General features: G+C 32.8%; 2 protein-coding genes across 2 annotated transcripts; both read left to right on the top strand.

Moving 5' to 3' along the window:
* The first annotated feature begins 9680 nt into the window (after positions 1-9680).
* LOC117326384 (tubulin beta-4B chain-like) lies at positions 9681-12495 on the top strand. Its single transcript, XM_033883129.1, has 4 exons — positions 9681-9785; positions 10666-10774; positions 10998-11353; positions 11551-12495. The coding sequence occupies exons 1-4, from the start codon at positions 9729-9731 to the stop codon at positions 12364-12366; spliced, it is 1338 nt and encodes a 445-aa protein (XP_033739020.1). The 5' UTR covers positions 9681-9728; the 3' UTR covers positions 12367-12495.
* A 14914-nt stretch (positions 12496-27409) lies between these two features.
* LOC117326383 (transcription factor 21-like) lies at positions 27410-51940 on the top strand. Its single transcript, XM_033883128.1, has 2 exons — positions 27410-28044; positions 51640-51940. The coding sequence occupies exons 1-2, from the start codon at positions 27757-27759 to the stop codon at positions 51760-51762; spliced, it is 411 nt and encodes a 136-aa protein (XP_033739019.1). The 5' UTR covers positions 27410-27756; the 3' UTR covers positions 51763-51940.
* The last annotated feature ends 20149 nt before the right edge of the window (positions 51941-72089 follow it).

Genomic DNA, 72089 nt, shown 5'->3' with positions numbered 1-72089 from the left:
AACAGTAAAAAAACTTTAACAGCCAAGGGCAAGGAAAAGCGGGGTGAAGTTTTTAATTTCAATGATAAAGATTGGCTAAATATATATGTACTGCCTTTCCAAAGTACTAAAAATTCGAAACTACAATGGCTTCAATTTAGAATCTCACATCATTTCTTAACCACAAACTCATTTCTTTTTAAAGCCAAGCTAATAGATAGTCCTCTCTGTAATTTGTGCAACTCTGAGAGGGAAACCATTGAACATCTATTTTGGGAATGTGATCAAGTCCAAAATCTTATTCAGAGTCTTGATCTATTGTTGGAAGCCCTATTCATACCTTTTACATCAAATAAACAGACATTGCTTTTTGGTAAGTTCAGTGATAACAATTCTGTACTATACAAAGTTGACAATCAAATAATTTTGCTAATTAAACAATATATCTTCAGAATGAGATGCCTTCACAAGACCCTGACTATTAATGCTGTGATTTACTCTTTATTTGATCATTACAAAGTTCAGAAATATATTTCTTGTAGTAAAGGGGAGAGGGCAAGAGACATGTTTGCAAATGAGTGGAAGAAGTGGGAAAAATTAATGCAAATTTTAGAATGATATAATGTATGTAAAATCAGAGATAATGGATAATCCATTATTTATATGCCCTTGGTAAAAATAAGATTGTTCTTGTTTATCACTGACATTATAATTTTCAGATCACCAGTCCCTGACAAGGTCGTCATGTTCAATTTTTGTCAATTTTTCAAATAAAATAATTTAAAGTACCTGTATCCATCCTATTCTTTTCTTCCTTCTCTGCATTCCTTTCATACTCTTTACCAATCTTGGTTATAATTTAATTTAAACATTGTTTGATGTATTTATTACAACATACTCTCTCTCTCTCTCTCTCTCTCTCTCTCTCTCTCTCTCTCTCTCTCTCTCTCTCTCTCTCTCTCTCTCTCTCTCTCTCTCTCTCTCTCTCTCTCTCTCTCTCTGTGTGAGGGCGAGGGTGTTTGTGTGTGTGGGGTGGGGATATTGTGTCTTTGTGTATGTGAAAGGGTGTGTGGATGTGCAATAGATTGTTGTAAAACAATGATGATGACATATATGAGGATGATGATTTATTTTGATGATATGATTATATTGATGCTATAATAGATGATGTATGAATGTGAGGTGACTGATGATGATACATGTATATGAAGATGAGGAGAATGATGAGGATAATACTGTCACCGAATGTGAATGAGATGAGTCAGTTGGAATGAAAGTGTCTTTTAAGTATAATGTATATTAAATGCCTTCAAAAAAAAAAAAAAAATTATACTACACCGTCTATATATATATCATTATACTTCACTATATATATATATATATACATATATATCATTATACTACACTGTCTATAAATATATATATATCATTATACTACACTGTCTATATATATATCATTATACTACACTGTCTATATATATATATATATCATTATACTACACTGTCTATATATATATATTTATCATTATACTACACTGTCTATATATATATATATATATCATTATACTACACTGTCTATATATATATATATATATATATATCATTATACTACACTGTCTATATATATATCATTATACTACACTGTCTATATATATATATATATCATTATACTACACTGTCTATATATATATACATATCATTATACTACACTGTCTATATATATATATATATATCATTATACTGCACTGTCTATATATATACATATCATTATACTACACTGTCTATATATATATATATACATATCATTATACTACACTGTCTATATACATATATATCATTATACTACACTGTCTATATATATACATATCATTATACTACACTGTCTATATATATATATACATATCATTATACTACACTGTCTATATATATATATCATTATTCTACACTGTCTATATATATAAATATCATTATACTACACTGTCTATATATATATATACATATAATTATACTACACTGTCTATATATATATATATCATTATACTACACTGTCTATATATATATATATCATTATACTACACTGTCTATATATATACATATCATTATACTACACTGTCTATAACATATCATTATACTACACTGTCTATATATGTATATATATCATTATACTACACTGTCTATATATATATATATTATTATACTACACTGTCTATATATATATACTTATCATTATACTACACTGTCTATATATATATATACATATCATTATACTACACTGTCTATATATATATATACATATCATTACACTACACTGTCTATATATATACATATCATTATACTACACTGTCTATATATATATATCATTATACTACACTGTCTATATATATATATATCATTATACTACACTGTCTATTTATATATATCATTATACTACACTGTCTATATATATAAATATATATATATATCATAATATTACACTGTCTATATATATATCATTATACTACACTGTCTATCTATATATATCATTATACTACACTGTCTATTTATATATATCATTATACTACACTGTCTATATATGTATATCATTATACTACACTGTCTATTTATATATATCATTATACTACACTGTCTATATATATATCATTATACTACACTGTCTATTTATATATATCATTATACTACACTGTCTATATATATATATATATCATTATATTACACTGTCTATATATATATATCATTATACTACACTGTCTATATATGTATATATCATTATACTACACTGTCTATATATGTATATATCATTATACTACACTGTCTATATATATATTTATATATCATTATACTACACTGTCTATATATATATACATATCATTATACTACACTGTCTATATATATATATATCATTATACTACACTGTCTATATATATATATATATCATTATACTACACTGTCTATATATATATATATCATTATACTACACTGTCTATATATATATCATTATACTACACTGTCTATATATATATACATATCATTATACTACACTGTCTATATATATATATATCATTATACTGCACTGTCTATATATATACATATCATTATACTACACTGTCTATATATATATATACATATCTTTATACTACACTGTCTATATACATATATATCATTATACTACACTGTCTATATATATACATATCATTATACTACACTGTCTATATATATATATACATATCATTATACTATATACATATCATTATACTACACTGTCTATATATATATATCATTATTCTACACTGTCTATATATATAAATATCATTATACTACACTGTCTATATATATATATACATATAATTATACTACACTGTCTATATATATATATATCATTATACTACACTGTCTATATATATATATAGATCATTATACTACACTGTCTATATATATACATATCATTATACTACACTGTCTATAACATATCATTATACTACACTGTCTATATATATATATATATCATTATACTACACTGTCTATATATATATATATTATTATACTGCACTGTCTATATATATATACTTATCATTATACTACACTGTCTATATATATATATACATATCATTATACTACACTGTCTATATATATATATACATATCATTACACTACACTGTCTATATATATACATATCATTATACTACACTGTCTATATATATATATCATTATACTACACTGTCTATATATATATATATCATTTTACTACACTGTCTATTTATATATATCATTATACTACACTGTCTATTTATATATATATATATATATATCATTATATTACACTGTCTATATATATATCATTATACTACACTGTCTATCTATATATATCATTATACTACACTGTCTATTTATATATATCATTATACTACACTGTCTATATATATATACTTATCATTATACTACACTGTCTATATATATATATACATATCATTATACTACACTGTCTATATATATATATACATATCATTACACTACACTGTCTATATATATACATATCATTATACTACACTGTCTATTTATATATATCATTATACTACACTGTCTATATATATATCATTATACTACACTGTCTATTTATATATATCATTATACTACACTGTCTATATATATATATATATCATTATATTACACTGTCTATATATATATATCATTATACTACACTGTCTATATATGTATATATCATTATACTACACTGTCTATATATATATTTATATATCATTATACTACACTGTCTATATATATATATACATATCATTATACTACACTGTCTATATATATATATCATTATACTACACTGTCTATATATATATATATATCATTATACTACACTGTCTATATATATAAATATCATTATACTACACTGTCTATATATATATACATATCATTATACTACACTGTCTATATATATAGTAATAATAATAAAAAACACAAACCAGAAATTCACACTAGCGCTTTCACATGCTTTGAGAGCAAGTTCTTCAGGTGTGTTATGAAGGATTTATTAGTAACATTGATTTGGAATCACACAGAACTGTATGAATTAAGACTTGGTTTTAATAGATTAATAAACATATTTTCTTTTGATTCTCTTCCAAATCAATGTTACTGTAAAAACAGTTGTTTTCCATTACATAATTTCTAATTGTGTATCTTTTTATTTTGACGTCATTAATTTTGTATTTATGTGTACTTTTGATCATTGTCTTTTATGACGTCATCAATCTATGTTGTTTTGATGTAACCATGACACACAGTGATGACGTCACAAATAAATCCTTTCATAACACACCTGAAGAGCTTGCTCTCAAAGCATGTGAAAGCGCTAGTGTGAATTTCTGGTTTGTGCTTTTTATTATTATTACTAGTCCATCACAAGGACATTACATATTTTTAATTATATATATATATATAAATATATATCATTATACTACACTGTCTATATAGCAGTATTCTTAATCTTATGTCCCTCTTACGACACATTTAATTGGTTCATGATTTGATCCCACTTTAATGTCACCAAGCAATAGCAATATCTAATTTTGACCTGACAAAGAAAACATGTCTGATTTTCAATTATCCTCAATTCACGACTGTGTCGCCAATCTCCATACCTAGACGTAATCATCGCGCAAATTCTTATTCTAGTTTGCGAAATATCATCATATTATAATATTAATTAGAATGCCTCCAGATTTTTTTTATTTCAGCACTGTCCAACTGTTTAATATATAACGACAAGGAACAAATTGGTGAATCTGAAGTACCATAAGTCATATAAACCCAACAACATGTGTCAGAATGATGTTGACTCCAAACAAATCGATACTTATATTGTAGACAGGAAACCAGGTAAGATACGAACTGGTCGAATCGTGTATTACAACTTAACTACATCATTTTAAGCCATATTAAGATACAATTATTCTTTTAGATATGATATAAATATCATCATATTGATCACACAAACTAAATATTACTTGTATGTATGTTTGAAAGTGAACTATTGTTTGAAAACTTGTATGTATATTTGAGAGTGAACTATTGTTTAATAACGTGTATGTATGTTTGAGAGTGAACTATTGTTTGAAAGCTTGTATGTATATTTGAGTGAACTATTGTTTAATATAGTATATGTATGTTTGAGAGTGAACTATTGTTTGAAAACTTGTATGTATATTTGAGAGTGAACTATTGTTTAATAACGTGTATGTATGTTTGAGAGTGAACTATTGTTTAATAACGTGTATGTATGTTTGAGAGTGAACTATTGTTTAATAACTTGTATGTGTGTTTGAGAGTGAACTATTGTTTAATAACGTGTATGTATGTTTGAGAGTGAACTATTGTTTAATAACTTCTATGTATGTTTGAACATGAACTATTGTTCGATTTACCTGTAGAATCTGTTAACCTTTCACATAAAGTGATACATTTACAAAAATGTAGCTTGATATCGGTCAAAAAGAAGTTATTTTATTTTAATCACTTGGGTATAGTTTTATATTTCTGACTTTCATAGTTCAAGCGTTTAAAATTATTCCCTGTAATGACGTAAGGAATAAAGATTGATCCCATAAATGTGTTTTAATGACAGTGTTTCACAATTTCTCTAAAACCTGGGGCAAATTGATAACTAAAAAGACGAGATTTGGTAAAAGGTCATTTGAACACGCGTAATAAATACGTTTTATACACGACTATGACACTCTAACTGCTATAGTGTTTGAAGCGTAGTTTGTTCTTTTGAAGGGCTGAGATCAGACATGTGTGTCCCCAACACCAGGGGAGCGTTATAACACCTACAGTTAGACTAGAAAGATAAAATCATCACTAGCTAAACAGATCATATCGGAGCCAGCGAGCCTTTACACAGCCGTCCGTCCGTCCCCTCACGGACAATGGACGGACATGAAGCGTGGTGTGGGCTAGTCCAAGTGATCGTGTGAGAAGATCGACGGCTGATATATACATTGTGTCCCTCTTTTGTTATCTATTATATCTTTATTTTGCACAATAATTAAAGTCTGAATTGACTCATTAAAGGACTGTTTTGTGTAAGGCTAGTGGCCGAGACCGATAATCCATTATTGTAACAGATACAAGGCCCAACAAGCTGTAGGAAGCCCGGGCTACGGTGCATAAATATATAAACTTAGGAATATATTTTCGAAGTAATATAGACACATACAAATCCAAAAATCTCAATTACAAAGTCATACATTTTGATTCATTGTTTCGATTGATTATAGGGTACACTAGCGGATTCAGTGTATATACCCCGGATACCCCAGATTTTGAGTGTCACTTTACCCCACTGCAACTTGTTAAATGTATTCATTAAAAAATGCGTTAGTCCATCTCAGCCTGTTAAACTATAGAATCAAACAAAGACCCTTTAGTTGAAAATAAATACACTGGAAATAACTGCAGTAATTTATTAAATTGATTTAAAATAAAACCAAATGCAGTTCATCCCTGACTATTTGTACCGTACTGTAGATTGTAAACAATCCTTTAATGTTGGAGGTATAGTCATCCTTCCTTCCAATCTCGGCTCCCTTTAGAATGTTGACGCTCACACTTCAGAAATATGTAGGGAAACCAAATAGAAAACCTTCGGAAAAGTAGAAAAATATAGAGGAAAGAACATTGAGGAGCCTGAAGTTGGTTCTGAGTTCCGAGTTCCGAGTTCCGTTTAAGAAAAACGAATCTACTATAAAGATGATGTTTGGGTTTTGGTCCCAGTTCCGAGCTCCGTTTAAGATAAACGGAACTAGGAACCAGTTCCGAGTTCCGTTTAAGTAAAACAGAACTCGGAACTGGTTCCTAGTTCCGTTTATCTTAAACGTTTATCTTAAACGGAACTCGGAACTGGTTAAACGGAACTCGGAACTGGGCCAAAACCCGTAAAGCTCATACATAGTAATTCTGTTTTTCTTAAACGGAACACGGAACTGTGACAGAAACCCGTAAATCTTCTACATACCTACATCACCTTAAACGGAACTCGGAACTCGGAACCAACTTCAGGCTCCCGAACATTGAAATGTTTCAGCATGACCAGCGTTCATATATGCATGTAACATGATTTAAGATTCTGAAGGTTATGGCTATAAAATAATATAGAGCGTGTCACATGAATATATTTATAACTTTATCGGTTAAACATTTTCCACGGACGGCCTCGGAGAGGAACAGACAACAGTAGTACCCGGAATGAGCAATGCTACGTGCGGCCACAAGTTGTTGTCTTGTCTAGGGTAAGGGCAACAGTCTCACAATTGACTTTCAAAAGCATAACAAGAAAGATCTTTAAAAAGACAAACGGCATAGTTTTAATGCTGGTGACTATAAATCAACGAACTAATGCGTTTCAGCAAGGATAACAATATTAGATCAGTTTGAATCATTTTTGGTGATAAAAAGATGTGTTTGGTTTGGTTTATTTTGTTAAACGTCCTATTAACAGCTAAGGTAAAGGGATAATAAGATGCATTTGAATCAGGAGTATAATTTTATTTATGTGTCATTTGAAAAAATACATCCACTTAGTCAGCTTGCATTCTTAACTTTGTTTCGTTTTTAGCTGCATATCTGCATTTTGCATTTACCGCTACATTGACCAATCACATACTTCATCATGACCAGTAACGCCACCTGTCGCGTCATATCCGGGGCCAAGAGAATATTATACGGCTATGCCGAAAAACCTTAGGGATTTCAGAAAGCTGGTCATCTGCTATTGGGAGGGTCTCGCCTGTCAATACATTGTCTACAAATAATGAGCATTCCCTTTCCTTTTTATTCCTTCCACTTTTTCTACGTCGCTTTCAAGGTCGTTGCAATATTGCTAATTAAAGATATTTGTTTATAGTGCCCACATAGTTTGGTAGGTAGGGATTGCCTTATCACCGGAATGTTCGCTATGTCTTTGTTACATTTTGTTATAATGCTTTGATACACTATATTAGCGTATACTCCTATCTCCCGACTCTCACCACTTTGATACACTATATTAGCGTATACTCCTATCTCCCGACTCTCACCACTTTAATTCTATCATATCATATATTGTACAATAAAATGTATGTAAGTTATTAAAATTTTACCTTAAAACTCATTTTAATCTCAATTGTCTGTCATCCCACCTGTTGTATTTTACCCGGTTACCGCTTCTGTACGAATGTTTGTCCAAACTTGCATGAGCTAAATGTTTCTTCATAATATACATGCGATGTTAAAAAAGTGTTCGTATCTTGTATTGAGATATTAAACACGTTAAGTTGTTAAACGTGTTGAAGTTTTACAACATTTTGATTTTAACATTGAAATGTAGTAATGACTAGTGTTGAAAATCATCGACCTCTCCGAAACCAGAAAAAAACCTATTCTGTACTTGACCTGCCGATACAGTTATATCTGCCAAGTTTTCTGTCAGAAAAGTTATTGCAGTCTTCTTTTAAACAAAACATCTTTTTAAAATCAATCTTGGAACACAATCGTCATTTCATGTTTGTGAGACCGTTCACGAAAAATGAAGAATGTATATTACATGTGAGTGTTTAAATGCCTGGCGTTACGGCGGTATTTATCATTGAGTAGCGGCGCGGATAAAAACACATTCTAGGTAAAATGAGAATTTGACAATTGATCAGGAGCAATAGTTGTAATATACGGTCTTGTTATAAATACTTATATTTTGTTTATTGTTTACAGATACCCAAACCTGGTAGTAAGGGTATGTTAACACTTGTGGCCGATGTTGACACATGTTTGGGTGGGAAAGGCGTGTTGCTAGATGTGTTTATACTGAGATAAATACTAACTTCTGTAGTCATTGTGTTTTAGTCACCGATACTGAGAAATACACTAACGTCTGTAATCATTGTTTTAAAGTCATCGATCTGGGCCCCTTATCGCTACTGCGATCTGTTTCATTGTGTCCGCGTCTTGACGACCAGCGGGTATTGTTTGTCTGTGTACTTATGTATACTTATAACCGAACACATATTTTTTGTGCAAGACAAGACAAAATTAAGATAGCTGTATTGTTGTAGTTTTGGGTAGCCGCGAGTTTTATCGGGGGACCATCGACAACGCTGATTGGTGTCCGGTGGCAGGGGTTATCGAGTAAATCTCCGGGCTATATAAGGACCTGCGAGCTCCCTAGGAGACACACATACACAGTCGTCAGAACACACAGGTCCATAATCATGAGGGAAATCGTACACATCCAGGCAGGCCAGTGCGGCAACCAGATCGGTGCCAAGGTAAGTACAACTGCATACCCCTTCCGAAGGTCGAAACTTCAGAGGCTTGTTTCTTGTTGTTCGTTGCTCAACAGTGGTTATATTTTAATGATTCCATATTAGTTGATATTTCAATATGGCCATAAAACTACCTTTTCAAGTTAAAGTTTCTTTTAAAGTTTTTAAAGTTTCAACATACATCGATTTCAATTCATTTTGTAGTATTTTTTTAAATTTTTTTTTTAGTTTAGTTTTTTTTTTGTCTTTTTTTTCTTTTCTTTTTGTTCAAAAATTTGTTTTCGTCATGAGGCTTGTTTTCACACAATAATAACGGTAAACTAAACAAGCATTTCAAAATAATTGTACATTGCTAAATATGAACACAAATACATTGACATTGCTATAGTTGTATCATACAGAAACATTAATTCTCTGTGTATACTTTAAATATAGTAGTCATTAGGTGTAAATAGTGTCCCCGCGCTGTGACGACGGCACTATGATACACAGTAGTGTCTGTGTAATTTGTATGGGACAATCCATGTGTACACGGTTTAATTAAGTCCTGTGTTATCCTATACCCACTATCAGATCGTCAAGGCTCATTGTCTTGTGGCCTGCCACCAGTGTTTTAGATAGCCGTGTGATAGTTACATATTTGTTACATTTGTGGGTAGATTCCAGAAGGATTGTCTAATAGTGTGGTACAGTATACTTCTATAGCGAGGATATGGCGGGTCGGGTGTTCTATAATCCACAAGAGTAATAATAGTGTATCATTTAGAAATTGTAGAATGAAGCAAAATAGGTATATATAATAGAAATGTCGTATCTTAAATTCAATTCACTGTTTTATCCTTAATTGACCAATGCTTTATGCGATGTTTGTTTTGTATTGTAGTTCTGGGAGGTCATCTCTGACGAACACGGAATTGACCCCACTGGTACCTACCACGGAGACTCCGACCTTCAACTCGAGAGGATCAATGTCTACTACAATGAGGCAACAGGTCAGTTTTACCGGAAATACGTCGTTGTCTTTTACATGTCGCTATGGAAACAAAATACAAACTCTTTACGCTACTTATGAAACATCATATTAAGCATATTCGTTTTGATAACGATTATTTATGTGATTTGTTGAGTTAAATTGCACAATATTGTTAAGATGAACTCCCTTCCGATTTTCTGTCGCAATGTTGACTTAATGTGGCCGTTATTTCTTGATTACAGGAGGTAAATATGTGCCACGTGCCGTCCTTGTGGATTTGGAGCCCGGAACCATGGACTCCGTACGATCTGGGCCATTCGGCCAGATATTCAGACCAGACAACTTTGTGTTCGGACAGAGTGGTGCTGGAAACAACTGGGCTAAGGGACATTACACAGAAGGTGCTGAGCTCGTAGACTCTGTTCTTGATGTTGTACGTAAAGAAGCGGAAAGCTGTGATTGTCTTCAGGGATTCCAACTTACACATTCTCTTGGTGGTGGTACCGGCTCCGGAATGGGAACTCTCCTCATCTCCAAAATCCGCGAAGAATACCCAGACAGGATCATGAACACATTCTCCATTGTGCCATCACCAAAGGTACGGATTTTGATTAAATGTTTTCTGTAGCAATTTCTATAACATTTCTTAAGATAACAAAAATTCCTTCAATATTTTAATAGCAGATAACCATGTAAGATAAATATACACAGACGAATTATATACGTGCTATTGCATTGATACATCTGCTATTTTCAATCAGGTTTTAGTAATTCATATATTGGTCTCTCTTCCAGGTATCTGATACTGTCGTTGAGCCCTACAACGCCACCCTCTCCGTCCACCAGCTTGTTGAGAACACTGACGAGACCTACTGTATCGACAACGAGGCTCTATACGACATCTGCTTCCGTACCCTAAAACTGACCACACCCACATACGGTGACTTGAACCATCTGGTCTCCGCCACCATGTCTGGAGTCACCACCTGTCTCCGATTTCCTGGTCAGTTGAACTCCGACCTCCGTAAATTGGCTGTCAACATGGTGCCCTTCCCCCGTCTCCATTTCTTCATGCCTGGTTTCGCTCCTCTTACATCTCGTGGTAGCCAGCAGTACAGGGCTCTAACCGTCCCAGAGCTGACCCAACAGATGTTCGACGCCAAGAACATGATGGCTGCCTGTGATCCTCGTCACGGACGTTATCTGACCGTCGCCGCCATGTTCCGTGGACGTATGTCCATGAAGGAAGTTGATGAGCAGCTCCTCAACGTTCAGAACAAGAACAGCAGCTACTTCGTTGAATGGATCCCCAACAACGTCAAGACGGCCGTCTGTGATATCCCACCACGTGGTCTGAAGATGTCTGCTACCTTCATCGGTAACAGCACTGCCATCCAGGAGCTCTTCAAGCGTGTCTCTGAACAATTCACCGCTATGTTCCGTCGTAAGGCTTTCTTGCATTGGTACACTGGTGAGGGTATGGACGAGATGGAGTTCACAGAGGCCGAGTCCAACATGAACGATTTGGTGTCCGAGTACCAACAGTACCAGGATGCCACCGCCGAGGAGGAGGGCGAGTTCGAGGAGGAAGAAGGAGAGGAAGGCGCTTAATTACTGAACAAAACAAACTTTAATCTATAAACATCCTGACAGGATACGAGTTGATAGTGTCTGAATTCCATCAAATTGTAAAAACCATTAAATGCATGTGATAGCGTTTAATAAAATCAGATAAGATAACTTGGTGTGTTTGTTTTTATGACCTATGTTAATGTTTACACCCATTCATGACGCAATTTACAAAATGTCGTAAATAAGATCCTGTTTCCGACGCTTGATTTAGCGAGTTAGTACAGTATTACACACAGACATTATACAACAGTAAAAGTGACTGGGTCGTCATTAGTACAGTATTACACACAGACATTATACAACAGTAAAAGTGACTGGGTCGTCATTAGTACAGTATTACACACAGACATTATACAACAGTAAAAGTGACTGGGTCGTCATTAGTACAGTATTACACACAGACATTATACAACAGTAAAAGTGACTGGGTCGTCATATCATTAGTACAGTATTACACACAGACATTATACAACAGTAAAAGTGACTGATTCGTCATATCATTAGTACAGTATTACACACAGACATTATACAACAGTAAAAGTGACTGGGTCGTCATTAGTACAGTATTACACACAGACATTATACAACAGTAAAAGTGACTGGGTCGTCATTGGTACAGTATTACACACAGACATTATACAACAGTAAAAGTGACTGGGTCGTCATTAGTACAGTATTACACACAGACATTATACAACAGTAAAAGTGACTGGGTCGTCATTAGTACAGTATTACACACAGACATTATACAACAGTAAAAGTGACTGGGTCGTCATTAGTACAGTATTACACACAGACATTATACAACAGTAAAAGTGACCGGGTCGTCATTAGAACAGTATTACACAGAGACATTATACAACAGTAAAAGTGACTGGGTCGTCATTAGTACAGTATTACACACAGACATTATACAACAGTAAAAGTGACTGGGTCGTCATTAGTACAGTATTACACACAGACATTATACAACAGTAAAAGTGACTGGGTCGTCATTAGTACAGTATTACACACAGACATTATACAACAGTAAAAGTGACTGGGTCGTCATTAGTACAGTATTACACACAGACATTATACAACAGTAAAAGTGACTGGGTCGTCATTGGTACAGTATTACACACAGACATTATACAACAGTAAAAGTGACCGGGTCGTCATTAGAACAGTATTACACACAGACATTATACAACAGTAAAAGTGACTGGGTCGTCATTAGTACAGTATTACACACAGACATTATACAACAGTAAAAGTGACTGGGTCGTCATTAGTACAGTATTACACACAGACATTATACAACAGTAAAAGTGACTGGGTCGTCATTAGTACAGTATTACACACAGACATTATACAACAGTAAAAGTGACTGGGTCGTCATTAGTACAGTATTACACACAGACATTATACAACAGTAAAAGTGACTGGGTCGTCATTAGTACAGTATTACACACAGACATTATACAACAGTAAAAGTGACTGGGTCGTCATTAGTACAGTATTACACACAGACATTATACAACAGTAAAAGTGACTGGGTCGTCATTAGTACAGTATTACACACAGACATTATACAACAGTAAAAGTGACTGGGTCGTCATTAGTACAGTATTACACACAGACATTATACAACAGTAAAAGTGACCGGGTCGTCATTAGAACAGTATTACACACAGACATTATACAACAGTAAAAGTGACTGGGTCGTCATTAGTACAGTATTACACACAGACATTATACAACAGTAAAAGTGACTGGGTCGTCATTAGTACAGTATTACACACAGACATTATACAACAGTAAAAGTGACTGGGTCGTCATTAGTACAGTATTACACACAGACATTATACAACAGTAAAAGTGACTGGGTCGTCATTAGTACAGTATTACACACAGACATTATACAACAGTAAAAGTGACTGGGTCGTCATTAGTACAGTATTACACACAGACATTATACAACAGTAAAAGTGACTGGGTCGTCATTAGTACAGTATTACACACAGACATTATACAACAGTAAAAGTGACTGGGTCGTCATTAGTACAGTATTACACACAGACATTATACAACAGTAAAAGTGACTGGGTCGTCATATCATTAGTACAGTATTACACACAGACATTATACAACAGTAAAAGTGACTGGGTCGTCATTAGTACAGTATTACACACAGACATTATACAACAGTAAAAGTGACTGAGTCGTCATTAGTACAGTATTACACACAGACATTATACAACAGTAAAAGTGACTGCGTCATAGCATTATTACAGTATTACACACAGACATTATACAACAGTAAAAGTGACTGGGTCGTCATTAGTACAGTATTACACACAGACATTATACAACAGTAAAAGTGACTGGGTCGTCATTAGTACAGTATTACACACAGACATTATACAACAGTAAAAGTGACTGGGTCGTCATTAGTACAGTATTACACACAGACATTATACAACAGTAAAAGTGACTGGGTCGTCATTAGTACAGTATTACACACAGACATTATACAACAGTAAAAGTGACTGGGTCGTCATTAGTACAGTATTACACACAGACATTATACAACAGTAAAAGTGACTGGGTCGTCATTAGTACAGTATTACACACAGACATTATACAACAGTAAAAGTGACTGGGTCGTCATTGGTACAGTATTACACACAGACATTATACAACAGTAAAAGTGACTGGGTCGTCATTAGTACAGTATTACACACAGACATTATACAACAGTAAAAGTGACTGGGTTGTCTTATCAATAGTACAATATCATTAGACAGACTATCAGTTTTCTGCATAGAAGCACATAAATTGAATAACACTGACATTTTTCATGTATTACTTATTTACACTAATTAAAGTAGATATATACAAAATACATAATTGCATAATACGTATTTAATTCAAGTATTTTACAGGTACACAACACACACACACCCTCTCTCTCTCTCTCTCTCTCTCTCTCTCTCTCTCTCTCTCTCTCTCTCTCTCTCTCTCTCTCTCTCTCTATGTCATACATATTATCGACACAAATCACTACCCATTTCATTACAAGCACACGTAAACATAACATATTTCTCTCAACTTTGAAGTGTAATGCTCCTCAATCAAGTCCGCTGTATCGGACATGACACATACTAACTACATCTGTACGTGGCTCTGTGGTGATCGAGATACGTATACGTAGCTTATCAACACCCAATGAAATGGAATGGCGTGATCTTGTTTGAAGATTTAAGAGGATTGTTTCGACTTATGCCCAGTGCATTTCCTGAGTTAGCCGTACCGTACGAAGAAAAAAAATAATCTTTCAAGTGAAAGTAAATATTGATCAGATAATATCAAAATCAACAAACCGAGAAAGGTAAAAAAAAAAAAAGAGAAGAAAATCAAACACATTTATGAAGTAGGATGTGCCACATTAGGGTCGGTAATTAGTAGGGCTACAAACACACAATTAACTTCACCATTTAATGTTTTATATAGGATTACAAGATGTTAACAGTAAACTTGCATCGCGTAGCTTTTATGTTGTAAAACAAATAAATACGCCATCAGTTATAGGGGTACAGGGACTTGTGATCTCAGGAATGAAAAAAAGGCTAAATTGTGTATCGATGTTTATTATGGGAAGCGGAGTAGTTATATTTGATGAAAGCAGATAGCTCAACGTTCGTAAGTTATCAGTTTTACTTCTATGTATACAGTGCAATATCATGCAGTTCAGCTTCTTATACATAACGAACAATGAAAGAAGACATATACATTTAATAGATTTATCCATCCTTAAAAATACTACTGATAATTTCAAATCAATTGGAATCCACCCATACCTGGAGTACCCTATCAAACATTTGAATATGTATGTGAACAAAAGTCATAAAATGATTACAAAATACACAATTTGCATTTATTTTCTAACAGCCGTCCATTTTTTTACAAAAAACAAACCTCAATTCTCTGTTTGATATGTGGCCATGGTTTACTGTCAAGAAGAACGAACTCCGTGTCAAGTAAAAAATATGACCGCTTGAGTTACCTCCCTTGTATAAACATAACGCACTATATTTTGAAGTATTATTCAATATATCTTGTTATTCCCTTTCATATGTTTGGTTTATTAATTTTTGAATTTCGTTGGATTTTTCGCATCTTCGATAAAATTTAAATTGAAGGTAAACATGAAATGGAAATGCACCGTACGGCCGGAACTGATGGGAGTCAACCTGTCATCCCAGATATACCGTTATGTAAATCTCCCATAATTTCTCTCCCATTGCGATAAACAGTGCCGCCCGGTATCCTTGTTTCAGTTACGTAATGTCGACCCCTACGCCCTGGTATCCCTATAAACATCGCTACCTCTTTCCATCAACAAATTCATGGTGGAAACTGGTTAGCATATAACACAAAATTCCATCGACATTTGTATTATTGTGTGCGAATGAAAAGCTAACCAGGCTGGGGCTTGGAAGCCCAGGTGTGGCAATTTACACATACCGCTGGTTTCTGTCCCCCTCGACCAGCCCGGCGTTGATGTACGCAAACACACTGTTAGTTTTATGAATGAAATATAAGTTATAATCGGTAATAACATTTCTAACGATTCCTAGAGTAGGTATACAGCGCCCTGTCGCTACCTATCGTCGCTCCAGATTTCGGGTGACAGGTTTGGTGAATGAAAGGAGTTTGGCAGGCCGCAAAACCAGATTCAGAATTTAGTAACATATATTTAGTAGTTAATCATGATTTCAATTAATTTTAATGCCATATCCCCTCTCTGCAACTCTCCTGTTTTTAGGTATATGAGAACTGAAGCATTGATTAATGATCTATCTAGCATAGAACGTTAATCTTCATTTTGTTAAAGACAGTATAATATTGAAAAACATCAGTTTAAACATATTTTTATTTCTTCAAATGTAAGCATGAGGATTGGGCACAAGTTATACCACTTATTAAAGCCCTCTCCTCCAAACATTGTTACAACAATGTGACACAAAACAATGGACATTTACATTAATTTTACGATTGACAAATTAGAAAAGGAAGACAAAAGTGGGAAAGTGAAGGGAAGACAGATAGTTATACAATAATTAATTTATGTCTAACAAAAATATTTGATTTACACACAATAACATAATATCTGCCTGGAACAAACTAACTACACTTTGGTCATCACCAACCTACATCTCTCAAAACCCTGTAAATAGTATATTATAGAAATTTCGATATCGGGAAGAAATGTTTAATTTCGAATCACACGTGACATACAAACACCAGAGGCTAAAATTTGCAAGTGGGTATTTTGTAAGATTTAAAACTAAGAACTACATCATCAGATGTCACACGTAAAGCATCAATTGGGTAGAAATATCAATGATAATAGAAATCGGTCACGCCCCTAATCAGACTTATACAGTTTATGATACGTGTTTAATTTACTAAGATATGTAGGGGAAGGACCGAACGTAACATTCGACTCATCCGATGTATTCGATTCAAGCGTGTTCGACACAAGTGAGTTTTACTGTACTTATATATCGATATTACGGAATATTTCGATATTTTCGAATCTGTCATACTCGTGAAATGTTTGTTATATTCATAGGAAAACATCTCAAGACCGAATCTAATCCATGCATCAGAATGCTATTTCTTTTTATTATATCTTTATGATATTATATCTGTTTTGCTGGCGTGCTTGCCTCCTGGTTCGCTATCCGTGCTATCCTGTTCAAGTGATAGAACGCTCATAATTACTGCTGTGATGTCTATATACACAAAATCTGTTTTCGCCCGTGTATTTGATCGATATGATAAACAGGTAAGGTTATTCCTAGGTTGATTAATAGACATATTTATCACGTGCGACAGCACTACGGCCACGAACACGTGCGCGCGACTGAGGAGCGGAAACTACCGGCCTTATCAGACGGACGCATACAATTTTGGATTTATGAAAATTGCTTTGAGACTCAACATCATCCATATGGTGTCGTAGTAATAGCGAAGAAAATTTCCTCTTTATTACAAAAACTGAAATGATTAAGTTATACACAGGTTTCTAAACTTTTTGCCAAAATCCCTTCAATATATCGGGGTATGTAAGTCTAACACGACGTGACTGATTACATTGGACGAACGAAATGAAGACAATATCATACTTAACAAGACATTTCTTTGAAAAAAGATATACGGCATATTTTTAATGCTGGTAGTTTTAATGTAAAACTGCTGGTGAAATAAATTAAGGAACTAATGCGTTTCTGAACGGATAACAAAATTATATCAGTTTGAATCCTAAGACTGCATTTGAATCAGGAATATGATTATATTGATGTGTCATTTGAAAAGATACGTCCACTTATTCAGCATGCATTCACTCTAACTTTGTTTCGTTTTTAACTGCATATCTGAATTTTGCATTTACCGCTACATTGACCAATCACATACTTCATCTTGACCAGTAACGCCACCTGTCGCGTCATATCCGGGGCCAAAAGTATATTATACGGCTATGCTGAAAAATTGTCAAATGTAATACAAATTACAAATGTATATAGTGCAGGCACATGATCAGTGTATTAATATTTCCTCCAAATCGAAGAGTTACAAAAATGTACATTGTAGTCAAAATACATTTAAAATATTATCAATAGATAGTAAATGCGCATACATACAACAGTTAATTACAGAGATAATTGGAGAAGTTAATTAGTCTTGAAGAGAGAAATGTCTAGGTAACAGCAAGCTTAGCACTTCACTGATCGTATCGGAAGTGATGGGTGAATTCCCTCCAGTGGTATTTTACGATCACATATTTTAGTTAGGCTAACATTTCGTTGTTTTAATAACGGGGCGGGGATTTCATTAATTACCTGACTACTTCTTGCATAATAGTACCCATTTTTTCATTTTTTTTTTATTTATTTTTTTTTACATTTTTTACTGTTATTGACAAATGCCAAATCGCGTCAATCTGAGCTGTTTACCCGTGACCACTATGTTGTATAACCGTCTTTGATATCACTGTCCATTCCATCATAGAAATACATATTCTGTTCGCCGAAAGATGCCCATTCATAGAAACCATTCTAAAATTGTAAACGACCTTACCTTGTAAAATTCACCGAAACGATTTAGAGACCAAACGGAATTCGATGGTCCGTATAATGATGAAACGCATCGCAATATTGATAACCAACATGTTGTACCTAAAAATGAACGATTCAATGTTGATCCGTAACATCAGCTTTAATTTACACCTTTAGATATTAAATCACATCTTGTAACTATCTCGCTGAATGTATATTTTATATACAGAACTTTTTATTGCAAGAGTTTGCACACACTTATGTTCAATCAATAAACCCCGTTACTAGTTTGAGGTCCATACACATTGTACATGATTGCGTAGGGGCCGCGGTGGCCGAGTGGTTAAGGTGTCCCGACACTTTATCACTAGCCCTCCACCTCTGGGTTGCGAGTTCGAAACCTACGTGGGGCAGTTGTCAGGTACTGACTGTAGGTCGGTGGTTTTTCTCCGGTTACTCCGGACGTTAAACAAAAACAAAACAAACCATGATTGCGTTTTGCATGAAAGCATGGCACTGCGCGCTGCTTTAATAAATAACACTCCTTTGATTTAACGTCAAATATAAAATTTACAAACCTATATCAATCGCTGTTCTGGATTACTACGTTTGCCTGCTGACCAAAATGGTAGATAGTGTGGTGAATAGAATATCGTGTTATAATTGGTCATTAACAATTGTGATTGTCTCATTGTGAACTACATGTACGACTTCATCCTCCAAAGAAGAACTTTTACAGGTAAAACGCTACAATCAATGCAAATGTTCTTTACTTATTGAAGAAAGAGCCTTGAATGGATGAATTTTTACAGTAGGCAAAATGGCTATCACAAAAAAAATGATGTCTTTTAACCATCTAGCAGAAATTCCTCTATGATACCATTCACTTCTAAAATCATTAAATTCTTATATTACAGACAGCATCAGCGTTAACCAGAATTTTGCACAGTGTCTGATAAAATAACTTGTATATTTAGATAAGAGGTGACTTATGAGAGACATATCGTTTACAAAAAGTCAGCGGTCAGTGACAGATGTAGAAGGTTATGTTACAATCAGCATGTTCAAAGGTCTCGTTCGTTCACAATTCTGTCCTGCCCCGCGTCCCTCCATGGCGGAGTTATCGCGAAGTGACAGAACAAAGCAGAAATTCGCCGTATATCATTTTCATAACGACGAGCTGTGTTGTGGAGACGCATGCTCATCCAACAATTAGCCCGGGTTTATCGGACGCTTCTTCAAAATCTCGTGCCCGGGAGAATTCCTGGACTGGACGAGATATTGCTTAAATTTATCACAACATAGCAGACGATAGCAGCAAAAATGGCGCCAAATTCTTAATATATTTTATTGTGAGTTTGTTCGGGGCAACTTGCTGATAACGTTTAGTACTTTTGATAAGTAATTAATTGGTGAATCAGTTGTTGATAAATATTACGTGTCCCGCTATCGGATTTAATATAATTTTATTATGTATTTAATTACTAAATTAACAAAATGCCGGATGTTGATGATTTACGAAAGCAAACAATTATAGGTACAGGATGCATGTTATTTAGAAGTAAGTGATATAGTGTCTTTGTTTAAACAAGATACACACATCGGGACAAAGTACGGGGTTATAGATAACTAGCACGCGATTCTGAGTGGCTTTTTCACAAAAACAAAAGACGTACACTTCTGATATAATAATCTATAATGTTATTGTTAAGTTAATTGGCTTACCTCCTTCTAAGATCATTAGTAAACCTACATTCACAAAGACATCAGGAAAATTAAACATATTTCCGTGTTACATTGTACCACCGGTGTGGTGAATGTCAGATTTCCTCAAATCTTTGGAGGACGAATAAATACAAGCATTTTTCTTTCTTTCCTTTTTTGTTTTTTAATGCAAACATTTTGTAACCATAACATATGTTATAGGTATGAGTTTAATTAGTATAGCTTAAAGTTCCCTGTAACACTTAACAATTCAAAATTCCAAAATGTTTTAGAATCTAAGATTTTTAGATTTTTGACCAGAATTCTTATTTTTCAATTTTTAAAATTATTTAAAGTTCTTTTTAGAGTTTTTCGTTTTTAACCAAAATTCTAGTTTCAAAGCTGTTTTGAGTTTTTAGATTTTTAAGTTTTTGACTAAAAACCTAAAATACCAAATATCCAAAATCGTTTGCGATTTTGAGTTTTTGGATTTTTGGAATTTTAGACCTTTGCCGTTCAAAGTTACAAACTATCAAAACTCGTTCATCCCTTCAAAGCAATTGAAGTGTTACACGGACCCTAAATAATCTGTATTAAGTATCCAACAATATTACATATCTAGATATGGCAATGAGCTTAGATCTGATACCAAAAGGCAAGTCAATCTTGAACTGGAAACTCAATATTTTAATCTGGAATAATGATAAACACTGAACATATTTTGGGGAGAATATAATTGATTATAGAACTGTTTGACGGCGCCATCAATTGTTAGTGTGTAGGTACATATTACCTATATCTACCAAGTGTTACCACACAAATAAGTACAATTAAAGGCTTCCGTGAGCAGCTGTCGTTTGGCTGATGTGGTTAGTGGGAAGGTCAGCGCGATAACTGGGCCAAGTACACGTTAATATCAGAAGAAGTTATAAATATTTGGTGGACCTTTCCCCAACTCTGACGGACTGTCAAACACAAGCCCGGCCCTGTCAAACACTACCCCGGTTATAATTTATATAGTATCGCTTGGTTTATACAGCTATCATCCCCTCCTCTCGTGTCATACTAACGACATGTATGTCTCCCGTGGAACTTCACCCCCTTTTCTAATACATGTATAAATCCAACCTTTCCGGAACTTTTTGATGTATAAATTGTATAGATATGCTTTCTATTGGATCAAAAATAAAACTTTCTCTATGTTAGTTACAATTTGAAATAGAACAATATTTATACGGTTGATTCGGTGTCAGATATTAATTACTTACACAGTTTTAATATAAAACGTACAACATAAAGTGATTTACATCCGGGTTATAGAACTATTAAAATCCCACTCACAACGCTATCACCACTGGTGTGGGTACCTGATCTTTATCGCGGTTGTGTCAAGGGAGGATGGCACATCCGCCTTATATCGGTGGGAAACAGCATCATAGTTAATAACCCACACGTAATATCCGAACTGTAATGGTTTATATGTTTAAGAGTCTACAAAAAAATTGTCAAAGAGCAACAGGATCGTCACATAACTAATAGGATTACTAGTGAGTAATATTTCGGGTGAGATTAGATTCGGCGTTACGTAGCTTATGAAAAAGTTTACCTTAAAGAAAGGTTGCTGTCAACTTTGAGAAACATCTGGTGATAAAACAAAGCGATGTTACTCGTTTGTGTAACAACCACCTTGACTATCGTATGAAAATATTGCTAAGGTACAATGTAGTTCTTAACTATACTTGCGATTAGAACAATGAGTATACGTCACAACACATTTTATATGTATACGTCACAACACAATGAGTATGCGTCACAACACCATCAGTATACGTCACAACACAATGAGTATACGTCACAACACATTTTATAAGTATACGTCACAACACCATCAGTATACGTCACAACACCATCAGTATACGTCACAACACAATCAGTATACGTCACAACACAATCAGTATACGTCACGACACAATGAGTATACGTCACAACACATTTTATAAGTATACGTCACAACACCATCAGTATACGTCACAACACCATCAGTAAACGTCACAACACAATCAGTATACGTCACGACACAATGACCTTGTGCTCTATTTATGATTACTTCACAAGCAACGTTGATGATGATTTGTGTAAAACTCAATATTTAATTAAATCTGCCGTCAATATAACATACCTAAATCCAAATAACTAGTACATGTAGATGCGCAAGCAGGATTCTGACAAATAATCCAGAAATGCCGTTTTATTGTTCAAATGCGCAAGACAACGCTTTAAATTAGTATCTATAGTTATATATGTTAGTTTATACTGACAGAATGAAAATGAAACTTAATCATTTCATTACAGCTATGAACCGAAATTAAGGATATCTAGAAGGCTTACTACTGAAATAGATTATATTATAAACGATAATGATAAGGACTAAGAGATGTGTTATCACAGGAAGATCGTGTCAGTTAGAATTGGTTGCTGTCTTCACTGTTAATTTTCCATGCGAGGAAAGTAAAATTGGTAAAAGTATTATCGTATTGGATGTTACCTATATCTACCCCAGGGACAAACGGAATCTTGAAATATGCTATGTAATTAAATCGTTTGACGTGGAGTTAAATTGTCAATTCTGAACTGACAAATGTTAGAATTAAACTGCCGGTTTTTATTCAAGGAAATATATAAAGTATTGATCTGTCAACTGATTTGAGAAACGTAGAATCCAAATATACTGCAACCACGCCTTGTCCTTCATGATGGGTACACCATGTGTGTGGAATGAAACATCACCGAAATCACTCAAGGCTAACAATTACTTTACTCCCCACTAATTTCTCCGTGGAAATCATAACAATTTTTATATGAAAATATACATACTTTACAAGATATACATACGTAGTTTAAAAACAGCTAGAGCAACATTTCATTGTTGGTGCGTTCACTAAAACAAAGGATATTTTAATTATGCTCTCAACTTAAATCGCCACTGAATCCCTTTTAGACAAAACAGAACAAAGACCAAACAGGAATGATTTCATGATTAATCGAATGTTAGACGATGTATTTATGACTGAGCATATCAAATCGAATGTTAAAATAGGTATTTATGACTGAGCATATCAAATCGAATGTTAGACGGGGTAATTATGACAGAGCATATCAATTCGAATGTTAGACGAGGTATCTACGACAGAGCATATCAATTAGAATGTTAGACGGGGTAATTATGACAGAGCATATCAATTCGAATGTTAGACGAGGTATTTACGACAGCGCATATCAATTCGAATGTTAGACGAGGTATTTACGACAGAGCATATCAAATCCAATGTTAGACGGGGTATTTACGACTGAGCATATCAAATCCAATGTTAGACGGGGTATTTACGACTGAGCATATCAAATCCAATGTTAGACGGGGTATTTACGACTGAGCATATCAAATCCAATGTTAGACGGGGTATTTACGACTGAGCATATCAAATCCAATGTTAGACGGGGTATTTACGACTGAGCATATCAATTCGAATGTTAGACGGGGTATTTACGACTGAGCATATCAAACCCAATGTTAGACGGGGTATTTACGACTGAGCATATCAAATCCAATGTTAGACGGGGTATTTACGACTGAGCATATCAAATCCAATGTTAGACGGGGTATTTACGACTGAGCATATCAAATCTAATGTTAGACGGGGTATTTACGACTGAGCATATCAATTCGAATGTTAGACGGGGTATTTACGACTGAGCATATCAAATCCAATGTTAGACGGGGTATTTACGACTGAGCATATCAAATCCAATGTTAGACGAGGTATTTACGACTGAGCATATCAAATCCAATGTTAGACGGGGTATTTACGACTGAGCATATCAAATCTAATGTTAGACGGGGTATTTACGACTGAGCATATCAATTCGAATGTTAGACGGGGTATTTACGACTGAGCATATCAAATCCAATGTTAGACGGGGTATTTACGACTGAGCATATCAAATCCAATGTTAGACGAGGTATTTACGACTGAGCATATCAAATCCAATGTTAGACGAGGTATTTACGACTGAGCATATCAAATCCAATGTTAGACGGGGTATTTACGACTGAGCATATCAAATCCAATGTTAGACGGGGTATTTACGACTGAGCATATCAAATCCAATGTTAGACGGGGTATTTCAGTACGATTCTCCTCCACTAATTACAGTTACAGTTGTGACAGATATCTGGTTAAGTTTGGTGTCTTGGTGGACGTTGAATCATGTCTACATTGAACATGTATATTGTATCACAGATCGGTTTATTTTACCTTACTATTGGTCAGTGGGACATTATGACATAAATAAAAGTGTTAATGAAGTATTGAACCAATGTTAACTTTACATTCTCGTTCTAGTGTGTTGTTTAACAAAACACATGTCGCTGATACTGGGAGCGTGTTGGATATATACAGAGAAAAAATAAATGTGCTGGCATAGCATGTAAAATATTCATTGTATACTAAGATTAAAAACAACTGGTATATCAGGTATTCTACCATGTTTGCTATGTAACGCCAGTTTTGATTGGTTAAAAACCATGTATTATTTTCCAATAACCCACGCTCGTGCCAATAATACACGCTCGTGAGTCACGGCTGTTACAATTTTAAATATCTAATATTCACCCGTTTCATAGAAGGTTACTATAGCCGAGTGGGCTAATGGGTTTGTCTTTCAATATATTTTTATCACGACGCGAGTTCGAATCCTACGGAGGCCCCCACTTTTTTTTCTTTTTTTTTTATCCTTTTTTTTTTAAATTTTCAAAATCAATGCCATATGAAAGATGCTCTTGATCGTAGTACTTTATTGCCTGTATATTTCATCAACAAATAATGCAATACTCAAGAAATAAATTACAAGGTTTTCCTGGGGTTTCTTTGCTGTTTTTCTGTTAGAAAGAGGTCGATCTCAGAACTAAACAGTACATGGTAGAATAGAAATAATCAACTTTGACTCGTGTATTGTTGCAGGATATACAACTCGGACTCGGATATTTTGCAATTTTAATTAATAACTCAGGCCTGCGGCCTTCGTTATTAATTTAATTGCAAAATATCCTCGTCCTCGTTGTATATCCTGCAATAATACACGAATCATCGTTAATTATTTCTAAAATATACAATTTTTACTGCAGACATCTTGTTTCATGTGTTTTTTTTTTTTTTATTTATTTATCTATTGTGGATTTCAAGAGTGTTACTTTACTCATAAACATGAACTTGTGTATGAAAAGGGGAAATATGATATAAATACTCAATACTACATAGTTTTCAATGTTCTGATGTTATAAATAGATTCAGCAATATAAACAGACATGTCATCAGTATATACAATTAAATTCTATAAACAATTCTCGAAATTTGAGATAACCCCAAACAAAAATCGGAATTATCAAGACGGCATCGCTTTCTGTTGTTGTTATCGCCATCCAGATTTCTATACACAATGCAGAGAGCAAAACAAACACAGCGATTGTGGTACCAGCGATGCGCGTGTTTACACGAGATTTGAAAATAACGGTCGTTCTGTCGTGTAAATCAGAGTTCAGAGATAGCCAGCGGATGAGGAAAGACGATTCCTGAAAGCTCTTGAATTTGTTGTTGTTTGGATAGACTTAGCATTCCGATGGATAAGTAGTGTTTCTCTCTCTCTCTCTCTCTCTCTCTCTCTCTCTCTCTCTCTCTCTCTCTCTCTCTCTCTCTGTCTGTCTCTCTCTCTCTCTCTCTCTCTCTGTCTCTCTCTCTCTCTCTCTCTCTCTCTCTCTCTCTCTCTCTCTCTCTCTCTCTCTCTCTCTCTCTCTCTCTCTTATATTTTAGACAAACATACTGGAAGGTAACCATATACATGATAATGATAATATCTTATATCATGTATACAAAGGTTATTCGACTGACTGTGTGTTCAGTGAGTTTATAAACATTAATATAATAACGCCATGTATTTATTAGAATAGTCTGAAAACCAAGCTGTAAACTGAAAACATCTTTTTAATGCAATGATACCGATGGTAATTAGCAAGTTTAACTGTTTCTATTAAACAGTTATCATGTTAGTAATTAACACGACATATTTGCATATTTGGGCGTGTCTCTGTCCTGTATATTGCCTTGCTGCAAGCCAATAGGTACAGCTAAGTCCGGTCACGTGGTACCAGGTTCACACTTCAAACGCGTCCGTGACAAGGAGGTCGCTGATGGATGCGAAGGCCTCCCTAGTGCCTGCCCTTACTGAATCTTACTATAAAATAAACCATGGATCACTTCTGATCGTTCACGTAAAGAAAGTGTCAGTCAGCCGGCACATTGTATATGTATATGTAGGTGATATACACAGTCCCAAGACATCGACACACAACTCCACGCAGAACTAACGTCATGTTTTCTTAGTCTTCATGATCTTCCCTAGTGGCAAGGATACAGCCAATTCATTGTCATCCAAAGATGGCGTAGGTTTCATGCACGTACGGTTATGACAGTATACTCTAATTATTGTTTGCACTAAAAGTGACGTCATGCCCCGCAGAAAGAAGGAATTACAATCAAGTGATGATGATGAAACCAAACTACAAAAACCTCTTCAAAGGAACGCAGCAAATGCGCGTGAACGATCACGCATGCGGATTCTGAGTAAAGCGTTTGTGAAATTGAAGACTACCCTACCCTGGGTACCAGCGGACACAAAACTCTCTAAGCTGGATACTCTTCGTCTAGCGTCTAGTTATATTGCCCACCTACAACAGGTACTGGACACGGATGATGAGGAAGGGGCTGAAATACCCTCATTCCATCCCCTCAATTTGGTGAGTTATAATGTACAAACTACCCCTTTTTTATCCCTACATTTGGTGAGTTATAATGTAAAAACTACCCTTATTCGTTTCCTTATTCTTTGTAGGGTTTTAATGTACAAACTACCTTATTCCATCACTCAATTTGGTGAGTTATAATGTAAAAACTACCCTTATTCCATCACTCAATTTGGTGAGATATGATTTACAAACTACCATCATTTCACCTCTCTCTAATGAGTTATAACAACTAACGTGTCCTAACATGTACAAACTATCCTCATTTGGTCCCACTAATCTGGTAAGACATAATGTACAAACTATCCTCATTTGGTCCAATAATCTGGTAAGACATAATGTACAAACTATCCTCATTTGGTCCCACTAATCTGGTAAGACATAATGTACAAACTATCCTCATTTGGTCCCACTAATCTGGTCAGACATAATGTACAAACTATCCTCGTTCCATCCTTACACTGCACATTAAAATAATCAAATTACGTTGATCTAATAAATTTTATAAGTAATACTTATCCCTAGCTCATGACAAGTTTCATAACTGCCAGTTACAACCATCGTGATCACAATGTGATAAACATTTTAACTAACAATCGTTTTATTTTTTTTTTTTTAATATAATATTTCACTCAAATCATCGCGGTTTTCAAATGAAATTAATTACTGTTGATTTCATTCCCTATGAGAAAGTTTAAGCTAAATTAAACTGTTTTTGCCTTTAAATTATTTGCAGTATAGAATGATATGCTGCTTTAATTCGTTGGCCTGTGACATCAAATATGACGTACAAATACAAATGACTTAAGATGAAAATCTTTTCACCGTCATTATACCATTCCTTCATCTATGTCTGCCGAAATATTACAAATTATATTTATGTCAAGTTTATTATATCAACTGAGCTCATTTTTATCTTATTGTGTTCAATCCTGTGATTAAAATTAAAATGTACTTTACAAAACAGCTAGCACGATACATGACCCCCACTAAGAATCCCGATATACCACGTCCTGATATTACATCTGGTACAGATAATGTTGCTGTATAAAATGTAATGTCACTCGTGCAATCATCTGAAATAAACTGTATATATTTTACATCTAACGGCATCCCGTGCATGTATGATTTGTGAATATTTTATCGTCCTCATCAGATGGGAATAAGCAATTGACTAAAATGCGCGAGATGAATGTGAGATAACTCACGCGCATAACATTCCATCTTGTGAGTGTTGTTTTAATTTGGAGTTTTAATGACAGCTGATCCGACAGAAGTGAGAGAAACCCGATCTACTACTCTCAGATAGAATCTTAGATTTTTCGGTCTGTCAACAGTCCAACTGGCTAAAACGAGAAACCCAAATCCGTGTTCCAATTTTATCGAAAGCAAAAACACATATTGAGAATAAAAGACAGGGCCGTTGTTTATGGCTAGCACAAAGATTAAAATAAATAAATATTCTGATATTTCCTTTCAGTATTACATCACATTAGCTATCTGGATGAAAAAGAATGAACTTAACGATATATCATTACAAAATTACAAAATCGGTATTGTTTTTATCAATACACTGAATTATAGAATACATAATTAATATTGCCTGATACACTATCATGATTAATACAAAACTAATACTATCTAATAGGCTATCCTGATTAATACAAAATTAATACTATCTAATACGCTACCCTGGTTAATACAAAATTAATACTTTCTAATACGCTACCCGGGTTAATACAAAATTAATAATATTTAATACGCTATCCTAGTTAATACAAAATTAATACTATCTAATAGGCTACCCTGGTTAATACAAAATTAATACTATCTAAAACGCTACCCTGGTTAATACAAAATTAATACTATCTAATACACTATCCTGGTTAATACAAAATTTATACCTTTTAATGCACGGCCTAAAACATAAAATTAATGTTGCCTGAATACAATTTTAATTTATTTAAAAAAAAAGAAACAATTTTTGTATTGCGAGACTTGTTCAATAAAAAACATAATTTTTTTAATATGCATTCTTTTTACATTGATATAATATAGCTACAATTAATACTGATAAAATATGCGTGGCTTAATAAAGATACACTGTTGTTTGATAAAAATTATGTAAATATACAGTGTTGTTTAATGAAAACAATATGCGCTTACTTGTTTTATACAAAATATTATATCTTGTGCAACTCACTTATTTCAAAGTCATACCAGCATTGCTATTAGATTAGGCGTTGAAGAACTATCAGTGCTATTTCATGTTTTAAGTATATAATTACCTCCCTTTTGAGATAGTAATGGTAATATAAGGACGGTATCGGGCGTGTAAAGTTACACTCATTAATGTGGCGCAGTTTTTGTTGGTGTTTATCGGTAATAACGTAACAGGCTAGTCAGGGGTACCTTATTGCTGTTCGCGATACGACAGTGGTAAATACGGCCATGGTCGGGTCATCTAGGGTGAAACCACATCATAAATAATCTCGGGGTCTTGTCCTCAAATTGTTCTGCTCCACATATCAGTAGGACACCGTAATGTAAGTCACAGCAATGTCTATCTCCGCATCAATCCATTTTTTTCAGCATAGCCGTATAATATTCTTTTGGCCCCGGTTATGACGCGACAGGTGGCGTTACTGGTCAAGATGAAGTATGTTATTGGTCAATGTAGCGGTAAATGCGTAATGCAGATATGCAGTTAAAACCGAAACAAAGTTAAGATTGAATGCAAGCTGAATAGGTGAATGTATCTTTTCAAATGACAAATTGATAAAATCATATTCCTGATCCAAATGCAGTCTTATTATCACCAAAAATGATTCAAACTGATATAATTTTGTTATCCGTGCTGAAACACATTAGTTCGTTGAATTACCACCAGCATTAAAACTATGCCGTTTATCTTTTTAAAAAATATTTCTTGTTGATATTTGAATCGGGTACAGTTAAATCATTTATTTAGTTAGAGTATAAATCATTTATTTAGTTAGAGTATAAATCATTTATTTAGTTAGAGTATAAATCATTTATTTAGTTTGAGTATAAGTCTTTTATGTACTTAAAAGTTTAATTTACTATTCCACAATAACCATACCTTGAATAGATAGAATTTTACTTTTATAAACATTCTCACATCAATCATGAATTGTTTCAGGGATGTAAATATCGAGATATCGCATTTGTATCAATAGTTTAAATTACTGAATAGTTTGCCGATTGTATTTATATTTATCATATATTAACTTCCTTTTTATTAATACCACAAATAATCAATTATGTGGTATCGGTAATTATTCTCTGAAGTATGATGAAACACTTATATTTACCGTAAGTAAGTCACAGTTCATCATTTCCCATTGAGTATATTAAAAACTTGCCCCTAGAGAGTTTTCCAATATTCCTAGTGTTCATCTCCACACAAAAGTTACTCCACTCTTTCAATTTGGACACAATGTCAAATAAATTCTCAGCTTTGTGCCAAATTATAGCACAACAAAAATACAAAGTCCGCGGGAAACAAATAGAAAAAAAAGAACTAAATCATAAAAAAATTCTAACATGTCACCATAATAACAAAACGATTTTATTAGCTGCAATATAAAAGGCAATAAAAACTGAGTGTTTGACAGTTTATGCTTTCCTCGTGTTATACCATTAATTAAGAGACCCTTATCAGAACCTTAGACACGTGACGTGTAAACTCTAGTCCGTGTTTGATCCTCATACTTATCTACACATGAAATGTAGATATCTTCTCCAATTTGCTCGTGTCCTTTCTCTGTCGTGACCTTTGACCCAGACTGTCTCACTGGCCAAGTCGTCATTAAAACGTCAAACGACTGTTTTAGAACACCCATGGTCCTCTCTGTAACACAGCAGGGAAGAGAGGGTTGGATTCATTTCCTGGTTAAACAGTGCCCATGTATATCAAATGTACTAGATGGTTTTTGTTATACAAGACTAAACTTTGTTAGAGAATTATTTACTAGAAGTCCCTCCCAAGCTAGCCAAAGCGTACTGTAAATTTAGAGTAGGTAATACAAAAATACCAATCGAAAGTGGTATATGGTCTAATATACCACGAAAACATAGAATATGTACTTTATGTAATTTAAGAGAAATAGGTGACCAATTTCATTATTTATTTAACTGTGATCAGCAACTTATACTCAATAGTGGACGGAAATATATGTCTAGATATTATTATGAAAGACCAAATACATTTAAATTTCATACATTATTCAATTACGTAACTAAAAATGAACTTATTTCATTGGCTAAATTTATTATTGATATAATTATAATAATTAATACTGATGTCCATCCTATTTTACCATGTTTCATTGTTATCCATTTGTCTGTATTCTTATTCTCTACACTGTACTGTTTACGACAATAAACACATTGTCATTGTTAAACTTTCAGACAACCTAATGTAAAAGACCACACTTATTGTGTGATGTTAATGTATGATAAAGGAATATGAATTTCATAACAAGCATGCTAGCTAGCCCTTTCCTTGGTTGTTATGATTCTATTATGAAGTCTTCTAGTTAAACAATTATATATTTTCTCTTCATATCAAAAACATCTTTTAAAATGATATACATATACAAAATCTATTTATGTGCTATTCTTGATGAGGTATTTTTTGCCTTGTTACAAAAAACCTTAAATGTTAATATTATTTTTCAGTCTGTACGCCTAAACTTATTATTGTGTGGAAATGATAAATTATCTAAAATGACAATGAGTTTATTTTTAAAACAGCTCAAACTTTTATTCGACTTGGTGACCGTTTATAAGCAAAGCATTCGTGTGAACAGGTACATCTATATGTTTTTCCTATCCTACCTATATCACTATTAAATGGCTGGTATCTTTGGGAGTATAGTCCGGCTGAGTATGTGCGTCTCCCGGATTGTTTCCTTGTGAGGGTGTGACATCCTCTGTTGGGTCCTGTTGTATGCTAGGATACTGCTCCTCCCGTCGATTTGGATCATGGTAAAGCTTCAGTACCAAAGCTTTCATGGTTTTGTGGGTTGTGCAGTTGTGGAGCTTGTACGTGTGATTTGGTCCAAAATCTGAAATATAGTATGGCCCGGTCCATTTACAATGCAGTTTCGCTGACTTTTTCTGAGGCACTTTGGAATTATGTAACCACACTCTTTGTCCTATTTCAAAACTTGGATCCTTCGCTTTCCTTGACATATCATATTGTGTTTTGTATGTCTTTTGGCTTGCAGATATGTTTTCGCTGGCTATTTGTCGTGTTAACTCCATTTTTGTTGAAAATGTATTTCAAGTATTTAAGTATTCACTGGTAGGTTTGCTGAACTTGGAAGAGCTGTTTGTTAGATCCAGTGAAAAATCCAAAGGACTCCTCATTTCCTTAAGTCTATAGTTGGTTGATATTGATATTGTGATTGGTTCATATATTACGTATATCATTTACAGTTTATAATGAATCTCTAATAAATGGTATATGGATAAGAAACCTATAAATTCAGGAGGGACCCGATGAAGGATTTAAGGAAAGTGTTTTTGTGGACAATGGATAATTGACAAAGTATTTTTCTGCCTCGTAGAAGCTTGAAAATTAATAGCAAATTGTAGTTAATCAAGGAAAATATTACTTATTATAATTCTCTATTTTATTTTCTATGCAAGTATTTGAAAGAGAAATTTATATATGTGCATATATTCGTTGCTTAAACGACCCTTTTTATCATCATCATCATCATCATCATCATCAGAAAGCACGTATAAAAAACCTGATTATTCCACTGTGTTCAAGTTACTCAAGTGACAACATTTGTTTGGCCTATGAAGAATGAAATCGTATCGGTATAAATTTTGCGATATGGATGTCTACATTATATTTTCATTCATCTTCTTAGGTGACTGTAAAATGACATGTATTCAGAAATACCCTTTAGTCCAAAGGCCCAGTAGTCCAAAGGCCCAGTAGTCAAAAGGCCCAGTAGTCCAAAGGCCCAGTAGTCAAAAGGCCCAGTAGTCAAAAGGCCTAGTAGTCCAAAGGCCCAGTAGTCCAAAGGCCCAGTAGTCCAAAGGCCCAGTAGTCAAAAGGCCCAGTAGTCCAAAGGCCCAGTAGTCAAAAGGCCCAGTAGTCAAAAGGCTCGATAGTTCGAAAATAGGTATTTATTAATACATGTTGGATACTAATGTTGATAAATCTGAGCTTTGGAAGAGAATAAAGTTATTTTATTTGATATCAATATTTATTTTTATCCAATGCTCACTTGGAGGCAAGTTTTCATCAGAAAACGCTAAAAATGCGTTAACCAGTCCATTCAAAATGGCGGCATCTTGTGAAGCGTAACGTTGCAACGATATGATGTCACAGATTATACCACAGACCCTCCCTCCCCGTTTTTGATACAATGATCTTTTTCCATCGGTTTTAATTTCACTTTTCGTTTATTTATGCTATACTAATTGGAAACAATTCATACATGTATATAATCATTTAGCCACGTTACAATATTACCTATTTACGGACTAGATGGCCTTCGGACTATAGGTCATTCGGAATATTAGGCGGTCACCGTCCGGAACGGCTTATTTATCATTCGGAATATTAGGCGGTCACCGTCCGGAACGGCTTATTTATCCATCGTAAGCATTTAAAACATAACTCACACAATTATAGCAGCGATGCCTCCAGGTTGGATACCAGTTTTATTTGATAACTTAACTTCCAGTTGTGTGGCTTCTGATACTTTTCTCCTGATATGGGACAGATGTTCGACCTATTCGGACAGACAGGCATGTTGTAACTAACAGCTTACAAATGAAGAATCTTTGTCATAATATTATAGGGTACAAATACGTTAAGGAGAAACTAAGATTTCTTTTTATTATTGTTAACAACCAATGTGGAACGACCATCGTAAACCGACTAAATATTTACCTTCCGCAGAAATACTTGCAGAAAATCGTCCGCATATTCTAAATTCATGGTGATAATATATTATGTATTGATGATAAATACCACAGATTTTTTATCATTTTTTGCTTTGAAAAGAATAAACTTACTTACTTTTTGTTATGATTTGTAATAAATTGTAATATTTCCATATGTTTCCGAAATTGTCAGTTTTGCACGTTCCTCTGCTGAAATAATAGACAGTTATATAGTATGATTTAAGTAATTCGACATATTTGAATCATTAAGAAATCCAAAAAAGGTTTTTAATTCAATTTGCATACATATATTTCCAATATTGTTTTTTTCTTATAAAATAGAATGTTATTCCAGCTGTTGTTTTTGGGACAAAGTTTGAAGTAAACCAATAACGTATTAATAATCACGTCTCTACAGCAAAATTTGGATGTTACTCAACTTCTGTTGCATAGTGTTCTGTTTGTATCACACGTAGAATAATCTCTAAATGTGTTTTGGTTGTTTGACCAGGTAAAATTTGACCGGGACTATTTTTTAATCACGTGGATCAATACGTTTTTCTTGGCTAACGTTTGAAGGCCGCTTCACAAGGCCCCGGAAATTATAACGCGTAAGAAGTAGTTTAAACTTACTAACTATTTGTTATGATTTGTAATAGATTGTTATGTTTCCATATATATCCGAAATTGACAGTTTTGCATATAATTAGTAACAATTCACTTTAGGTCATATCATTACACCCAACAACACAAACTTTTCTTTTGAGGTAGAAACAGGTCACACAAATATGGTATTTTCACTCACGTTATTTCCATATACAACAATCACTGGTTATGTAATCTCTATATGTTCAATGACATACGTACATAACGAGTGGTTGATACAACTGTTATATTCCTCATATCATTTCTGCTAGTTATATATGTTTAATTACCCGTATATGTTGGCTTAAACTCGACTCAAGATTTTCTTTCTCCATTATTTTCATTCAATATTTACTATAAAGTAGAACTATGTTAACACTTCAATAATATATTGTATTTATTATACTCAGAATCAAAAATGAATTGAAAATGGTTATTTAATCTATAATGATAAATATGGATATTTAGTGTAAGGCGTACGATTTAATTTCATATTGTGAGTTTGTTCTATGTTATATTTAGATATTGATCAAAGATATCTATTTTTGTTTGATTTATATTTTGTTCTGTGTATTCGGTTTTGAGTTATAATTACGTGTTCATGTCGGCATCGTTATTGTATATTGTAATGTAATGCTAAAAGGAATGAATGTCATAATGTTTTCCAAAGAAATGTAAACATGAAATTAAACATTTTTAAGGTTTGCATGAAACTGATGAAAAAATGCAGCGAATTTTATCCCTTTCTATGTCTCATGCGGAAAGACCAATAAATCCGGCCAGGTAACAGATGTCGATCACAAGGACAACTAGGCTTGATACGTGTATATAATTAAACTAATTAGCGACATATTATTCTGTATGTGAAATTGACAAGGTGACGTCAAACATCATTGTGCTGTACGCTTCCCTAACTCAGTATACCATGTTCATTAGTTGGCGTAATTAACACGTACAAAATTTCATTACGAATTTAAACAACAGGAAATCCGATACGGGTACAGTCTTAACAGTTTTGATAACACAGTCACATTAAGTACATAATGTACATAAAACACTGCATAAAAACTATAACTATACACACTGTATATTATATACAATAAAATACTGTCAATATATACATTATATATAGAATACAATAATACACTGTCCATTATATACAATAATACACTGTACATTATATACAATGATACACTGTCCATTATATACAATAATATACTGTACATTATATACAATAATGCACTGTAAATTATATACAATAATACACTGTACATTATACACAATATTACACTGTACAATATACACAATAATACACTGTACATTATATACAATAATACACTATACATTATATACAATAATACACTATACATTATATACAATAATATACTGTACATTATACACAATAGTACACTGTACATTATATACAATAATACATTGTACATTATATACAATAATGCACTGTACATTATATACAATACTACACTGTACATTATATACAATAATACACTGTACATTATATACAATAATACACTGTACATTATATACAATAATACACTGTACATTATATACAATAATACACTGTACATTATATACAATAATACACTGTACATTATACACAATAATACACTGTCCATTATATACAATACTACATTGTACATTATAAACAATAATACACTGTACATTATATACAATACTACACTGTACATTATATACAAAAATACACTGTACATTATACACAATAATACACTGTACATTATATACAATAATACACTGTACATTATACACAATAATACAATGTACAATATATACAATAATACACTATACATTATATACAATAATACACTGTACATTATATACAATAATACACTGTACATTATATACAATAATGCACTGTACATTATATACAATAATACACTGTACATTATATACAAAAATACACTGTACATTATATACAACAATACACTGTACATTATATACAATAATACATTGTACATTATATACAATAATGCACTGTACATTATATACAATAATACACTGTACATTATATACAATAATACACTGTACATTATATACAATACTACACTGTACATTATATACAATAATACACTGTACATTATATACAATAATACACAGTACATTATACAAAATAATAAACTGTCCATTATATACAATACTACATTGTACATTATAAACAATAATACACTGTACATTATATACAATACTACACTGTACATTATATACAATAATACACTGTACATTATACACAATAATACACTGTACATTATATACAATAATACACTGTACATTATATACAATAATACACTGTACATTATATACAATACTACATTGTACATTATATACAATAATACACTGTACATTATATACAATAATACACAGTACATTATACACAATAATACACTGTCCATTATATACAATACTACATTGTACATTATAAACAATAATACACTGTACATTATATACAATACTACACTGTACATTATATACAATAATACACTGTACATTATACACAATAATACACTGTACATTATATACAATAATACACTGTACATTATACACAATAATACACTGTCCATTATATACAATAATATACTGTACATTATATACAATAATGCACTGTAAATTATATACAATAATACACTGTACATTATACACAATATTACACTGTACAATATACACAATAATACACTGTACATTATATACAATAATACACTATACATTATATACAATAATACACTATACATTATATACAATAATATACTGTACATTATACACAATAATACACTGTACATTATATACAATAATACATTGTACATTATATACAATAATGCACTGTACATTATATACAATAATACACTGTACATTATATACAATAATACACTGTACATTATATACAATAATACACTGTACATTATATACAATAATACACTGTACATTATATACAGTAATACACTGTACATTATATACAATAATACACTGTACATTATATACAATAATACACTGTACATTATACACAATAATACACTGTCCATTATATACAATACTACATTGTACATTATAAACAATAATACACTGTACATTATATACAATACTACACTGTACATTATATACAAAAATACACTGTACATTATACACAATAATACACTGTACATTATATACAATAATACACTGTACATTATACACAATAATACAATGTACAATATATACAATAATACACTATACATTATATACAATAATACACTGTACATTATATACAATAATACACTGTACATTATATACAATAATGCACTGTACATTATATACAATAATACACTGTACATTATATACAAAAATACACTGTACATTATATACAACAATACACTGTACATTATATACAATAATACATTGTACATTATATACAATAATGCACTGTACATTATATACAATAATACACTGTACATTATATACAATAATACACTGTACATTATATACAATACTACACTGTACATTATATACAATAATACACTGTACATTATATACAATAATACACAGTACATTATACACAATAATACACTGTCCATTATATACAATACTATATTGTACATTATAAACAATAATACACTGTACATTATATACAATACTACACTGTACATTATATACAATAATACACTGTACATTATACACAATAATACACTGTACATTATATACAATAATACACTGTACATTATACACAATAATACACTGTACATTATATACAATAATACACTATACATTATATACAATAATACATTGTACATTATATACAATAATACACTGTACATTATATACAATAATGCACTGTACATTATATACAATAATACACTGTACATTATATACAATAATACACTGTACATTATATACAATAATACACTGTACATTATATACAATACTACACTGTACATTATATACAATAATACACTGTACATTATATACAATACTACACTGTACATTATATACAATAATACACTGTACATTATATAAAAAAATACTCTGTACATTATATACAACAATACACTGTACATTATATACAATAATACATTGTACATTATATACAATAATACACAGTACATTATACACAATAATACACTGTCCATTATATACAATACTACATTGTACATTATAAACAATAATACACTGTACATTATATACAATAATTCACTATACATTATATACAATAATACACTGTACAGTATATACAATAATACACTGTACATTATATGCAATAATACACTGTACATTATATACAATACTACAATGTACATTATAAACAATAATACACTGTACATTATATACAATAATACACTATACATTATACACAATAATACACTGTACATTATATACAATAATACACTGTACATTATATACAATAATACACTGTACATTATATACAATAATACACTGTACATTATACACAATACTACACTGTACATTATATACAATAATACACTGTACATTATACACAATAAAACACTGTACATTATATACAATAATACACTGTAAATTATATACAACAATACACTGTACATTATAAAACTATAGTTTGCTGTTGGATAATTTTAATTATAAGGGGAACAATGACATCACTTTTATGATATAAAGATAACATTGTGATTCAACTAATGTAATAAATATAATATTTTGAATGGCTCTGATCATCTGAAATGGAAAAAATATATACATATCACCTGTTAGACAGGTACTCTTGTACCGAATACACACATATGTACCGAAAACACACATATGTACCGAAAACACACATATGTACCGAAAACACACATATGTACCGAATACACACATATGTACCGAAAACACACATATGTACCGAAAACACACATATGTATATGCATTGGCATATCAATAACACCAGTAAATTGTAATATAATGATGTTTGCACACGGAGTAGAAGATGTTTTATCTACACAGTTTTATATCAATAACACCAGTAAATTGTAATATGATGATGACACGGAGTAGAAGATGTTTTATCTACACAGTTTTATATCAATAGTCAATATAAGATGAAAATGTAAAATAGCGATAACATTGGAATACTGAATCAGCCAAATTATTTCGTTTTATTTTTTTTTATCATCAACTAATAACCAAAAAAAAACCGTCACATATTTGTGAGGTCAACACGTGCTGTTGTGGGTCAACATGTTCTGTTGTGGGTCAACATACTCTGTTATGGGTAAACATATTCTGTTATGGGTCAACATATTTGTTATGGGTCAACATGTCCTGCTGTGGGTCAGCATATTCTGGTATGGGTCAACATGTCCTGTTATGGGTCAACATGTCCAAAAACACAAACCCATCATAAATATCCCAAAACACAAACTTATCATAAATATTCCAAAACACAAACTTATTATAAATATTCCAAAACACAAACTTATTATAAATATCCCAAAACACAAACCTATCATAAATATCCCAAAACACAAACTTAATATAAATATCCCAAAACACAAACTTAATATAAATATCCCAAAACACAAACATATTATAAATATCCCAAAACACAAACTTATTATAAATATTCCAAAACACAAACCTATAATAAATATCCCAAAACACAAACCTATCATAAATATCCCAAAACACAAGCTTAATATAAATATCCCAAAACACAAACTTAATATAAATATCCCAAAACACAAACATATTATAAATTTTCCAAAACACAAACTTATTATAAATATCCCAAAACACAAACTTATCATAAATATTCCAAATACAAATCAATTGATAAATATTCTAAAACACAAACCAATTCATAAATATGATAAAAAGATAATCATCAAAAAAAGTCAAGTTTGTATTGAATGAACGAAATCAGTTCAAAGAGAAATTTAAACTATTTAGGTGACATTAACTGTTAGATAGATCACATAGACTTTCTCACCAAGCGGTGATTGTTGTTTAAATAGATGACTCGCTGTTCTCACCAAGCGGTGATTGTTGTTTAAATAGATGACTCGCCGTACTCACCAAGCGGTGATTGTTGTTTAAATAGATGACTCGCCGTACTCACCAAGCGGCGATTGTTGTTTAAATAGATGACTCGCCGTACTCACCAAGCGGTGATTGTTGTTTAAATAGATGACTCGCCGTACTCACCAAGCGGTGATTGTTGTTTAAATAGATGACTCGCCGTACTCACCAAGCGGTGATTGTTGTTTAAATAGATGACTCGCCGTACTCACCAAGCGGCGATTGTTGTTTAAATAGATGACTCGCCGTACTCACCAAGCGGCGATTGTTGTTTAAATAGATGACTCGCCGTACTCACCAAGCGGTGATTGTTGTTTAAATAGATGACTCGCCGTACTCACCAAGCGGCGATTGTTGTTTAAATAGATGACTCGCCGTACTCACCAAGCGGTGATTGTTGTTTAAATAGATGACTCGCCGTACTCACCAAGCGGCGATTGTTGTTTAAATAGATGACTCGCCGTACTCACCAAGCGGCGATTGTTGTTTAAATAGATGACTCGCCGTACTCACCAAGCGGCGATTGTTGTTTAAATAGATGACTCGCCGTACTCACCAAGCGGCGATTGTTGTTTAAATAGATGACTCGCCGTACTCACCAAGCGGTGATTGTTGTTTAAATAGATGACTCGCCGTACTCACCAAGCGGTGATTGTTGTTTAAATAGATGACTCGCCGTACTCACCAAGCGGCGATTGTTGTTTAAATAGATGACTCGCCGTTCTCACCAAGCGGCGATTGTTGTTTAAATAGATGACTCGCCGTACTCACCAAGCGGTGATTGTTGTTTAAATAGATGACTCGCCGTACTCACCAAGCGGTGATTGTTGTTTAAATAGATGACTCGCCGTACTTATTTTCACAGCACAAATGTATATGATGACATTTCTCGGTACAATATTTTGTACAGTTTTTTCTCAGTAAGTGTAAATAATCAGTTATTAGCCAAGTATCACTGGGGCGATTGAGTACTCATATATACAGGATAAAAAAATGTTCCCTTTTTATGGATAAGTTCATGTAGTACAGTGATCAATCTTATGTTTTAATTTACGGTACAAACATTTAAAATATATCTACATACACGACTTATGTGATGACATTCTAACTGTTACATCATATTCAATGCATAAATTAGAATTATTTCAATATTCCAAATAGGTCAATTGTCTTATGTATGCACGTATTCAGTAATAAAACATGATCGATATTGGTTAAAGTGCTAGCCACCTCTCGTAAGTGCTAAAGCAATTTTATATCACAAAACTTAAATGGAGAGAATTAATAACGGAGTAGGGGTTTCCTGACAACATCATCAAATTACAGGTCGGTCTACCTACCTCACTGAAACAATCGCTGAGTTTAATAGCTGTAGAGAGGAAAAAGTTTGTGAGCGCCGTAAATCACCTGAGGCTGTCGTGGTGACAAGTCTGACAGGGCAACACTTACAATCCTTCCCACCGACATCCACCTCACACCTAACACGCAAACCCCCCGCGTAGATTAAACATTCATTAGCATGCTAACGATAACCTTCCATAGAAATTTTAGTAAATTTGAATAAGCCATTTTTTTAAATTGTCAAAAAGCTTTACGAAAATAAACAATACGTGTATCATGAGGCTGACAAATGGCGCCTCGGTCAGGTGAGTTATGTATGATGGTCGCGAGGCTGTGTGGTCCTTATTTCATGTCTGCGTGTATAAACTTTTCCTGAACAGCTACCTACCTTTCGGTAAATTTACATTTATTCAAACATTCTTCAATAATATGAAAATATCATTTATGGTTAAAATGTAAGTGTCACTGCAAATTACATACATCAGGAGTGAAGTGAGAGGTCATTCTACTAACTTCACACGTTCCGTGAATGAAATATGTAAATAAGATCACCGAATCATGAATATTATATTTCTCATTAGTGAAGCTGTGAGGTTATTTGCAGATGAATCTTTTTTATGAATATTTGATTAATTATGCCAACAAACCATTCCATAGCCCAATATATTAATATTTATTACCATCAATCATAATTATTAAATCTTACATATTACTTGGAGAATAAAATCAGTTTAAGAAGACATGTAATGTTTTGGATTTCATTTAGATCATGTAACTAAAACAAATTTAGTGAACAAACATTTGAGTCTGTTATCAGTACAGGAAATATCGTAATACAATCATCATCGTAGTTATTATGAATATATATATACATATATAATTAAACGTAAATAATGTCCTTGTGATGTACATACATAGCAATAATAATAAAAAACACAAACCAGAAAAGCACAAGCGCTTTCACATGCTTTGAGAGCTTGCTCTCAACCCTTACCTCTAATATAGAAATATAAACCACACACTAACCCTTACATCTAATATAGAAATATATACCACACACTAACCCTTACCTCTAATATAGAAATATAAACCACACACTAATCATCTAATATAGAAATATAAACCACACACTAACCCTTTCCTCTAATATAGAAATATATACCACACACTAACCCTTACCTCTGATATAGAAATATAAACCACACACTAACCCTCTAATATAGAAATATAAACCACAGACTAACCCTCTAATATAGAAATATAAACCACACACTAATCATCTAATATAGAAATATAAACCACACACTAACCCTCAAATATGGAAATATAAACCACACACTAACCCTCTGATATAGAAATATAAACCACACACTAACCCTTACCTCTAATATAGAAATATAAACCACACACTAACCCTCTAATATAGAAATATAAACCACACACTAACCCTCTAATATAGAAATATAAACCACACACTAACCCTTACCTCTAATATAGAAATATAAACCACACACTGACCCTTACCTATGATATAGAAATATAAACCACACACTAACCCTCAAATATGGAAATATAAACCACACACTAACCCTCTAATATAGAAATATAAACCACACACTAACCCTTACCTCTAATATAGAAATATAAACCACACACTAACCCTTACATCTAAAACAGAAACATCAACCACATAAGCCAATTCATTAACGTAATGTAAAGCAAGCCCATTTTTAAAACCTATTATACATAGTTACAGAGTTACAACATGCAATGGGTTAAAAAAAAGTTCAAAGTGAAATTTAAACTGTTAAGATGACATTTACTGTTAATTTAGATAGATACCATTGTCTTTTTTCACCAGGTTAGTTTTGATTTATAGAGTTCGTTCCACGTGTTCATTTTCACAGCAAAGATGCATATATTTTACTCCAGTATTCGCTAGGCCTTCTCCTGAAATTATGGAAATTATAATACCAGAGACTAACTTACTTCATTACAATCAGTTACCTTTAACTTCTCACTACAATCACACCGTATTCCCATGGCTGTCTGCCAGAAATAGGTCAATATATGTTATATCGTCATTATATCTATCAATTACTTACACTTTTCGAGGCTATTGTAGTGTGTAGTGTCCGTTTTCATATCAAAGAAGGCGGAATGATTATTTCCGTTGGAGCGATTTGAAAAAAAAAATATATATATTTATGTGTGTACTGATCTCTTTACTCAAGACTGGCCACCAGCCCCAAAGTTTTTTTGTTAAGACACATAATTTGTTATCTTTCATTTTATAAAAAGGTAAATAATTTTTTAAGACCTTTGCTTATGGAGCATTTGAAAAAAAATAGTGAAGATATTAGATATCAAAATGATTAGCGTCATAAATCATATTATCTTATATTATATCATATTATATATTATATTTCATATCACCTACACTGTTCAGCGTGGGCTGTTGAATAACTCTCAGAATTACAATATCATACTATATTACAAAATATGTTTTTAATATTTTTAACTGAATACAACGAATAGAAAGGTGACATATTTACAGGTGAAGGCAAGATTTTGTTTCCACGGCCGTGTCACCAAATTCCTTACTCCTGTACAGGTTAATTAATATATATATATATATATATATAAGTATAATTACACAATCAGTCTAAGCTAAGTCTTAGATTTAAAAAGTTAAATAAAAATGAACGTAACAGCAATAACATCGGAACTGAAAATTGATGGCAATGGGAAGTGAGATTCAAAAAAAAAAAAAAAAAAGGAAACATCCCTACGAAATTTATCAGTGTTTGTAAATTGTTGAAACAAATTGATATAGAATTGAAACCTCCAGCGAAGTTTGACGATGGTCGTGGTTTATGTATCGGTGACTGGGTGAGTGATAGGGTGGGGGATGAGTTGAGATAGATGGGTTACTCAGCATTATATCTGTACGTCGTATGTCAAACAACGCAACCACCAGGTGTACCAACAAAACAAAAAACACCTTTCACATTACATCCAAATTTATACCCCTAAACACCCCCATCCTCCTACTAAAATCACCCTATGTTATTTGATATTACACCCCTCGACACCCACATCCTTCCACTAAAATCACCCTATATAATTTTATATTACACCCCTCGACACCCCCATCCTCCTACTAAAATCACCCTATATTGTTTTATAGTAGATATTATGCACAAAACAGCTAGTAGTTAAGTGAATTAGCAAGTGTGGGGCACACCGAATGTTGTGGTGTATGGCATTCTGAATCTGAGGGGCCATTCGGAATGTTGTGGTGTATGGCATTCTGAATCTGAGGGGCCATTCGGAATGTTGTGGTGTATGGCATTCTGAATCTGAGGGGCCATTCGGAATGTTGTGGTGCTTAGCGTTCTGAATGTTGTGGTGTTTTGCAGCCTGCTCTTGCGGGGTGCTAACAATTTCAAAACTTTGCAATCTGATTAAAATACATATCGATATGTCGGCAGCTTGCTAAGGGTCATGTTCAGATGAACTTTCAATCAACCGACCATTTATAACTCAAATGGTTAAATTTTGCCATAATCTGCTTCCCCACGGCAACCTCATGTTCAGGATTGTGAACCAAACTAAGATGGCCGCGCCCATTACCAGCCACCTCGTTCAAAACGTTATATTAAGTGAACAAAGTATGCATATTTTGTCATTGTTGTAACAGACAATACCAAGGGTGTATATTAAGTAGCAAAACAATAGATTGACCAGAGGCTAATGAAATGTTCAATACTGTTTCGATAACCCGTTCAATTTCCACACAGTACCGAACAGGCAAGTCAGAGACGCTTTTCATTGGCTCATAATATACCGTGGTGCTGTAGGTATCTGGGGGCATGACCCCAATCCGGCCACCGTGTATATCATCATCAGATTGAAAACCCACAAGTATAGAGTGCCCTAACAACAAATATCTTTAAAAAAGATAAACGGCATAGTTTTAATGCTGGTGGTTATAATGTAAAACTGCTGGTGAAATAAATTAACGAACTAATGGGTTTCAGCACGGATAACAAAATAATATATGTTTGAATCATTTTTGGTAACAATAAGACAATAATACATCCACTTATTCAGCTTGCATTCAATCTTAACTTTGTTTCGTTTTTAAATGCATTGTTTGGTTTTTAACTGCATATATGCATTTTGCATTTACCGCTTCATTGACCAATCACATACTATATCTTGACCAGTAACGCCACCTGTCGCGTCATATCCGGGGCCAAAAGATTATTATACGGCTATGCCGAAAAACACGACGGAACATATGGGAGCGGAGTACACCATAACATTACATTGAAAGAAATCCGATTGAAAGTAGAAATAAATACAACATTGAGCGGAATCAAAATTTTAGACAAGACAAAAAATAAATGCTTCAAAATATGCCGCAATATGACATTTTATATTGGGACTGCGCTGAGAGTATCATATTTTCGAAACGCTTTCTGACAGATTTTCAGGAGAATGCTCTGGCAGTTTGAAAACTGTCGGCACATCCGCGCGCCCTTCCATCCGACATGACTGTTATATGAACTTATATAACGTTTTTCGGCATAGCCGTATAATATTCTTTTGGCCCCGGATATGACGCGACAGGTGGCGTTACTGGTCAAGATGAAGTATGTGATTGGTCAATGTTGCGGTAAATGCAAAATGCAGATATGCAGTTAAAAAAAACGAAACAAAGTAAAGATTGAATGCAAGCCGAATAAGTGGATGTATCCTTTCAAACGACACATTGATAAAATTATATGTGCTGAAACGCATTAGTTCGTTGATTTATTTTATCAGCAGTTTTACATTAAAACCACCAGCGTTAAAACTATGCCGTTTATCTTTTTTTAAAGATATTTCTTGTTCACATTTGTTGTAAAATAGATAATTAAACTTTACATCTGTGGATGGTATGGGAGGTAAAACTCTAACCCATATCTTTGACAATAATCTTACATAATGGTCTACTAAAGTCATAGGGTCTTCGACATTCACGCGAAAAAGATATGTCCAGTTTTCAGGGATAAAACTCTCAAGCTGAACAAATGAATAAATTCACATTGTCATCTGTATTTCATATTTTTTGTGTGGTTCGGTATTAGTCAGAATTAATTCGGCCGTGGGGCCGCGGTGGCCGAGTGGTTAAGGTGTCCCGACACTTTAAAACTAGCCCTCCACCTCTGGGTTTCGAGTTCGAAACTTACGTGGTGCAGTTGCCAGGTACTGACCGTAGGCCGGTGGTTTTACTCCGGCTTTCCTCCACCTCTAAAACCTGGCACGTCCTTAAATGGCCCTGGCTGTTAATAGGACGTTAAACAAAAACAAACCAAAACAAACCAAACCAAACCAAACCAAACTTCGGCCGTGTTCTCCGCCATTGTGTATGCATGAATTGTTATATGATATACATGCATCTTGGAACCCTATATGCTATGTAGCATTTGGAAATAGATAAATCAATAAAATAAATAAATAAATAAAAAGTCTTGTTTTGACGGTCATGGTCGTTTATTTAAGAGAATATTGACGATGGCTTTCTTTCAACACGTTATTGTCGTACCGATAGTAGGTACATTCTAACTTTTCCATTACATATTATCCAGTTATATCAAAGACAGTTTTTTTAAAGAAATGTTGTAGGTCCTATGTATTTAAGGCTGAAACATGTTTCCCTAAACAATTAAGGTCCTTAGCTTCACTGACCAGGACGAAACAGCGATGTGTTATGCAGTTTGATTCAATTTTGTCATCAGTATATATCAAACTCTCAATTTGTAAATTGAATGGTGCTAATATCTTGTTTGTCTTTTTTACAATCTTTTAAACTATTAAACACACAAACAGAATCGGCAAAGACCTATTTAAACCCAAGTAGTGAAAGTTTAGATGAAAATGATTTATAAAATGTAGGTTTATCTTTCTAATTGGGATGAGAATGTGTGGTGCCGGTGTGGTAAGTGGCGGTGTCGGAATTAAAGAAACTATCACAAATATCACGGGAGGTTGTCGTACAAACAGCCCGGGGCCGTAAATCACTCACTCTTCATTGTCTCTTCATAAATCAAATTGACACACCATATCATCATTCTTTAGACATTTACTACTGTGAAATGAGGGATATTTGATTGTTGTAGCGTAAATTATACGGTAACAAGTACCGTTGTCACTCTGTGAGGTAGTGGCATCTGACCAACCAGGTTGTGGGCCACAGACGCTAAGATATGTTAGAGTTCATCCCAGTCATTTCACTCCGTAATTAGATAGGGAGGTGTTGACTGTTATAAAGTAGCTATCTATTTTATATAACTTGTTGTCGGGCCGGGGCTGTGACATCACAGTCGGGAGCCGACAAGCGCTGATGAGGGTCCACATGGACAGTTATGGTGTTACAGGTAAATTATGACCTCCGGCGGTAGTAAATTTTCTCCGGTATTATTTGAGAGTTATCCGTGTGAAATGACACAATTTTCATAATTATGATTTATCACACAGCGAAAAAAGAACACATAAATTAGTATTTTAAGTGGACGATCTTATTTTGATCTTGATAAATTGTCAAGAAAGGACAACGCTTCATCATTCAAGGTCGATGAGCTTAATTAGATATGAACAGGTAACACAGGACTTCACACGCAGACACGATATGTATCAACGCCTCTTACTACTTAATTAGGATTTATATTCAATATTCCGCAAGGACAATATCGCCGCGACTTTTATCATCTCCTACAAGACCCTGTCCCAGCGTTGACTTGGACAATTATTGTTTTTGTTTCAGAGGAGGCGGCAAGCAAAGAACGAATATCAGAATCAAATAATAATCAAATTATATATATACTATCTTTATTTACATTCATATTCCCATTTGCTCGGAATTGTTGTCACTACATACTAAACAAAATAGAACATTATCAGATCAAAATTCTAACATAACATTCATCGGAGTAGTGATATGAAGGACATGTTCGTGACGTCATCACGAAATGACGTCATCTTGTCTGACGAAAGTGCATTTAAACTCTAAATGATCAATGTAGCTTGTCAAAATGGATGTAGTTATGTTGTATAAAAGATTAATTTCCTCATGTAGGAATATATTGATTTAAACGTTGAAATTAAACTGACCATTTTATGTTTATTTCCATGAACAGTATTTTTTGCTGGGACCGGTCGCCTGTAGTCGTGACGTCACAAGAACGGATCCCACTTTTGCGCGACACCCGACTTCTGGAATGTGATAACACTGTTTACAAGAGGAAAATGTATATTAAAAGAAATGATATTAAACGGAAATTTTAGTAATAAACTTCTTTCTTTGGAAAGTTATTTTCCTATTTTTCTCTCTGCAATGCAGAGAAATTAATGCTTAAATATAATACTGTGAATCAGGACCGATATAGGTGGATTTAAAGTTACGTTAGATAAAGTTTGATGATAACTCTGAATCTAAACCGATGTTAACCGACACTCCGGTTTGTCGTGTTAAAACTCAATAACATAAACACATGTATTCAAGTTAATCGTCATTATTTAATCTACTTTTCACAGTCCCTGTGGAAACCTGATTTAATTGAGGAACTCTTCTTTCTTAGAAAGTATTATGCTGCTGTATCCACCAATCAAAAGCGACGTTACAAACTGCGACGGTATTTACGTTGTCGTCTGATAACATATACCTTTACGCCAACGAAAAAACATGATCAGATTGTAACCATGAATAAACTTGCCCGTTTTCTGGAATCAAGCATCTAGTAAGATGTTAACCTTTTCGGATGAATGAATGAAAATGCTGAAGTTGATGACTTCGGTAAAGACCTAGAAGCCGATCACAGTTTCCGTTTAATTTTAAGCTTTCTTTCAGTAACATCCATTTGAAATATTGATATAATGTTTTCAATAAGATTATCCAGTTTAATACAGAGTAGGTTTAATACCGATATATTCCTGTTTAGTACCTACATATTCCTGTTTAGTACCTACATATTCCTGTTTAGTACCGATATATTCCTGTTTAGTACCGATATATTCCTGTTTAATACCTACATATTCCTGTTTAGTACCGATATATTCCTGTTTAATACCTACATATTCCTGTTTAGTACCGATATATTCCTGTTTAGTACCGATATATCTCTGTTTAATACCTACATATTCCTGTTTAGTACCGATATATTCCTGTTTAATACCGATATATTCCTGTTTAGTACCGATATATTCCTGTTTAGTACCGATATATCTCTGTTTAATACCTACATATTCCTGTTTAATACCGATATATCTCTGTTTAATACCTACATATTCCTGTTTAATACCGATATATCTCTGTTTAGTACCTACATATTCCTGTTTAGTACCGATATATCTCTGTTTAGTACCTACATATTCCTGTTTAATACCGATATATCTCTGTTTAATACCTACATATTCCTGTTTAATACCGATATATTCCTGTTTAGTACCGATATATTCCTGTTTAGTACCGATATATCTCTGTTTAGTACCGATATATTCCTGTTTAATACACAATAGGTTTAATACCGATATATTCCTGTTTAATACACAATAGGTTTAATACCAATATATTCTTGTTTCTTTCAGACCTGGCCATTCAGTTTCACCGGAGGAAAAACGAGTCCAAGTTCAGATGGGAAGTCTCCCGATCACATGAAATCCCACCTGGACCATGACGACATGTCCAACTGCAGTGACATGTTGATATGACGTCACATCCGGCACATTCATGTATAAATATTGGGAGACAAATACTACTTAACCTGAAATCCATATCGGCAAGCTAACGTTTACCAACAGGACAATGTCATGTTTCATGTGATTGACACTACTCTTATTTATTATTATTCATTAAATGATCATAGTCTAGACTGATAACATGGTGACACATGTCTTGTTTTTTGTTGTTAATTCGTCAGCATAAACAATATTTTATTTCACCGAGATGAAAATATGATCATGTATTGCATTGATTTTAATAAACAATGAAAACGATACAGAAATAAGTTCCGGAACTGATATCTGTCTGTTTCCTCATCTAGTGTAACCACATTTCTTATCTATCAAACATGAACAGGAAAACAATATACAACATGGTCATATGGATCAAATATTAAACACAAAAGCTACGAACCATGATGTTATATATTCAATATTACAAAACATTTGTATAGTTGGAAATACTTGGGCGCGTGGGGATAGCGAAATTCAGTTCCGACGAACTAGTTAAAACCAGAAGAACACACCTCGAAATATGAACCATTTAAAAACAAAACAGCGGGGCAGTACATCCGAAGTATTTATATCTCTAAAGAACCGACATTAAAATCAACAAACTCACCAAGATAACACTCACATCGTACCTAGTGCTTTAGTATTGTGTTTGTCGCCTGAGTCTGTTTTGATGACAGGCTACTTCAACTTTTGTTCAATGTTAGATCTGTTTAGTGATCAATATATATATATACTTTATTAAGAACGCCGATGTGGCGCAGCGGTATAAGCTGCGGGTATTTCAGGCTAGGCGATTTGGTGCCGTAGATCGTGAGTTCGAGGCCCGGTCAAGGCACGAGTCATAAAGTTGTCTTCCTTCGTCATTTGTGTTACTATGTTAAATAGATACAAATGGAATGGGCACAAATTTTAAAAATTATATTAGCCCGTTCCATAATTAACAATATACATATACAATCGTATTTATATTGTTATTATGGAACGAGCCAAGTATATATATATATCTAAGTATAATTTTAAAAACTTGTGCCCAATCCATTTGTATATAATCAATATGTTTAAATCAATCAAATTAGTACCGAGACAGTCGACCGATTGATGGCAGGTCTTATAAACATGTACAGTATCCACTGATTAGAGAATTTAAAATATCATTTGACCATTATTCCTTTTAATGATCATGAATGAGATGTAAAACACCAAAGACATTAGTTGAAAATAACAAATGTTAACGACTTAATGTGAAAGGTCACAGTAGAAAATAGTATAAATCCCCCAAAAACATTAATCATGATTAACGTGAAGATAATTACAGGTTATTTGTCATTTTTAAGATATCAAGCCACACCATTTAACACTGATGAAACGTCGTGAGTGTTCTGAATATCAATTCCGATATCTTCGGCAGGAAAAGTGATACTTTACATGGCTAACATGTACTTACAAATAAACTGGTATCGATATCATTTTTTTATCTGTGAGCAAAACACCCCACGTCCATCCACAACACACACGTTATTACATTATACATATCAATACAAATATTGCACGTGTAAATTGTATACATGTCTCTCTCTCTCTCTCTCTCTCTCTCTCTCTCTCTCTCTCTCTCTCTCTCTCTCTCTCTCTCTCTCTCTCTCTCTCTCTCTCTCCTTCCCTCCCTCTCTCTCATACACACATGTAGATATATATCTTGAAACTTACGAAACATTAGTAATGTAGGTGTTTGCAAGTGTAAAAAAAACTTTTGTGTTAAATATATAGTTGATAACGAAACCCAAATACTGCCAGAGGCGATACTCTTTCAATATAGCATGATGGACGACGGGTTATCTGGAGAAGTTTCTAGACAGTTCTAACAAGTACACTGACATCAATAAATTTCAAATTAACAAGACGCTGAGATAAGTTGAGCCCCAGCTGTGGGATACAAGACGTTATCATACGGGCACCTATCACTCAGTTCATACGTCATCACCTTCACGTGACAGCAGCCATGACAACGAACGCGCTGCCTTCGCCACCTCCCAATCTCTGAATGAAGCGATCACTTTCACACGATCTCCTTATCGCCCACCACCCACTATCAACATAACACAGATTCTCGGATGCGATATATCATATTAGATTTCAACAAGATGGGGTAATTTCCAATTCTTGAATCGATACCCGGTGTAGTTTACATTATCAGATCTACAATGATGTGCGATTGTATGTGAGCAACTTTCAACAGCGATATTCAAGGCTGGTCATTTTTCTACTCGTGTGTAAATATTTTACAAATCTTTTCTGGTAGAATTTAATTAAAATTACCAGGAAACAATTAGTTAAACTTAAAAAAGAATGTTTAAAGTTATTCCTCAGACAAGGACTGAATTTTAAATTACTGATGTAAGTGCATTTCCTTATAACATATGTCAGTAGGTATACTAAACTACAATAAAACGTCAAACATCATATTAAATATCAAGTCCTTGGTCTTTATGTTGTCACCAGATCAGCATGTGTTTCTACCATACATTCCATATACACATCTCATAATCCATCTGTTATCAGATAATAACACATAAAATATACCTGTTATCAGATAAAACAACACAAAATAGACCTGTTATCATATAATACCACTCAAAATATACCTGTTATCAGATAATACCACACAAAATAGACCTGTTATCAGACAATACCACATAAAATACACATGTTATCTGATAATACCATACAAAATAGACCTGTTATCATATAATACCACACAAAATAGGACTGTTATCAGATAATACCACACAAAATAGACATGTTATCAGATAATACCACACAAAATAGACCTGTTATCAGATAATACCACAAAAATAGACCTGTTATCAGACAATAACACACAATAGACCTGTTATCAGATAATACCACAAAATAGACCTGTTATCAGATAATACCGCAAAAAATAGACCTGTTATCAGATAAAACGCAAAATAGACCTGTTATCAGATAATACAACACAAAATAGACCTGTTATCAGATATTACCGCACAAAATAGACCTGTTATCAGATAATACCACAAAATAGACCTGTTATCAGATAATACCGCACAAAATACACATGTTATCAGATAAAACACAAAATAGACCTGTTATCAGATAATACAACACAAAATAGACCTGTTATCAGATAATACCACACAAAATAGACCTGTTATCAGATAATAACACAAAATAGACCTGTTATCAGATAATACCACAAAATAGACCTGTTATCAGATAATACCACAAAATAGACCTGTTATCAGACAATAACACACAATAGACCTGTTATCAGACAATAACACACAATAGACCTGTTATCAGATAATACCACACAAAATAGACCTGTTATCAGATAATAACACAAAATAGACCTGTTATCAGATAATAACACAAAATAGACCTGTTATCAGATAATACTACAAAATAGACCTGTTATCAGATAATACCACACAAAATAGACATGTTATCAGATAATAACACAAAATATACCCGTTATCAGACAATAACACAAAATAGACCTGTTATCAGATAATACCACAAAATAGACCTGTTATCAGATAATACCACACAAAATAGACCTGTTATCAGATAATAACACAAAATAGACCTGTTATCAGATAATACCACAAAAATAGACATGTTATCAGATAATACTACACAAAGATTAATAGATTTCAAAACAAAAATGTAATTTCAATTTTGATCATACCCATGTGTTTCAGATAATCCACAATATAGCATGTATCGTAAACCAACAAATACAACTGGTATTGTATACTCAGAAAACATTTACAATTCCCTTTCTGTAGAATGTTATAGAAATACCAAAAAATTAGTTAAATTAAAAAAGAATAAAATGTTTTCAGATAAGACAAAATAGACTGTTATACGATAACCCAATTTGTTTCATAACAAAATAGCCTGTATTACTAAACTAACATAAAACGTATCAGATAATATCACACAAGACCTGTTTAGTATCACCAATACACATGTGTTTATAACCACATACATATCCAGTATACAATCCAAAATAGACTGTTATCAGATAATACACAAAAATAACCTGTTATCAGATAATAACACACAAAATAGACCTGTTATCAGATATATACCACTCAAATAACCTGTTATCAGATAATACCACACAAAATAGACCTGTTATCAGATAATACCACACAAAATATACATGTTATCAGATAATACCACACAAATAGACGTTCTGTTATCAGGATAATACCACACAAAATAGACATGTTATCAGATAATACAACAACAAAATAGACCTGTATCAGATAATAACCACACAAAATAGACCTGTTAGTCAGATAATACCACACAAATAGACCTGTTATCAGATAAATACTACACAAAATAGACCTGTTATTAGATAATACCACACGAAAACCTGGGTATCCGATAATACCACCAAAAATAGAACCTGTTATCAGATAATACCACATCAAATAGACCTGTTTATCTAGATAGATCCTACCACAAATAGACATCGTTATCAGATAATACCGACACAAAATAGACCTAGTTATCAGATAATTACCACACAAATACACATCTCGTTATCAGATAATACCACACAAACTAGATACTGTTTATCAGATTAATACCACACAAAATATCACTTTTATTCAGATAATACCACACAAAATAGATCCTGCTTATCCAGATTAATACCACACAAATAGACCTGTTATCAGGATAATAAACACAAAATAGACTGTTATCAGATAATACCACAAAATAGACCTGTTATCAGATAATACCACAAATAGACCTGTTATCAGCCAATAACACACAAGAGACCTGTTATCAGACATAACACACAATAGACCGGTTATCAGATAAATACAACACAAAAATAGGACCGGTTATATCAGATATAACACAAAATAGACCTGTTATCAGATACATAACCAACCAAAATAGACCTGTATCAGATCATACTACAAAATAGACCTGTTATCCGATAATACCACACAAAATAGACATGTGTATCAGATAATAACACAAAATAACACGTTATCAGACAATAACAACAAAAATAGACCTGTTATCAGATAATACCCACAAATAGACCTGTTATCAGATAATACCACACAAAATAGACCTGTTATCAGATAATAACACAAAATAGACCTGTTATCAGATAATACCACAAAAATAGACATGTTATCAGATAATACTACACAAAATAGACCTGTTATCAGATAATACCACACGAAATAGACCTGTTATCAGATAATACCACAAAAATAGACATGCTATCAGATAATACCACATAAAATAGACCTGTTATCTGATAATACTACACAAAATAGACCTGTTATCAGATAATACAACACAAAATAGACCTGTTATCAGATAATACCACACAAAATACACCTGTTATCAGATAATACCACACAAAAAAGACCTGTTTTCAGATAATACCACACAAAATACACCTGTTATCAGATAATACCACACAAAAAAGACCTGTTTTCAGATAATACCACACAAAATAAACATGTTATCAGATAATACCACACAAAATAGACCTGTTATCAGATAATACCACACAAAATAAACATGTTATCAGATAATACAACACAAAATAGACCTGTAATTAGATAATACCACACAAAATAGACCTGTTATCAGATAATACCACACAAAATAGACCTGTTATCAGATAATACCACAAAATAGACCTGTTATTAGATAATACCACAAAATAAACCTGGTATCCGATAATACAACACAAAAAAGACCTGTTATCAGATAATACCACACAAAAAGACATGTTATCAGATAATACAACACAAAATAGACATGTTATCAGATAATACCACACAAAATAAACCAGTTATCAGATAATACAACACAAAATAAACATGTTATCAGATAATACCTCATGCAATACACCTGTTATCAGATAATACCACACAAAATAGACCTGTTATCAGATAATACCACACAAATACACAAATATGACCTGTTATCAGATAATACCACAAAAAATAGACCTGTTATCAGATAACACCTCACAAAATAAATTTGTTATCAGATAATACCATACAAAATAGGCCTGTTATCAGATAATACCACATAAAATAGACCTGTTATCAGATAATATCACACAAAATACACCTGTTATCAGATCATACCACAAAATAGACCTGTTATCAGACAATACCACAAAATAGACCTGTTATCAGATAATACTACACAAAATAGACCTGTTATCTGATAATACTGCACAAAATAGACCTGTTATCAGATAATACCACAAAATAGACCTGTTATCAGATAATACCACACAAATAAACAAATTAGACCTGTTATCAGATAATACCGCACAAAATACACATGTTATCAGATAATACTACACAAAATGGGCCTGTTATCAGATAATACCACACAAAGTAGACCTGTTATCATATAATACTACACAAAATAGACCTGTTATCAGATAATACCACACAAATACACAAAATAGACCTGTTATCAGATAATACCGCACAAAAAACGCCTGTTATCAGATAATACCACATAAAATAGACCTGTTATCAAATAATACTACACAAAATAGACCTGTTATCAGATAATACCACACAAATACACAAATTAGACCTGTTATCAGATAATACCACAAAAAATAGACCTGTTATCAGATAACACCTCACAAAATAAATTTGTTATCAGATAATACCATACAAAATATGCCTGTTATCAGATAATACCACATAAAATAGACCTGTTATCTGATAATACAACACAAAATAGACCTGTTATAAGATAATACCACACAAAATACACCTGTTATCAGATAATACCACAAAATAGACCTGTTATCAGATAATACTACACAAAATAGACCTGTTATCAGATAATACCACACAAAATAAACTGTTATCAGATAATACCACAAAATAGACCTGTTATCAGATAATACAACACAAAATAGACCTGTTATCAGATAATACAACACAAAATATACCTGTTATCAGATAATAACACAAAATAGACCTGTTATCAGATAATACCACAAAATAGACCTGTTATCAGATAATACAACACAAAATAGACCTGTTATCAGATAATACAACACAAAATACACGTTATCAAATAATACTACACAAAATACACCTGTTATCAGATAATACCACAAAATAGACCTGTTATCAGATAATACCACACAAATAAACAAATTAGACCTGTTATCAGATAATACCGCACAAAATACACATGTTATCAGATAATACTACACAAAATAGGCCTGTTATCAGATAATACCACACAAAATAGACCTGTTATCAGATAATACTACACAAAATAGACCTGTTATCAGATAATACCACACAAATACACAAAATAGACCTGTTATCAGATAATACCGCACAAAAAACGCCTGTTATCAGATAATACCACATAAAATAGACCTGTTATCAAATAATACTACACAAAATAGACCTGTTATCAGATAATACCACACAAATACACAAATTAGACCTGTTATCAGATAATACCACAAAAAATAGACCTGTTATCAGATAACACCTCATAAAATAAATTTGTTATCAGATAATACCATACAAAATATGCCTGTTATCAGATAATACCACATAAAATAGACCTGTTATCTGATAATACAACACAAAATAGACCTGTTATAAGATAATACCACACAAAATACACCTGTTATCAGATAATACCACAAACTAGACCTGTTATCAGAAAATGCTACACAAAATAGACCTGTTATCAGATAATACCACACAAAATAAACTGTTATCAGATAATATCACAAAATAGACCTGTTATCAGATAATAACACAAAATAGACCTGTTATCAGATAATACCACAAAATAGACCTGTTATCAGATAATACAACACAAAATAGACCTGTTATCAGATAATACCGCACAAAATACACATGTTATCAGATAATACTACACAAAATACACCTGTTATCAGATAATACCACACAAAATAGACCTTTTATCAGATAATACCACACGAAATAGAACTGTTATCAGATACTACCACACAAAATAGACCTGTTATCAGATAATAACACAAAATAGACCTGTTATCAGATAAAACCACAAAATAGACTTGTTATCAGATAATACAACACAAAATAGACCTGTTATCAGATAATACCACATAAAATAGACCTGTTATCAGATAATACTACACAAAATAGACCTGTTATCAAATAATACCACATAAAATAGACCTGTTATCAGATAACACCTCACAAAATAAATCTGTTATCAGATAATACCATACAAAATAGACCTGTTATCAGATAATACTACACAAAATAGACCTGTTATCTGATAATACTACACAAAATAGACCTGTTATCAGATAATACCACAAAATAGACCTATTATCAGATAATACCACACAAAATAGACATGTTATCAGATAATACTACACAAAATAGACCTGTTATCAGATAATACTACACAAAATACACCTGTTATCAGATAATACAACACAAAATAGACCTGTTATCAGATAATACCACAAAATAGACCTTTTATCAGATAAAATACACGAAAATAGACCTGTTATCGAATAATAACATACAAACTATACCTGTTATCCGAAAATATCACTCAAAATGCACCTGTTATCAGATAATTCCGGACAAAGTAAGCCTGTGATCCGATGAAAGGAAACAAAAAATGGTAACGATGTTTATACTAAAATCAAGATAAGCTTGTTATCTAGATTAATTATGTAAATGTGGAAATCATAATCATATGCCAATATGCGATCTGTTAGTAGGGTATTGTGACGCTTCTTTTAAAATCCTAATTTGATACAAATTTAAAGTTCTTTTCCGCCAAGTGTGTAAAAAGTTCAACGAAAGTCAAGCACACCATTCGATATATTTTTGTGTGACCAGCATTACACACTGTTCAAAAACCGCACATTGTCAGGACCTCATGTTTTTGACAAATTATGAATATTCAGCGGCAGAATAAGGAAAATCCAAAGTCGGAAAAGAGAGAACCCAGAAATTGTCCTCACTTTCCGAGAAGTCCTCCCTTTGTTGGGGTTTAGTCTTACACAAGTCCTCTAATCCCCCCTTTACGAACATACACTCACTCACACATGTAAGTTTTACTGCATAAATATAGCAAACGGATTGCGTAGAAGTTATTCCAGTATTACAAATACCTAATCAATTTTACATCAATTGAGAAATAGCATTATTTGATCACAATTAATACCATACAATAAACGGAATAAATACAACATCAGATGAAAACTTAATATCATAACTTATTAACTCAACCTTTGACTATGAAGTGCAATCTAATTAAACGTAGTGAGGATGACCATCTTGATTTTAATTAGATCGGTATGAAGTGTTTAAATCTACCGACAGATTTTCATTTTCCTAGAAGCAGTAAATTTATGTCATTAACAGCATCTAGATTAAAATCATTAGTATTACGACTTTGAACATATGAAACAGAAGTGATAGACATTCTCACATGACAACAATCAATAACACAATAGCAGCGAGTCGCTGATGCAGGGGAAGTAACTCTTTCTTCCTTATTACAGACCGAGACCAGGGGAAATAATCCAGTCGTCCTTCATTCCAGTGTATCATTTCGTAGATAGGCACACGTCCTCTATATTCTCCTGCATACCCTCCTCCAGAACAACACAACCACTATAATATTATGCATTTGAGCCGAGCGGACGATAGAGCCGGCGTTTAATCAATCAAAACATTCCAAATATATACAACACAATGCCATGTATACAAACCATCGGTAAATTCTTAACTCTCTCGTGCACTCCATTTACTAATAAACAATATGAAAAACCAAGCGAGCCACCCAACCTTAAAACCGTTTTTTTTAACGGAGAAAGGAGGTGCACCAGCTCTAATGCTTCAGAGGTTTCTTAATAAATGCTGGGATTTCTAACCTATTCTTGAAAACAAAATGCCTGGCATTATAATGCAAAACACCTACAAAACTACGAAACTATATTAATCTTCCGTAACAATATTAACAACAATATTAAATGAATGTTTGTCACGACATAGAAGTCCACGGCTAGAATGACTACACTACGATATATTTCGCCCGAGCGCCTGTGTACCCTCACGTGACTATCTTACACGTACTCAGCCTCTGATTGGCTGCCCTACCAAGCACACCTTACACGCGCTATATATCGCGCGCGAAAAACATAGGACAGTAAATTCCCGCTATTCTGCGAAACGCGGGAATTTTAAATTATGTTTCAGCATTTGGATAAAATTGCTCTATATGGACACCATGAACTTATTTCATCATCTATTTTTGTGATAGGGTGATCAGATGTGGACACCACGAACTTGCTTCCCTCGTTATATGGAGAAGGATGAAAATAATTGTGATTAATTTATTTGTTTCCAGCATTTGTTACTACTTATGTGTATCATGACATCGTTGTCATACTGAACATGTTCGTTCTTATAAAGTAGACATTAAATCGTTAAACTTGTTTGCATTATATATTTAATTTATCGGCTTTGTCGCAATAGTAGAAATTAATAGATTAATTTAAGGTCTCCTTTGAGATGTGCATTATTATAAAGTTAAGAGTCTGTTGAAACAAATTATCAAAATAACACTATATCATTGAAACAAATAAGTGAAAAACAAACAAAAACAGAAAAGCCTACCTGCTTCAACTGGCTGGCTTTTAAGATCACCAACTTTGTATATGTATTTCAAAGTACGAGGGCTGAGTGATATGTTGTGAGCCTCATATTGAAGGATTTGAATTTTGCTCACAACATATCAATCATCCCTGCGACAATAACGAATAACGAACCGCTGCTAACTTCAGCCCACTGGCTCTCTTCAGGTTTTTGATGACGTACATGTTTCACCGATTCCGAGTTACAATCCGCATTACTTGATAAATCTATAATACCACGAGGATTCAGTATTGAATCATTTAATATGATTTGTGATTAATTATTTATCTCCTTGGAGACCTTTGCTATGACAACACGGCGATCAATGTGTACACAAACCACGTGTTGGTCGGCTTCGCGTTTGATGGTTCTGTAATTTTTTTTAAAGTTTTAATCAAGATGTTATTGATAAGGATGGATGAGATAATATTAAGGGCGAGTCATGTTATTGAGTAGAACAGAAAAGGTAGCTAATGTTGATGTATGCCGTCTGGCTGTAAGGACCTTATAGTGTCTTTAACGTGGCTGTCGTGTTATCATCATAATTAATTATCGTATCACTGAATTACAAAACTAAGTAGTGAGGTTTCGATCTACACGCCGTAGTTACACATCGATAAAATATAATAAAACTTTATCAAAGGGTCATGTCAATACTCTACTCTCTAACCAGTGGCCTTATGGAAGTCAGATTTTACTCTCTAACCAGTGGCCTTATGGAAGGATGATTTTACTCTCTAACCAGAGGCCTTATGGAAAGATGAGTTAACTCTCTAACCAGATGCCTTATGGAAGGATGAGTTAACTCTCTAACCAGTGGCCTTATGGAAGGATGAGTTAACTCTCTAACCAGTGGCCTTATGGAAGGATGAGTTAACTCTCTAACCAAGGGTGATTTTGCTCTCTAACCAGTGGCCTTATGGAAGTCTGATTTTACTCTCTAACCAAAGGCCTTATGGAAAGATGAGTTTACTCTCTAACCAAAGGCCTTATGGAAAGATGAGTTTACTCTCTAACCAAAGGCCTTATGGAAAGATGAGTTTACTCTCTAACCAGAAGCCTTATGGAAGTCTGATTTTACTCTCTAACCAGTGGCCTTAAAGAAGGATGATTTTACTCTCTAACCATGCAGAGGCCTTATGGAAGGATGAGTTAACTCTCTAACCAGAGGCCTTATGGAAGTCTGTTTTTACTCTCTAACCTGAAGCCTAGGATGATTTTACTCTCTAACCAGAGGCCTTATGGAAGTCTTATTTTATTCTCTATCTAATGACCTGATGGAAGCATAATTTAACTCTATATGCAATGCTCTTGAAACACATTTCTCTAGTCAGCATATGTGGAAAGGCCTTCTTGTGAGCCTCCATTAAGTTTGCGGATCGCTGACAAGCTGATAAAAGACTTGAGGACATCCAGGGATACAGTGATTAGACCGAACAAACATGGTTTATAGATGGACATATATAAAACAAAATATCACCCTGGCCACTACTACAAAACCTGTGTATACTACAAAATATGTTTATATTATAAAACCTGTTTATACTACAAACCTGTTTATACTACAAAACATGTTTATACTACAAAACCTGTTTATACTACAAAACCTGTTTATACTAAAAAGATCTGTTTATACTACGAACCTGTGTATACTACAAAACCTATTTATACTACAAAACCTGTTTATACTACAAACCTGTTTATACTACAAAACCTGTATATACTACAAAACCTGTTCATACTACAAACCTCTGTATACTACACAACATGTTTATACTACAAAACCTGTTGATACTACAAACCTGTTTATACTACAAAACCTGTTTATACTACAAAACCTGTTTATACTACAAACTCGTTTATACTACAAAACCTTTGTATACTACAAAACATGTTTATACTACAAAACCTGTGTATACTACAAAACCTGTTTATACTACAAAACCTGTTCATACTACAAACCTGTGTATACTACAAAACTTGTGTATACTACAAACCCGTTTATACTACAAAACCTGTTTATACTACAAAACCTGTTTATACTACAAAACCTGTTTACACTATTAACCTGTTTATACTACAAACCTGTGTATACTACAAAACCTATTTATACTACAAAACCTGTTTATACTACAAACCTGTTTATACTACAAAACTTGTATATACTACAAAACCTATTTATACTGCAAAACCTGTTTATACTACAAAACCTGTTTATACTACAAAACCTGTGTATACTACAAAACCTGTTTATACTACAAAACCTGTTGACACTACAAAACCTGTTGATACTACAAAACCTGTTTATACTAGAAAACCTGAATATACTACAAACCTGTTTATACTACAAACCTGTTTATACTACAAAACCTCTGTATACTACAAACCTGTTTATACTACAAAACCTGTTGATACTACAAAACCTGTGTATACTACAAAACCTGTTTATACTACAAAACCTGTTTATACTACAAAACCTGTTTATACTACAAAACCTGTGTATACTACAAAACCTGTTTATACTACAAAACATGTTTATACTAAAAACCTGTTTATACTACAAACCTGTTTATACTACACACCTCTGTATACTACAAAACCTATGTATAATACAAACCTGTTTATACTACAAACCTGTTTATACTGCAAAACCTGTTTATACTACAAAACCTGTTTATTCTACAAAACCTGTTGATACTACAAAACCTGTTTATACTACAAAACCTATGTATAATACAAACCTGTTTATACTACAAAATCTGTGTATACTACAAAACCTGTTTATACTACAAAACCTGTGTATACTACAAAACCTGTTTATCCTACAAAACCTGTTTATACTACAAAATCTGTGTATACTACAAACCTGTTTATACTACAAAATCTGTGTATACTACAAAACCTGTTTATACTACAAAACCTGTTTATACTACAAACCTGTTTATACTACAAAATCTGTGTATACTACAAAACCTGTTTATACTACAAAACCTGTGTATACTACAAAACCTGTTTATACTACAAAACCTGTTTATACTACAAAACCTATGTATAATACAAACCTGTTTATACTACAAAATCTGTGTATACTACAAAACCTGTTTATACTACAAAACCTGTGTATACTACAAAGCCTGTTTATACTACAAAACCTGTTTATACTACAAACCTGTGTATACTACAAAACCTGTTTATACTACAAAACCTGTTTATACTACAAACCTGTGTATACTACAAAACCTGTATATACTACAAACCTGTTTATACTACAAACCTGTTTATACTACAAAACCTGTTTATACTACAAAACCTGTGTATACTACAAAACCTGTTTATACTACAAAACTTGTTGATACTACAAACCTGTGTATACTACAAAACCTGTTATACTACAAAACCTGTTTATACTACAAACCTGTTTATACCACAAAACCTGTGTATACTACAAAACCTATTTATACTACAAAACCTGTTTATACTACAAAACATGTTTATACTACAAAACATGTTCATACTACAAAACCTGTGTATACTACAAAACATGTTTATACTACAAAACATGTTTATACTACAAAACATGTTTATACTAAAAACCTGTTTATACTACAAACCTGTTTATACTACACACCTCTGTATACTACAAAACCTATGTATACTACAAACCTGTTGATACTACAAACCTGTTTATACTGCAAACCTGTTTATACTACAAAACCTATTTATACTACAAAACCTGTTTATTCTACAAAACCTGTTTTTACTACAAAACTTGTATATACTACAAAACCTGTTTATACTACACACCTCTGTATACTACAAAACCTATGTATACTACAAACCTGTTGATACTACAAAACCTGTTTATACTGCAAACCTGTTTATACTACAAAACCTGTTCATACAACAAAACCTGTTAATACTACAAAATCTGTTTATACTACAAAACCTGTGTATACTACAAAACCTGTTGATACTACAAAACCTGTTTATACTACAAAACCTTTGAATACTACAAACCTGTTTATACTACAAAACCTGTTTATACTACAAAATCTGTTTATACTACAAAACCTATGTATACTACAAACCTGTTTATACTACAAAACCTGTTTATACTACAAAACTTGTATATACTAGAAAACCTGTTTATACTACAAAACCTGTGTATACTACAAAACCTGTGTATACTACAAAACCTGTTGATACTACAAACCTGTGTATACTACAAAACCTGTTTATACTACAAAACCTGTTTATACTACAAAACCTGTATATACTACAAACATGTGTATACTACAAACCTGTGTATACTACAAAACCTGTTAATACTAAAAAACCTGTTAATACTACAAAATCTGTTGATACTACAAAACCTGATTATGCTACAAAACCTGTTTATACTACAAACCTGTGTATACTACAAAACATGTTTATACTACAAACCTCTTTATACTACAAAACCTATTTATACTACAAACCTGTTCATACTACAAAACTTGTATATACTACAAAACCTGTTATACTACCAAACTTGTATATACTACAAAACCTGTTGATACTACAAAACCTGTGTATACTACAAAACCTGTTTATACTACAAACCTCTGTATACTACAAAACCTATGTATACTACAAACCTGTTTATACTGCAAACCTGTTTATACTACAAAACCTGTTTATACTACAAAACCTGTTAATACTACAAAACCTGTTGATACTACAAAACCTGTGTATATTACAAAACCTGTTTATACTACAAAACCTGTTTATACTACAAACCTGTGTATACTACAAAACCTGTTATACTACAAAACCTGTTTATACTACAAAACCTGATTATACTACAAAACCTGTTTATACTACAAAACCTGTTTATACTACAAAACCTGTGTATACTACAAAACCTGTTTATACTACAAAATCTGTGTATACTACAAACCTGTTTATACTACAAAACCTGTGTATACTACAAAACCTGTTTATACTACAAAACCTGTTTATACTACAAACCTGTTTATACTACAAAATCTGTGTATACTACAAAACCTGTTTATACTACAAAACCTGTTTATACTACAAAACCTATGTATAATACAAACCTGTTTATACTACAAAATCTGTGTATACTACAAAACCTGTTTATACTACAAAACCTGTGTATACTACAAAGCCTGTTTATACTACAAAACCTGTTTATACTACAAACCTGTGTATACTACAAAACCTGTTTATACTACAAAACTTGTTGATACTACAAACCTGTGTATACTACAAAACCTGTTATACTACAAAACCTGTTATACTACAAAACCTGTTATACTACAAACCTGTTTATACCACAAAACATATGTATACTACAAAACCTGTTTATACTACAAAACATGTTTATACTACAAAACATGTTCATACTACAAAACCTGTGTATACTACAAAACATGTTTATACTACAAAACATGTTTATACTACAAAACATGTTTATACCAAAAACATGTTTATACTACAAACCTGTTTATACTACACACCTCTGTATACTACAAAACCTATGTATACTACAAACCTGTTGATACTACATACCTGTTTATACTGCAAACCTGTTTATACTACAAAACCTATTTATACTACAAAACCTGTTTATTCTACCAAACCTGTTTTTACTACAAAACTTGTATATATTACAAAACCTGTTTATACTACACACCTCTGTATACTACAAAACCTATGTATACTACAAACCTGTTGATACTACAAAACCTGTTTATACTGTAAACCTGTTTATACTACAAAACCTGTTCATACAACAAAACCTGTTAATACTACAAAATCTGTTTATACTACAAAACCTGTGTATACTACAAAACCTGTTAATACTACAAAACCTGTTTATACTACAAAACCTTTGAATACTACAAACCTGTTTATACTACAAAACCTGTTTATACTACAAAACCTGTTTATACTACAAAATCTGTTTATACTACAAAACCTATGTATACTACAAACCTGTTTATACTACAAAACCTGTTTATACTACAAAACTTGTATATACTAGAAAACCTGTTTATACTACAAACCTGTTTATACTACAAAATCTGTGTATACTACAAAACCTGTTTATACTACAAAACCTGTTTATTCTACAAAACCTATGTATAATACAAACCTGTTTATACTACAAAATCTGTGTATACTACAAAACCTGTTTATACTACAAAACCTGTGTATACTACAAAGCCTGTTTATACTACAAAACCTGTTTATACTACAAAACCTGTTATACTACAAAACCTGTTTATACTACAAACCTGTTTATACCACAAAACATGTGTATACTACAAAACCTGTTTATACTACAAAACCTGTTTATACTACAAAACATGTTTATACTACAAAACATGTTCATACTACAAAACCTGTGTATACTACAAAACATGTTTATACTACAAAACATGTTTATACTACAAAACATGTTTATACCAAAAACATGTTTATACTACAAACCTGTTTATACTACACACCTCTGTATACTACAAAACCTATGTATACTACAAACCTGTTGATACTACATACCTGTTTATACTGCAAACCTGTTTATACTACAAAACCTATTTATACTACAAAACCTGTTTATTCTACAAAACCTGTTTTTACTACAAAACTTGTATATACTACAAAACCTGTTTATACTACACACCTCTGTATACTACAAAACCTATGTATACTACAAACCTGTTGATACTACAAAACCTGTTTATACTGTAAACCTGTTTATACTACAAAACCTGTTCATACAACAAAACCTGTTAATACTACAAAATCTGTTTATACTACAAAACCTGTGTATACTACAAAACCTGTTGATACTACAAAACCTGTTTATACTACAAAACCTGTTAATACTACAAACCTGTTTATACTACAAAACCTGTTTATACTACAAAACCTGTTTATACTACAAAACCTGTTTATACTACAAAACCTATGTATACTACAAACCTGTTTATACTACAAAACCTGTTTATACTACAAAACTTGTATATACTAGAAAACCTGTTTATACTACAAAACCTGTGTATACTACAAAACCTGTGTATACTACAAAACCTGTTGATACTACAAACCTGTGTATACTACAAAACCTGTTTATACTACAAAACCTGTTTATACTACAAAACCTGTATATACTACAAACATGTGTATACTACAAACCTGTGTATACTACAAAACCTGTTAATACTAAAAAACCTGTTAATACTACAAAATCTGTTGATACTACAAAACCTGATTATGCTACAAAACCTGTTTATACTACAAACCTGTGTATACTACAAAACATGTTTATACTACAAACCTCTTTATACTACAAAACCTATTTTTACTACAAACCTGTTTATACTAAAAAACTTGTATATACTACAAAACCTGTTATACTACCAAACTTGTATATACTACAAAACCTGTTGATACTACAAAACCTGTGTATACTACAAAACCTGTTTATACTACAAACCTCTGTATACTACAAAACCTATGTATACTACAAACCTGTTTATACTGCAAACCTGTTTATACTACAAAACCTGTTTATACTACAAAACCTGTTAATACTACAAAACCTGTTGATACTACAAAACCTGTGTATATTACAAAACCTGTTTATACTACAAAACCTGTTTATACTACAAACCTGTGTATACTACAAAACCTGTTATACTACAAAACCTGTTTATACTACAAAACCTGATTATACTACAAAACCTGTTTATACTACAAAACCTGTTAATACTACAAAACCTGTGTATACTACAAAACCTGTTTATACTACAAAATCTGTGTATACTACAAACCTGTTTATACTACAAAATCTGTGTATACTACAAAACCTGTTTATACTACAAAACCTGTTTATACTACAAAACCTATGTATAATACAAACCTGTTTATACTACAAAATCTGTGTATACTACATAACCTGTTTATACCACAAAACCTGTGTATACTACAAAGCCTGTTTATACTACAAAACCTGTTTATACTACAAACCTGTGTATACTACAAAACCTGTTTATACTACAAAACTTGTTGATACTACAAACCTGTGTATACTACAAAACCTGTTATACTACAAAACCTGTTTATACTACAAACCTGTTTATACCACAAAACATGTGTATACTACAAAACCTGTTTATACTACAAAACATGTTTATACTACAAAACATGTTCATACTACAAAACCTGTGTATACTACAAAACATGTTTATACTACAAAACATGTTTATACTACAAAACATGTTTATACCAAAAACATGTTTATACTACAAACCTGTTTATACTACACACCTCTGTATACTACAAAACCTATGTATACTACAAACCTGTTGATACTACATACCTGTTTATACTGCAAACCTGTTTATACTACAAAACCTATTTATACTACAAAACCTGTTTATTCTACAAAACCTGTTTTTACTACAAAACTTGTATATACTACAAAACCTGTTTATACTACACACCTCTGTATACTACAAAACCTATGTATACTACAAACCTGTTGATACTACAAAACCTGTTTATACTGTAAACCTGTTTATACTACAAAACCTGTTCATACAACAAAACCTGTTAATACTACAAAATCTGTTTATACTACAAAACCTGTGTATACTACAAAACCTGTTGATACTACAAAACCTGTTTATACTACAAAACCTTTGAATACTACAAACCTGTTTATACTACAAAACCTGTTTATACTACAAAACCTGTTTATACTACAAAACCTGTTTATACTACAAAACCTATGTATACTACAAACCTGTTTATACTACAAAACCTGTTTATACTACAAAACTTGTATATACTAGAAAACCTGTTTATACTACAAAACCTGTGTATACTACAAAACCTGTGTATACTACAAAACCTGTTGATACTACAAACCTGTGTATACTACAAAACCTGTTTATACTACAAAACCTGTTTATACTACAAAACCTGTATATACTACAAACATGTGTATACTACAAACCTGTGTATACTACAAAACCTGTTAATACTAAAAAACCTGTTAATACTACAAAATCTGTTGATACTACAAAACCTGATTATGCTACAAAACCTGTTTATACTACAAACCTGTGTATACTACAAAACCTGTTTATACTACAAACCTCTTTATACTACAAAACCTATTTATACTACAAACCTGTTTATACTACAAAACTTGTATATACTACAAAACCTGTTATACTACCAAACTTGTATATACTACAAAACCTGTTGATACTACAAAACCTGTGTATACTACAAAACCTGTTTATACTACAAACCTCTGTATACTACAAAACCTATGTATACTACAAACCTGTTTATACTGCAAACCTGTTTATACTACAAAACCTGTTTATACTACAAAACCTGTTTATACTACAAAACCTGTTAATACTACAAAACCTGTTGATACTACAAAACCTGTGTATATTACAAAACCTGTTTATACTACAAAACCTGTTTATACTACAAACCTGTGTATACTACAAAACCTGTTATACTACAAAA

Source organism: Pecten maximus, chromosome 4 (assembly GCF_902652985.1).
Source record: "Pecten maximus chromosome 4, xPecMax1.1, whole genome shotgun sequence".
Classification (NCBI taxonomy): domain Eukaryota; kingdom Metazoa; phylum Mollusca; class Bivalvia; order Pectinida; family Pectinidae; genus Pecten; species Pecten maximus.
The sequence above is the reverse complement of the archived record's forward strand: the minus strand, read 5'-3'. Positions and strand labels throughout refer to the sequence as shown.

Bases quoted from the DNA above. Each gene is read 5' to 3' on its own strand.
- LOC117326384 (XM_033883129.1), top strand. From the start codon at position 9,729: ATGAGGGAAATCGTACACATCCAGGCAGGCCAGTGCGGCAACCAGATC. The intron at 9,786-10,665 runs GTAAGTACAACT...TTTGTATTGTAG, and splicing joins GCAACCAGATCGGTGCCAAG to TTCTGGGAGGTCATCTCTGA. The intron at 11,354-11,550 runs GTACGGATTTTG...TCTCTCTTCCAG, and splicing joins CCATTGTGCCATCACCAAAG to GTATCTGATACTGTCGTTGA.
- LOC117326383 (XM_033883128.1), top strand. From the start codon at position 27,757: ATGCCCCGCAGAAAGAAGGAATTACAATCAAGTGATGATGATGAAACC. The intron at 28,045-51,639 runs GTGAGTTATAAT...TGTTTCTTTCAG, and splicing joins CATTCCATCCCCTCAATTTG to ACCTGGCCATTCAGTTTCAC.